Source organism: Beta vulgaris, chromosome 6 (assembly GCF_026745355.1).
Source record: "Beta vulgaris subsp. vulgaris cultivar EL10 chromosome 6, EL10.2, whole genome shotgun sequence".
Taxonomy (NCBI): Eukaryota; Viridiplantae; Streptophyta; class Magnoliopsida; order Caryophyllales; family Amaranthaceae; genus Beta; species Beta vulgaris.
The window spans coordinates 43130203-43202291 of NC_079207.1; the positions used below are offsets into that span (position 1 = coordinate 43130203).

Here is a 72089-nt window from a genome sequence, read left to right on the forward strand (position 1 = left end):
GTTAATCAGTTTCCTCATATATATAGGTTGGCTTAGGATTATTATTAATTATTGTTGGTGTTATTGTTGTTGAGGTGAATTGTTGCGGAGTTTAAGATTGAATTAGTGATCAAATATCAGGATCTTGGAGGTTTATTAATAGAGGAATTGATTTGCGATTGAGGTAACCTTTATGTTCAGCAAAATTCATTTAAATGCCCGTGCGTGTTTGTTGTATATTAATATCATCAATTATAGTCATGGCCATGGTTATAGATGCATATTTATAAGTTAATTGTGAATTGATATTTGATGGTTATGAAAGAATAATACTTTTGTTATGTTATTGGAATTGTTCGGAAACTATAAAGTATTCTTGAAATGTTATTTGAGTATGAAAATGGGGAAACGTTTTCGAAATGGTTTAGCTGGCTTAGTTTATGAACTGAGATGAAGAGTGGGCAAGGTACAGGTGAAGTAAATTGATTCGTATATGAGTTAAGACCATATAAGGTCGAATATTATGTTAAGTTATGTTATAAGCCTGTACTTGCCAGCGATTTATGTAATGTGATTAAGCTATGCCAGCGATATATTTAAAAGATGAACCATTTCCGAACAATTACTAAGTTGTTTCTAATATGAAAAATGTTTACGAACCAAAACCGTTTTGACGGGCTGAAGTAAAGTTACTGAGTTTTTCGCTCATTTTAGTTTTGTTTTGTTTTGTATTTTTGTCTGTAATTTGTAGGTGTATGTTTGGATTTCTGGAAGAATCAAGAGAAAGAGTTTTAGTTAAGAGATGGAAATTAAATTAGAGATTCGAAGTTAGATATAGAATATAAGTTATTAAATATTAAGTGCTCATTTGGTATTTAAGTATTGTATTGTTTTGGGATTCGAGTAAAGTATTATAAAATCAGATATGTATCTTATGGATGATGTGTTGTGGGCCCTGACCCACAGGTCCAGGATCGTGTAAAAAGGGTTTGTTTCCGCTGCGAGTAAATAGTTAATTCGAGGTTATGAAGCGTTAACTGAGTTTAATGAATGGTAAGTATGATTAGCTAACAGCTCGGAAGTGCGGGCTGTTACACACCCACCAGACCACCAAAGAAAATTATAGATTCCAAAAGACCGATTTATTGTTATAAATGTGGACGAGTAGGTCATAAGGCAAACGAATGTGACTTAAAACAAAAGATTAATGAATTTTGTGGTCATGATCCAGACCTTCAACAAATTTAGCCTTATATTTAATAGAAACTTCCTCAGAACATAATCTTACTGACCATAGTGAAGATAATCTACTGCAAATAAAATCAGATAATGAGTCAATCTCTTATTGTTCAAAAGAGTCAGCCCCGTTTTGTCAAAAAGGATGTTGTAATAATATTTGTTGAATTTCAAAAAATTTATTCTCAAAAAAATTATTTTTCATTAATCAAAATTAATTTTTATTCATATTTACTCATTTAATTATTTCAGATGCAGAAAACTCAACCATCTTCCAGTTCCAAAACCAAAAACCTATACCTCACCCAAAAAAGAAAAATTCATACCCAATGTATTCAAGATTTACTCAAAAAACTTTCCCCCACCACAAAAGACTTATCAAATAACATCACTCAAATAGCCAAAACCCATGCTTTACCTACAATACATAAAACAATTTCCAAACTTTTCATATATGAACTAATCATCCAAATATATCAGCTTCCAACCGATATGCAGGAAATCATCATCAACAAAGTAAAGCAAGAAAACTTCAACACCTGGTATATCAATTTCCTAACATCCGAAAAAATATCCCCCTATAGCATTTGGTGAACATGGGGACGATCTATATTAATATTTTCATATTACCAAACTGGAGGGCTCTATATATCCATAAGATACATTCAAAAAACTGATCCATATTTTCAATTATGGAAATATGGCTTGGTAAGGAAATTTTACGAAGTACCAGAACCAGATACAGAATTTTTCCAAGAGTTCACAAAATTCCAGCAATATATATTTTCAACAGTATGTTCTCTTCAAAGGAAAGAATGGATTTATGAAGAAGTCATTTGCGCCAACATAGTAATGGTGGACGGCAAAATCAAACCAGCCCACTACTTCATACTCATTAATATAATAAAGTGTGATCTTAATTACAAAGATCCCGCCGTCTTACATCCAACTCAAGCAAGAGCATATGGGTTTTTCTACATCATCCGCAAAATTGAAGAATTAATCCCAAAAAAAATGACAAAGACCCCGTTACTTTTATCCATTGCGGAAATACAACAGTTGTTTTTCCTACATGGCTACAAGAGTATTTCATTACTAGTGTTAACCACTCTGAACCATTAACTCCATACTTATCTCAACTCAGAGTTGGCAAATTTCTCTCTCAAGAAGGCAAAATACTCTTATTCAAATTATTAGAAAAATATCTGCAGGATCTTCCTGGCAAAAGTTAGGACATTAAAAAATAAAAAGATCGCGCTAAAGGAATATCACTTAAGCAAAAATAAGGGACATATTTTACTAACATTTTCAATGCGGGTACTCCTATGACGACTAATCAAATATCCGGTATGCTACCTAACTATCTGATGAATTGTACATTCATCACTCAAAGGCACAAAAGGACAATATCGCAAGAAGACAAATGGATTATTCTCCAAGGTATACAAAAGAAGCCACGAGCTTACTAAACAAATCATTCCACATGAGGTCATATGAATCCAAGGAAGCAAAGTTCCAAACTCAAAGTTATCAGCAAACCATAGTATCAATACATCATTCCACGTGAAGTCATATGAATCCAAGGAAGCAAAATTCCAAACTCAAAGTTATCAGCAAAGGATAGCATCAAGATATAAGCGATCAGAACAAAGCAAAAGCTGCTTCTGTTCAGCGGCAAAACTTATCAAATGCATTTCACAAACAACAAAAATTATGTACTATAAATAGACTACTTGTATCGTCTTAAAGGTTAAGTATGTTTTTCTTCAGTACAAAATATAGAGCAAATATTAGGAATCAGTTACAAAAGCCTCTCGCTCAAAATTAGTTGTTACTCAATCCTTGTGTAAGTTCATTCAAAGTTCAATCAAAGTAAGTTATTATTCATATCTGCGTCTCTTTTAATTGCTTTCAACATCTGTTCAAATTATTCAAAACATCTGTTCAAATTTTCAAAATTGATTTCATTCAGTTATTAATTCAATAATAAACTATCTTTCTAAAAACCAAAAATAAATTTCAAAACTTTTATTTTCAAATTTTCTATTAATCATTTGACAAGATTAATTACCTACCAAACAGTTCCCCTTTCGCTATATAATTAATCTGAACTACATCCGAGACGGTCCATAACCCGTCCAGTCCTGGGATCAATCTTGGTATCCAAGCCAAAAAATCGCCGGGGGGTAGGATCTGCCGATATTAAGCCTAAAACAGTCTAATTACTCATACTAGTACTATTAATAGTGTTAAAATTAGGATGGGTTGCTATTTCGTCCTTTTGTGGTTTTGTTTCTTAGTAACTATTATGTACACCTTCACTTCATACGTGAACTTGCACTTCACTACAATTGCTTGATAACTTCTACTTTATTTTATTAGAATAGTTATGTTTTGTTTATTTAAAAAAAAATCTATTATCTTTATATGTACTAAGTTTAGTTTAACTATCTAGTGTTAGTACTTTTCACTAAAAGCTACCTACATCATATAATACATGATTTTGTGGGTTTAATAGTTAAGAACATGCTCTAAGTGTTGGTCAGACGTTGGTCAGCCCTTGTTAAATCCGTTGGTCAGCCGTTAAGAGGAGAAAAGGTGGTCCCGGTAAGGGTGGTCCCGTTGGTCCCATTTATATGTATTTACTTATCTGCTACATGCATTAAATTTTATTATTATATGATCATGGCTACTTTTGTTAGAAAATCATTTTCACATGATAGTGATAACTCAAACGTAGTACAAATTAAGGAAATATCTTTTTCCGGTTAATTTTCAAAACTGGACTGTACCTAAAAAATATGTAGACATTATCCTCACTCCTTCTATTAATGTTATTACAAAAGATAATAATGAAAAAGAATTTTTATTTGAACTTATAGACAAAATTAACGACACAGATATAAAAAGAGAATACCTTTTAAAGTTAAAAGATATTGTTTGTAAAGAAGAAAATCCGACTAGAACTGAACCAGTTACTTTATCATAAATATTTGATCGCTATCCAACTCCTAATATTTTTAAACAAATTACAACTAAAGATTTACAAACTGAAATTAGCACTCTTAAAACTCAAATAAAAAAGATTAAAGAACAATTGTTAGAATTCAAGACTAAAGACTTAGGATTTCAAAGTAGAATAGCTTTATTAGAATCAAATAATAGTCTTAAGGATCAACCTTCTACCTCTAACTCACCTCCTATTCAAATTTCATCTCAAGATCTACAAAAGATCAAATAAATATTATAGATAAAATAAATTTTCAAAAATGGTATATTTTCATTTCACTTAAAATAGGTAATGACTTTCACTTAAATACTATAACATTATTAGATAGTGGAGCTGATCAAAATTGTATAAGGGAAGGACTAATTCCTAGTATCTTCTATGAAAAAACAACGGAAAAGTTACATAGTGCTAGTGGTGAACCTTTAGAAATAAAATATAAGCTCCCTAATGCATATATTTGCAATCAAGGTTATTGCTTCAAAAATACATTCATTTTGGTAAAAGATATAAACAATGAAATAATACCTGGTACTCCTTTTATTACTCAAATTTATCCTTTTTCAGTCGATCGTATGGGTGTTCATACTAATATTATGGGGAAGAAAATATCTTTTCAATTTCTTGCACCAGTTTACCAAAAAGATTTAGCTATATTACAATCTACATCCATATTTCGACAAGTAAATACAATAACTAATAAAGAGTCTCAAATTTCTCTTTTTTGCAACAAGAAATATCATACTTAAAAATAGAAGAAAGATTAAAAAAACCCTTATATTCAAAAGAAAATATATGATTTAGAACAAAGATTTAAAGAAGAAGTTTGTGCAGATATTCCTAATGCTTTTTGGGAAAGGAAAAAACATATGATTTCACTCCCGGCCCCTATGAAAAAGAATTTTCGAAAAAAGCAATTCCTACTAAAGCAAGACCTATTCAAATGAATCAAGAAATGTTAGAATTTTGTAAAATAGAAATTCAAACCTTATTCGATAAAAAATTAATTAGACCATCTAAATCTCCTTGGAGTTGTGCTGCCTTTTATGTTATGAATCAAGCAGAAAAAGAAAGAGGGGTTCCTAGATTAGTAATTAATTATAAACCTCTTAATAAAGTCTTACAATGGATTAGGTACCCAATCCCTAATAAAAAAGATTTATTGAGTCATCTTTTCAATGCAAAAATCTTTTCAAAATTTGATATGAAAAGTGGATTTTGGCAAATTCAAATAGAGGAAAAAACTAGATACAAAACCGCCTTCAATGTTCCTTTTGGACATTATGAATGAAATGTAATGCCTTTTGGATTAAAAAATGCTCCATCCGAGTTTCAAAACATTATGAACGATATTTTTAATCCTTATACTCAAAATATCATAGTCTATATTGATGATGTTCTAATATTTTCGGATTCCTTAGATCAACATTTCAAACACCTTAATACTTTCTTACATGTTATTAAAAAGAATGGTTTAGTCATCTCTTTTCCGAAAATGAAAATATTTCAAACTAAAATACGTTTTTTAGGACATGATATTTTTCAAGGTACTATAAAACCAATTAATAGAGCTATAGAATTTGCTGATAAATTTCCAGATGAAATTAATGACAAAAATCAATTACAAAGATTTCTAGGATGTCTTAATTATATATTTCAGACTTTTTTCCTAATTTAAAACAATATTGTTCATGTATTTACCAAAGATTACGAAAAAATCCTCCAGCTTGGTCACCTAAACATACACATATAATACAAACATTAAAAGAAAAGGTTAAATCCCTTCCATGTTTAGGTCTACCAAATCACAATGCATTCATGATAGTAGAAACAGATGCATCCGACATAGGTTATGGAGGCATTCTCAAACAAAAATTACCTGAAAATAAAAATGAACAAATAATTAGATTTCATTCCGGCCTATGGTTAGGTCCTCAAAAAAATTATCCAACCAATAAAAAGGAAATTTTATCTATTGTTCTTTGTATTTCAAAATTTCAAGATGATCTTTATAATAAATCCTTCTTATACGTATAGATTGTAAATCTGCCAAAGTGATCCATTGGAGGATGCTCAATTGTTAGCACTTGCTTTAAAGGTTCCTCAAATTGAATGGGGTAGTCTAGCGGGCTCGTACATAGGGTTTGCTAGTTCGAAGGTGGTGTTATGCATGGTTACATGCATGGAGAAGGTGGCGTGAGTGCATGGATTGTCATGCTAGTTGAGTTCAACTAGAACTCTTCATATCTTATCTTTAATGTACTTAGTGTTTTATTTTGGTAGGAATCATGGTTTTGCCTACGTTCTTAAAACGATGGATTTTACATGATTCAAAAGTAGGGTTAACATAGTATAAATACATTACTTGTATTTCGAAGCTAAGTAGACATTGAATAAAAGAATTGTTATTTTCGAATACTTTGTGTGTTCATCTCTGAAAGTTGGTGACTAAATTCTTTATGCTTTCAAACCCTTAGTTTAATTCCTTGGTGATTAAATTCTTTATAGGAACAAACTAAGTCTATCAATCCATCATCCATCTTCCTATCGGATCGTGCCATCTTCCATAGTTCGAATTATAGTTCGATTCTTTAACATTGCTTGTGGCTAAAACAACACGAATTCTGCACAAGTATTTGATTCCCTAGATCAAATACATCATCTTGGTATCAGAGCTTGCGTACACATCCAGCCACAAGTCATCAAACCATTACACAAATCCACACAGCCATCGCCATCCATCGAGACAGCAGGTTGGTTCGACGGGAGAAAAACATTCAAGAAACGTCCAAGAACGAGTCTTTCTTGCAAGATTCTTGAATGGGGGACGAGGAGTCGATCCATGAGGAGGAAAGGGCGAGGGTACCTAGGGGACTCACCCTACAACAAGCCAACGACCTAAGAAGGGATAGGGAGATCGAGGCCCTACGCCTAAGGATGGATCGAGTAGTTCAACTACTCGAGGGTCGAGAGAGGACTCTTAACCCTACTAGGAGTCGTAGGAGTAGCCTGAGTGACGAAGAGGAGGAAGAAGAGAGAGCTCCAAGGCCACGTGATCAAGGAGGCAGGTGTGACCAAGGGAGTAGGGATGATGATAGGGGTTTGAGGTTAGATTTGCCGGAGTTTGATGGGGCAATGAAACCCGAGAAGTTTTTAGAGTGGATACAAAGGATGGAGAGGGTCTTCGACTACAAGGACTTTGATGATAGGAAAAGGTTTAAGGTGGCTGTCCTTAAACTCACCAACTACGCCAGTTTATGGTATGAGAACCTCAAGGGAAAGAGGCGGCGCGAAAGGAAACCCAAACTAGAGTCTTGGGAAGCACTAAAGAAACGCATGAAGAAGCGTTTCTTGCCAAGTGATTATGTCCAAGACATGTACTTGAAGTTGCAATCTTTCAAGCAAAACTCCTTATCTGTGGAAGAGTACGTCACGGAGTTTGAAAGACTCAACATCATGTGTGACTTGGAGGAACGAACCGAGCATAAAATAGCCAGATTCATCACTGGCCTCGAGAGACACATCGCCAAAAAGGTGGACATTCAACCCCACTGGACGTTTGAGGAGGTGTGCAACATGGCTTTGAAGGTGGAGAAATATGCTAAGGGCAAGAAGGTAGCAGCCACTAAGTCCTATACTAAGCCCTCTTCCAAGGGTGGTGATGATGGAGGGAGTAACTCTACCACTAAATTCACCCCAAGGTTCGACAAATTCAAGAGGGATGACAAACAACCTAGTGGTCCTCTTACGGGGGAAGATAAACGAATTTATTTTAAGTGTAAGGGCTATGGACCTGTGATCAAGGATTGCCCAAGTAATAAGGTGATGACCTTAAGGGATGTCCAAGAGATTGAAGAGGCTTATGTCAAAGCCATGGAGGAGGAAGATGTAGATGAGGAGGGCGCTTTCGATAGTAATGACTACGAGGCAGATTCGGAAGAGGAGCCCATGATGGTGGGCAAGCAACTCATTCTTAGGAGAGCCTTGCACACAAAACCAGTGCCCCTGGACACACAAAGGGAGAGAATTTTCTTAACAAGGTGCTTAGTGCAAGATCGACTTTGTGACCTTATCATCGACACTGGGAGTTGCGCCAATGTGGTGTCCACCACATTAATTGACAAGATGAAGTGGCCAACTACACCCCACCCCAACCCTTATAAATTGCATTGGTTAAGTGATGGCAGTGATATCAAGGTTACGAAGCAAGCTCTCATCTCGTTCTCTATTGGGAAGTTTCAGGACGAAGTTCTATGTGATGTGTGTAGTATGGATGCTTGTCATATATTACTAGGAAGACCTTGGCAATTTGATAGGTACGTGAAGTTTGATGGAAGGGCTAACGTATACATTGCCATGATTGGAAAGAAGAAAACTGCCCTAAAACCTCTCACCAACGTCCCCAAAGCCAATCAAAGTTTGTTCCTAGATGAAAGGCAGTTTGTAGAGGAGTTTAATAAGGAGGGGAGAGCCTTCCTACTACTCTCCAAGGAGTCCAAGGAGGAAGCCGAGGTCTCACAGGTGCCTAAGGAGTTAGAAGAGGCATTGGAAGAGTTTAGTGATGTTTTCCCGGAGGACCTACCACCTGGCTTGCCACCTATTAGGGGGATAGAGCATCAAATTGACCTTGTTCCAGGGGCTACACTACCCAACAAGGCTGCCTATAGATGTAATCCGCAAGAGACCAAAGAGATGCAATGCCAAATTGAAGAGCTAATGGCACGAGGCTATGTGAGGGAGAGTATGAGCCCTTGGTGCCTAAGAAGGATGGGACATGGCGTATGTGTATTGATTCAAGGGCGGTCAACAATATTACCATCAAATACAGGTTTCCAATTCCAAGGTTGGATGATATGCTTGATGAACTACATGGCTCAGTGGTGTTTTCCAAGGTTGATCTTCGTAGTGGTTACCATCAAATTAGAATGAGGGAGCGAGACGAGTGGAAGGCTGCCTTTAAGACCAAACTTGGGTTGTATGAGTGGCTTGTGATGCCATTTGGTTTGACGAATGCCCCAAGTACTTTTATGAGGTTAATGAATGAGATGTTGAAAGCATTCATTGGTAAATTTGTGGTGGTATATCTGGATGATATTTTGGTGTATAGTAGGAGTGTGGAGGAGCATTTACACCACTTGAGGGTTGTGTTTGGCGTCTTGAGAGAGAAGCAACTCTATGGCAAGTTGGAGAAGTGTTCCTTTTTGGTGCCTAGTGTTACGTTCCTTGGTTACATTGTATCGAAGGAAGGAGTGTCCGTGGACCCTTCAAAGGTGGAAGCTATCAAGACTTGGCCAATCCCCACTACTGTGACGGAGGTAAGAGCTTTCCATGGTCTAGCCTCATTTTATAGGAGGTTTGTGAAGCATTTTAGTAGTGTTGTGGTACCTATGACCGAGTGTATTAAGAAAGGAAAGTTCGAGTGGAATGGAGCTGCACAAGAAGCTTTTGAGAAGGTGAAGGAATTGTTGAGTGCCACACCCATATTAGCCCTACCAGACTTTTCCCAACCCTTTGAGGTCGAGTGTGACGCAAGTGGCGTGGGAATAGGGGCTGTATTGGTGCAAGGGAGACGCCCAATTGCATACTTTAGCGAGAAGCTTGGGGGAGCTAGGTTGAACTATTCTACATATGATAAGGAATTCTATGCAATTGTGCGCGCGTTGGATCATTGGAGTTACTATCTGAGGCCTAACCATTTTATCCTTCATTCGGATCACGAAGCATTGAAGCATTTTAATGGGCAGCAAAAGTTGAATCCACGCCATGCTAAGTGGGTAGAGTTTCTACAATCTTTTCAATTTTCTTCCAGGTACAAGGAGGGCAAAACAAACATTGTGGCCGATGCTTTGTCACGGAGGTATACTTTGCTTGGGGTCTTGAATTCAAGGTTGCTTGGGTTTGATCTCATTAAAGAATACTACAAAGAAGATGTCGACTTCCAGCCAATTATAGAAGAGTGCTTGAAGGGTGCTATGGGGTCTTATGTATTACAAGATGGATTTCTATTCAAAGGGAACCGCCTATGTATTCCTAATTGTTCTGTTAGGGAGTTACTTGTGAGAGAAGCTCATGGAGGGGGGATTGCTGGACACTTTGGTGTGACTAAGACACTAGCTATTCTACAAGAGCATTTCCATTGGCCGAAAATGCAAGGGGATGTTCAAGGGGTGTTAGCTAGGTGTGCTAGTTGTCAAAAGGCTAAGAGCACTTTCCATCAAGGTTTATATACACCCTAACCAGTGCCAGAGTTTCCATGGGAAGATGTATCTATGGATTTCATAGTGGGGCTCCCTAGGACACAAAGAGGGAAGGATTCCATCATGGTGGTAGTGGATAGGTTTTCCAAGATGTCACATTTCCTACCATGTCACAAAACTGATGATGCCTCTAAGGTTGCTGCTTTGTATTTTCAAGAGATTGTGAGGCTTCATGGTGTTCCCAAGACTATTGTGAGTGATAGGGATACCAAGTTTATGAGCTACTTTTGGAAAACATTGTGGAAGTTGCTTGGAACAAAGTTGTGTTTTAGTACTTCTCACCACCCCCATACAGATGGACAAACGGAGGTGACTAATCGTACTCTTGGTGCCTTGCTAGAGGGTTGGTTAGTAAGAGTACTAAAGATTGGGATATTAAGTTGGTTCATGCTGAATTTGCCTACAATCGTTCCCCTACTTATGCCACTAAGCATTCTTCATTCGAAGTAGTGTATGGTGTGAATCCAAGGCTACCTTTGGATTTGATTCCTATTCCAAAAGGGGAGTATGTTCATGTGGATGCTAAGGCCAAGGTCGACGCAATGTTGAAGCTGCATGCTCAAGTGCGTGCTCGAATTGAGAAAGTGAACGAAAGGTATAAGGTGTTAGCTAATAAAAATCGCAAGCAACATGTGTATAAGGTGGGTGATTTGGTATGGCTACACTTGAGGAAAGAGCGATTTCCTAACATGCGCAAGAACAAACTCATGCCACGCTCGGAAGGTCCTTTCAAAGTGGTGGAAAAGATTAATGATAATGCATATCAATTAGAGCTGCCAGGCGAATATGGTGTAAGTGCTACATTCAATGTAGGAGATTTGGCGCCTTATTTACATGATGATGAGGATGCTCAATTGAGGACAATTGTTTCTGAAGAAGGGGAGGATGATCCATTGGAGGATGCTCAATTGTTAGCACTTGCTTTAAAGGTTCCTCAAATTGAATGGGGTAGTCTAGCGGGCTCGTACATAGGGTTTGCTAGTTCGAAGGTGGTGTTATGCATGGTTACATGCATGGAGAAGGTGGCGTGAGTGCATGGATTGTCATGCTAGTTGAGTTCAACTAGAACTCTTCATATCTTATCTTTAATGTACTTAGTGTTTTATTTTGGTAGGAATCATGGTTTTGCCTACGTTCTTAAAACGATGGATTTTACATGATTCAAAAGTAGGGTTAACATAGTATAAATACATTACTTGTATTTCGAAGCTAAGTAGACATTGAATAAAAGAATTGTAATTTTCGAATACTTTGTGTGTTCATCTCTGAAAGTTGGTGATTAAATTCTTTATGCTTTCAAACCCTTAGTTTAATTCCTTGGTGATTAAATTCTTTATAGGAACAAACTAAGTCTATTAATCCATCATCCATCTTCCTATTGAATCGTGCCATCTTCCATAGTTCGAATTATAGTTCGATTCTTTAACATTGCTTGTGGCTAAAACAACACGAATTCCGCACAAGTATTTGATTCCCTAGATCAAATACATCACAAAGAAATACTACAAAAAGATGTTCAAAATATTGTTTCAAAATAAATTTTTGCCAGGTGGCAAGCTATATTATCAGTTTTTGATTTTCAAATAGAATTCATAAAAGGAGAAAATAATTCTCTTCCAGATTTTTTAACTAGAGAATTTTTACAAGGAAAAGACAATAGTAGTAATAATTAAAGTTCGATTATTACAGGAGGCAAAATGAATCAAGACTCTAATAAAGGCAAAGGTATTCAAAAACCAGAAGATTATGTGATGATATTTCACAAGCTCCGGCCATCAAGTGAAAAAGCATCTTCATCAGATAAGCTCGACGCATTTTCCGATTTTCCACCTTTATCGTATTCCCAAGCAGTCAAGTATCATACTCAAACTTCAAACTCAAAACCAACTACTCAAAAATCCCAATCTACAAATTTCGAAACCCACAAATACATCACCAAACCACATAAAGAACACCTACTCCTTACACGTTTCAAAGAAACTCCTCAAATTCCCGAACTTATCAAATTTACTAGTTCTCTTTTCCCAATGTACTGTCAATACCGACGAAACATCTTATAAAGCACAAAGGTTTTATGAATTCATACTTGTTGATACCAAATCCGTTGAAATTGAGCATAGTGAAAAAGGAAATTACATAGCTTATTCAAAATGCAAAATCAAGAAGATTATTCCACAGACTGAATGGATATCTGCTTATGTTCCGAAAGAATTCTCGGTCCCTTTCCAGCCACAAGAATATAATTACATCGATTATCAGATGGCGTGGTTTCGAGCATTTTTACTCAGAGCATTTAATCATTCATGGTTCTTCACTATTTGTCCTCAATGTCCTAATAATTTCCCCATATGGTTTTACGAATGGTGGCTCCACTTTGGAAGTTCTCAACAAATATGGCCGATAGAGGTACAAAAATCTTATGATTTCTTCTCCACTCATGTACAAACCAACACTCCATATTCCACAGAGCTTTTATTTCATCGAGAATTTAATGTTCCATGGATAATGTGCTGGTCTTATAACATTATTCAATGATATCCAGCCCCACTTCCCATGTCTTTAGTACGAGAATTCAAAATCAAATGGTGGGAAAAATTTGCCATTGACAAATTTTGCTCATTAAAGACTGTCCAAGATCAAATGGTTGCAGATAATCAACTTATCAAAGCAATCAAAGAAATTCCTAATCCTCCTACTCCACAAAAAGAGAAAGAAACAAGGAAGCCAGAAATTCAAGAATCTGAAATTGAAAAACTCAAAAAAGAAATCAAGCTCCTTAAAAAACAAACTCAACTCTTAATCCGAAATTCAGACGATTAATCCGGATCATTTGTCCATTCCTCACTTGATGACCCATTCAAAGGACCTTGTGCTCAAAATCCTTATTTACAATAAAGGAAAAGTTTTCTTTTCAAAAAATAAAATTGTCCGCAGGATCTTCCTGGCAAAAGTTAGGACATTAAAAAATAAAAAGATCCCGCTAAGTGAATATCACTTAAGCAAAAATAAGGGACATATTTTACTAACATTTTCAATGCAGGTACTCCTATGACGACTAATCAAATATCCGGTATGCTACCTGACTATCTGATGAATTGTACATTCATCACCCAAAGGCACAAAAGGACAATATCGCAAGAAGACAAATGGATTATTCTCCAAGGTATACAAAAGAAGCCACGAGCTTACTAAACAATCATTCCACATGAGGTCATATGAATCCAAGGAAGCAAAGTTCCAAACTCAAAGTTATCAGCAAACCATAGAATCTCATTTCACAACAATACAAAATCAACAACGTAAACTAAATTTGCAAAAAGTAAGATAACCAACAAACCTTCAAAGCTAGTTATATTATAGGGTTTTTTGTCCCAAACTACCTTTAACTTTTATGTTTTTGCGAGAAACTACCTTATAAAAAAATTGTTGTCCCAAACTACCTTACTTTTACCATTTTGTTGTTGACAACTACCTTAGGCCGATTTCCGACGTTGACTTTTATTTTTTCCGCTTTGTTATTGTCACATTATATCACTTGACCTCTTCAAACCCTTTTTTTAATTTTCCCCACCCTAATTTCCTCATTTTCCGGTGTGCGCGCGCTCTCTCCCTCATATCTATGTGACACTTTGTACCACCAATCCACCATTAAATTCCTCTTCTACTTAAACTAAAATTGAAACAATCACCCTCCTCAATTTCCACAAGGGTAATTTTGTTTTTCCCACAATTTTGAACTGAAAAAACAAAAGTCAATGTCGGAAACCGGCATAAGGTAGCTGTCAACAACAAAATTGTAAAGTAAGGTAGTTTAGGACAACAATTTTTTTATAAGGTAGTTTCTCGCAAAAACTTGAAAGTTAAAGGTAGTTTGGGACAAAAAATCCTATATTATAATCAAGTTTTTAATCCAATAGAATGAATTGAGGATTGAATTGTAAATTCCCCAAAATCACTTACGAATAATGTCGCGCACATCGTGGGTAAAAAATACCAGTTGCAACACAACTCGAACACTTCTTATGAAATAGAGTAGTTGGCCCGCACAAACAAAGCATAGCGACATAAGTACAACAAAAAGAAAAATAAAAGCAAATCCCCTTCGGAAAAGCATAGTCGAATTTCCGGAATTATTATAGCTTGAAGATCAAATATAAAAATTTCAAACTTGTTTATTTTCCCGGCATCAAAACAACAAGCAAAAGCTAGCAATATCGGCAATTTTAGGGTTTTGGATTTCTTGTTCAATTTTATTCAATCAATTCAAACTTTTCTTTTTGATTTTATATTGATTATTCAGTTTGGAGTGATAATCAAGAAAAATGAAGCGAAAGCGTGGGCATAAGAAGGGGAAAAGTAAGAAAAAACCATTGAAATCTCCTGCATCTGCAACAATTGCTGAAGGAACTTTCGATAACGATGTTGAAAGTGGAAAGACTGAGGGAAATTCTGGGTCTGAGGAGGAGGAGAATGATAAGGTGGAAGAAGAAGAGTCGAAACCGAAACCGATTCCGGTAATGGAGGTGGAGAAGCCTTTAGAGAGGAGAGAGACTGTGGTGAATGTAAGGGGTGATGGGGTTTTTCAAAGGCCTCCTCCAACTGCTGTTTATGGGCGTGTAAAGGTGAAGCTGAAAACAGCGCCTAAACCATGTTTGGAGTCTCAGGTTGCTACTTGTTCCGAGGTTCGAGTCGCGAGTGGTGCTGGGAAAAGCATTGAGGTAGGTAGTGTGGTGGACAAGAAAGAAGATGGGGAAGTTGTTGTTGGTGAGAAGGTGGAGGATAGTAGTAAGAAATCTGGGAGTATTAAGATTGTGTCATTGAAGAATTCGAGTCCTCCAGGTAGTAAAGAGAGTGGTGTTGGTGGGGGTATTAAGATTCTGTCGTCGAAAAACGCTAATCCTCCGGGTGGTATAGAGAGTGTTGGTGGTGGTATTAAGACTGTGTCATCAAAAAATTCGAGTCCTCTGGGTGGTATAGAGAGTTGTGGTGTTGGTGGGGGTATTAAGATTGTGTCGTTGAAGAATTCGAGTCCTGCTGGTGGCATAGAGAGTGGTGTTGGTGGGGGTATCAAGATTGTGTCATTGAAAAATTCGAGTCCTCAGGGTGGTATAGAGAGTGGTACTGTTGGCGGGGGTATTAAGATTCTGTCGAAGAATTCTAGTCCTCCGGGTGGTATAGAAAGTGGTGTTGGTGGGATTAAGATTGTGTCATTAAAAAATTATAGTCCTCCAGGTGGTTTAGAGAGTGGTTTTGGTGGGGGTAATAATATTGGTTTGTTGAAAAATGCGAGTCCTGGTTGTACAGAGAGTGATGTGGGTATTAAGATTGTGTCGTCAAAATGTTCAAGTTCTCCAGGTGCTAAAGAGAGTGGTGTTGCTGGGTTATCTCCAGAGGAGAAGAAGACATGGGAACAAGAAGTGGTATTGCCTCAGAGAGAAGTCAAGTATAACAAGCAAGAGTTGGAGGCTTCTTTAGAGGTATGTAATGGATGGTTACCTTTTTGCTTTGCTGTGTAATGATTTTGTGTTTTGAGATGTAGAATAAGGATTTTTTTTTTGGGGCTTTACTTGTGTGATTTGATCTGTTTGTTGGTTTCATTAGGTGGTCAAGAAGATTATGAAAATGGATGCTGCTGAACCCTTTAATGTGCCAGTTGATCCTATCAAGCTAGGAATACCAGTAAGTTTGATGTGCTATGATATATTTTGTGCTTCAGTTTTTACTGGTTTTATAAACTAAAAAATATGTACGATAATGCTTAAATTTTTATGTTAATGGTTGGCCTACTATTAAATATGATGAGATGGGTTATTAGACGAGTTTGTTGTAGGTGCACTAGCTCGTGGGATTCAGATGAAGTAGGAATTAGATGCCTTTTAATTTCGAAGAGATAATCATGTCTTTAGTTGATTTGGATAAGAGCATTATAACTTTTATAAGGTATTTCATCCTGTAGCATAACTTGCTGATTTGGTGGTGGACTGGTTGCTATAATGTTAATGTTGGGTTACTAGAATCATTGAATTTATACAGTGTTTGTATATACGTGTACGTCTACTTACTTTTTTGTGTGAGACGGACAATGTCTTTAGGTGCTTGATCAAAATTACTTCTTGCTCTCGTGTCCAATAAGACTATAAGTATTTTCTAGGTCACTATCATGTTTTGTTTTTAAAGTAATGGGAGTGGTTGTAGGTGCGCCAAATGTTGACAAGTCAACCTCTTTGGAGGTAGATAAGAGCGGGGAAAAAGCATTTTGCAAATAAAGTACTTTTGAAACTTTAGTCATTTGATGTGTTTGTTCATTGAGATTGGTTATCTTATATCGTTCTTTTGTTACTTTAATTAATTAGGATTACTTTGACGTCATTGATACGCCAATGGACTTTGGCACGGTCCGCAACAATCTTGAGAGTGGAACCAAGTACTTGGATTCTGAGGATGTGTATAAGGATGTACAATACATATGGGAAAATTGCTACAAGTATAACAATAAAGGTGACTACATTGTTGACCTTATGAAGCGAGTCAAAAAGAACTTTATGAAGTATTGGATGGCAGCTGGACTGTACACTCAGCAAACTAAGAAGATAATAGGTGAGTATCTATGATGTTTTTCTCCTCTTTAATCCTCTATGTGTGGGTCTAGGCATGAGGGGGTAATGTATAATAGGAGCAATTAGTATATGTTCTCTCTCCTCCTCTTGTACTTTTTGCTTTATTTTCATGTTGTGGTACCGCTTTTCTTTAGGAACTCAAATGTAATACTTTTTAGGAAAAAATGATATAATGAGTCCCAACTATGAGCGCCCTGCCCCCCTAACAAAAACATTCCTAACTATGATTTTTTATTGCTGAGTCCTAACTTTAGAGGGTATTTTCAAACCTGCTGTAGTACGTAAACTTTGCCAAAAAAGTGTTCTTTTTTTTTTTTTTATATCTTCTTCCTCCTCTTTCTTCCGTGGCTCCCTCCTTCCTTCACTGCTCCCTTTTCCTCCTCTCCCCTAGCCAGTCCCAACCCAACCAGTACGTCACTATTCAAAAAAAATGTTTTGTTTTCTTCTTTTCCTCTCACCCAACTAACTTAAAGTATCTAACCACCTCTAATAATTAAGATCCGTACTTCCATGGCAGATTAAGCGAAACCTTTAACAACAACACGAGAAAAAAATATCTAGAGAATTATTCTTAAGTTAAGAGAGAGAAAATGTGGAGGTCTTATTTTCTGAGAAGTTTAACAATGGCGGCTACTCAAAGAAGTCATCAGAGTCTCTCTCCTCCGACTTATTCAACGATTTTTTCTTTGTTCACGACGTCGTTTGGAGACGATAACATCAATGAGAAGAGGTTAATGGCGACCTAGGTGTAGGAGACAAAAAGAATCGACGATTTCGTTGGGAGAAGTGAAGAAACCAATGGAATTGATGAATGTTGAGTCGTTGAAGAAGAAGCTTACCCGTGTGGGGGGATGCGGGGTGATCGGAGGTCGGAGATGTTCGTCGGCAAGAGGGGGATTCGACGGCTGCGGGGTGGAAGGCGGGGGCGGGGTGGGGGCGGGGTGGGGGCGGTGGGGGGCGGGGCTGGGGATAGGGGGTTGTGGATGGGCTGGGAGGGTGGGGTAGGCTTGGGGTGGACTCACTGTGGGTGCTGCGGATGGTGGTGTGGTGTGGAGGAAGAAGTAGAGGAGGGAGAAAGAGGAGGGGTGGCGGGGAAGGGGGGGGGGGAGGAGGGAGGAAAAAGAAAGATTGAAAAAGGAGGTAGAAGGAGGTGAAAAAAAGTAAAAAGGGAGAATAAGGGTTAATTCGTTTTTTTAGCGGTTTGGCAAGTAACCAAAAGGGAGGGGGGGTTTAAAATTGGGACTAAATAATAAAAAACCATAGTTGGGACTGGTTAAATCAAATTTTCTTACTTTTTATTAGTGAATAATTGAAAGTACATGCCGTGTTCTTTGAATATTATTCTTTCTTCTGCAATTCGACTAGATTATTTATACCTGTTTAAAAATGGAACACATGGCTATTAGGCACATATAATTGTTAGACAAAGAACTATAGCTATTAATATCCAATTTATGTATGACGTTACATTTAGTTGCTAGTTGAACAATGATCTTTATCTATATAATCAACGAGCTATTTGCAATTTACCTTAGATCACTAGGTGTGGTCTTAGTGCTCGATTGGGATAGTAAAATGTCATATTCTACATATTCAAGGGAGCTGAAGTCTTAGACGAGACCGTCTCTAGATGACTGAGTGGCGAGCTATCTTCGGCGACTCTTACCCTGTCCGCCAGCTCCACTTCTCTTTCGGCTAAATCTGGTGACCGATAAGCCCTCAATATCTCTCTGATAACTCTGACTCCAGCCCTTTTTTGATCGATTTCTGCTTGCCAAGTGATAAAAAATATAACAACACCTCTTATTTCATAGAATATGTTATATTTCATATCCATTCTTGGTTGATAAAAAGAAAAATTAACAAAACCTAGATGGTAGCAACTCGAATAATCAAATCCCAATTCCAAACAAGGAGGCTCCATAGTGAATACAAGGGTACAAAATGATTTATCTTAAAAGGATGACAACAATGGAGCTTTGGTATGAAGGAAAAGGGGGTCTGCATGAAGAAGAAGTGGTCAGAAGAGTTGGAGAGGAGAGACAGGGGAAGATAAGGTAAAAAAGTTGTCATAGCTCATACAATAATGAAATTTGGCGCGTAGATGGAAGGAAAGAGAAGAAGGGGTAGAGAAAGAGAGACCAAACTAAATATGCTTGGAGGCTTATGAGAGTTCCAGAGTCTTTGTTTAGGGAGAGTTTTAAAAGCTAAATACTACCCCACTTCATCTTTTTTAAAATCCTCTCTTTGGTCCTGTGAGTAGCTATTCATGGCGGACTATTTGGGGATCCAAGTCATTGAAAGAGGGTTTGTTATGGAGTGTTGGCAATGGTGAGAGTATTAAGGCGTAGGATGATCCTTGGGTATGCAAAGAGGGCCGAAGTTTTTTGGATGGTGATTCTATCTAAGGGTATTGAAAGAGTATGCGAGTTGATTGATGTGCCCAATTGTGGCGCACTGAGACCATTTTCGGGTTGTTTGTAGAGGATGGTGCTCACGTAATCCTAGTAATCCCTATTAGTGATCGGATGTCGGAGGATGCTATGGGCTTTCTTTAAAAACGGTAAATATTCATTTAAAACAACTTATATGGTGGGGGAATCGTGCAATTCTGATAGCTTTCACAAGACTTAGGTTCAATTATAGAATTTGAATGTCTCTCCTAAAGTTAGGCATTTTTTGTGAAAAATCTGCTCGGGAACTTTGCTCGTGCGTTCCTTGTTGTGATACCACCATTTGCTTGGCCATGATAAGTGCGCTGTGTGCAAAAACCGAGGCACCTAGGGGTGATAATGAGTTTGACAAGCTCGCGAGCAGCTCGGGCACGGCTCGGTCAAAGCTCGGCACATTGAAGCTCGACTCGAGACTTAAACGAGCCGAGCTAGGCAAAGCTCGGCCCGTAAAGCTCGTGAACAACTTGATTATTATTTTATACTAAAAAAAGTATTTTATATTTCGGCTCGTAAACTCGTGAACAACTCGATTATTTATTTTATACTAAAAAAAGTATTTTATATTAAAAAATATTTTATATTAAAAAAATATTTTATATTAAAAAATTGTTTATATGTTAAAAAATTATTTATATATATTAAAAATTATATTAAGTATTTCTTTTAAGATATTATCTAAGGTACTCCCTCCGTTTCCTAAAGATCTTCCCACTTACTGTTCCTATAGATACCAAGGAAAATCAAGTTGTGTGGGGCATGGTGTGACTAAAGTAGGAGAGAGAAACGGGTTAAGATAAATAAACAAATAAAAAAGGGTTAAAGTAGGAGAGAGAAAGGGAGTAAAATTGAATTAATAATGTAATGGTGGACCATATGATAGTGACATGAGAGGGTAAATAGGGAAATTTGTTTTGCCAAATAAGGAATAAAGCAAAAGAGGGAAGATCTTTTGGAAACACCCTTAAACGGAAAGAGGGAAGATCTTTAGGAAACGAAGGGAGTATATAATAGAAGAAAGATAAAAAGAAAAGGTAAAAACAATTAAAAAGAAAAAGAAAACAAAAAAGATAGAGAAGAGTAACCTAATGGAGCTCACGAGCCGAGCCTAAGCAAGCTCACGAGCCGAGCTCGAGCCGCAAATTCTAATTACAAGCTCGAGCCGAGCTCGGCTCCCCAAGTTCGGTCACGAGCCGAGCTCATGAAAAGTTAAACGAGCTCGAGGCGAGCCCAATGCTAGTTGGGCTCCGCTTGCTCGATAAGCACCCCTTGTTTAGCCTATTGTTCGAGTGCTTTGGAGATGGGGGGTTTTGTGGACATGAGGCTTGGAGATGGTGTGACCTCGCTGCTGGAGCTTTTTGAGGTGTGGGAGGACATCGGGGTGGAGAGAATTGCTGGTTGGGCTTACCTTGCATGGTCTACATGGTATAGGCGTAACCAACTAGTCTATGAGGGTCTGGTGAATGCCAACGGTGAGTTGGTGGTGCGCGCGGGGAAGATGAAGGCTAGGCTGACTATGTTAGTTACGCATCTTGCATCCACGGGATTTTTAGAGGAGGTAGGTTGAGTCCGAATCAGTGGGTGGTTCCTATGGAAGAGTTCATAAAGGTTAAAGCCAATGCGACGATTGGAGCTTAAAATTTTTCGTAAACTGATATTAATGTGCATAAACTGATAAACAAGATGCATAAACTGATACAAATCTTTTTTAATAAGCTGGTATATAAAGCGCATAAACTGATAAACAAGACCCAGAAACTGATACAAAAATGTATAAGCTGATATAAGAAAACATAAACGGTTGAAAAATATGCATAAACCGATAAGAAATATATGCCATAAACTGATACGTATAAATATGTCACAAACTGAAATTTGTGTAAATGACTGACGCGTCTCAACCAAGACTTTTTCTTTGAGAAAATATGGTAGTTATTATCCAATGTGTTAAGAAGTCTCATAGCTGGAGTTAAAGAACAGGAAGTTCATTATTTAGGCAAATATGCACTGAGATCATTTGGATTTTACATACAATCTGGAATTTTCTGAATATATAATGGATCCTATAAAGATCTTGCTAAACATAGCTCCTATCATGGAGTGCTAGGATCTTAAGATTCAGGTCCTTTTTGTTGAATACTTCAACATTTGTAGGAGCTAGGAACCTCTTCTTTTGTAGGAATTCTACATCCTAAACGGCTAAACCTTCTGCTTGTCAGTTTTATTCCGATTGTATAGCCCTTGAGTACAATTTCTCCTATTTGTATTTTCAAAATCCTTACTTATGTTGCCAATTACTTGACACGTGTTGATATATTGCATATCCCTGAAATAATATTTAAATCTTTGTAGGGTACTATTGTAGCTTATCAATATAATTCATTAGTGGTGGGATTTTGACCATTAGGGATCTTCTCCATTAGGGATCTTCTCTGAATCACGAAATGAATACGTATGCTCAAAAATAGCTATATGGTAGGTAAATGTTACCCATGGACTTTCTAACACCTTTGTGTACCAAATTGATGGCTGAGTTTCTCCCCCTTTTTTATGCTTTGTGTGATAAAACATAGCAAAAAGGCCAATGCTGGAATTAAAAGTTCTGGGGAGAGTCTATGTGGTACCCGGGTGTTAAATCATAGTCACATCTCTGCATTGCGGTTGCACAGTCAGGGTTTCTGAACTTACTGCAACTGAAACCCGTATTACCGGTGATAATGGTGTCGTGATCTTTATTGCTAAAGTGATCACATTGGAGATTTAAAATTTAAACCACTACCTATGCGTCAACTAGGCTTGCAATCACCAACTTTTATTCGTAGATGTTATAGTCTGAGGCGAGCCAAATAAATTGCAGTGAATAATGAGTTTAAGTCCGAACTTTAGGATTCTTAGAGTGTGAAGAAAAAGTAGAGTTTGCACTATGATTGACAGCAAGGGTGAAATCTAATTTAGACATTAGTAGAATTCTGCTGTTAGCAATTGAAACGGTGTTTGATCAATTAGCCATTGGATCGAAGTTCAAAAGCATGTTTGATGCACATTATGAATCATGTATATGAGTTGAGGGTTGGTTCTTAGTTAGTATACTAACCACGGAACAGGTAACACTTAAAATGGCTTTGCTTTTAAAGGCTTTGCCACACCTTCAGGTATTCTTCTCACTTTTAACACTTAAATTACTTTTACTTCGTTTAGTTACATATTTAGTATTGCCTTTGGGCTTTGAGTGTTAGCAAATAGGAAGTTCACGGTAACAATCGTAAATAATCTGATCTTACTTTTAATCTTAGTTTTAAAAAGCGCGCCCAAGGCGTTGAGAAAAACTCATTCTACATCTCACGCGAGGCACAAAACGAGAGGGCTCGGAGGCGCACAAAAGTGCGCACCTTTGGAGGAAGCACGAGGCGCACACTTTCCGGCTTGAGGTGAGCGTGTGGGACACGTTTATATCCTGTTCCTCGACATTACCTTAGCTAAACCCTAGAACTCGAAACTTCTCCCTGCCTCTGGTTCGATGCTTGCCTTTTCTCCTCGTTGGTGGTTTGAACTTTGATGTTGTCGCTGGTGGTTCGCTGCCTTCACCGGTAGGTTTGTCTTCTCTGCTTCGTCTTCTGGGTTACTTTCTTCTTTGTATTTCTGTTTTTTTCTTCTTTTCTTCTTTCTTTTCTTCATCTCTTCTTTCTTCCTTATTTATTCTCCACGCATCTTTCTTCTTTTTTTTTTTTCTTGAGGCAGGGAGTTCATTTCTTATTTCTTTCCTTTATTTCTTCTTTCTTTCTTGTTTATTCACCACATCTTTTTTTTTTTTTTGAGGCAGTGAGTTCATTTTTTATTCTTAGGCAACGAGGCAGCGAGTTTTATATTTAAAAATCCGTTTACATGCTTCTCTATTGGATTAGTTTATAAATATATTTGATTTATGTTTGCTTTTCTTTCTACTTAGTACTTTGCCTTGTTGCGGTATTCTAGCGATGAATTATGCTATTTTATATCCTTTTATGGGTCTTTGATATAATAACTATGTTGTTTTAAGTATTATAATGCGCTTCTATATTTGATTTTTAAGTATTCTGGCACCAAAGGTGCGCCTCGCGTAAGGGATGCGTGCGCCTTCACCTTGCACCTTTGCGCCTTTTTAAAACTAAGCTTTCAATACTCAAACTGGGCTGTCATAGTATTATAGGAGCTTTACCAGATCCTCTACTCTTATTCTAAAGCTTCTTACCATTGTTCCTCTAGACTTTCTCGTTGCTGAATTTACTAAGTAGATGTTTTTGCACACACTTCTGTATACGTACTTCTGCTGCCAATCTGTTAATCTTTCACATGTTATATCTGATATTGTGATGTGTTCTAGAGCATTAGTTTTGATATGGTTGTGTTAGGTTCTTTCACCCTCTCTCTCTTCCTTGATTGTTTACTGTAGCAGCAGATAATGATATATGTCATGGTCTCCTCTTGTGTAGGTGGTGAAGACACTCCTCCGGATGAGCCAGCAACTCCAGGTCAAGGAAGGAAGTTTAAGAAAGGCAAGGGGTATGTTTCTAAGGTCTGAGATGGATATATACCGAAGTTGCTGCACTTATTAATACATATTATGCTTCCTAACTTTTTTAATTTCATCTTTGAAGTTAGTGACTTAACGATTCTTAGTACATTCTTTCCTTTTTTTTGATGAGACATTCTTGGTACATTCATTATTTCTTTAAATAACTCTCGAGCTATCTATACACACACACACACACACACACACACACACACACACGTTCTCCGTTCTTTTTTAATTGCAACATTTTGACTTTTTTACTATTCACAATTCACATTTTGACTGTGTATGATGGTCTATACACAAGGATTAACATAGTCATATGAGATCTTATTTGGCTCGTCTCAATGTGTAGTTTATTAATATCTCATTTGCATAATTTTTACAGATACATAACTAAAGTAATTCTATATAATATATAATATATATATATATATATATAATATTATATATATATATTCATCACTTGAGGCCTGTTTTAAATGCCAAGTGTCTCTATTTTTTACAGGAAGCTAAATACTCCTTTTGTATTTTTAGATGCAACGTTTAATTATTTTTATCCACTAACCAAAAAGTCAAATGTTATATCTAGAAAAATTAGAGGAAGTATAATATATTTGATAAAGATAAGAACCCTATATAATTTTTTCATAATTTTATATGTAATCGTAGTTTATAGGAACCTTCGCGTAATAAGGAAAGTCTAATTGATTTTACTAATCATATAGGAATATAGTCTTTTCATATTTTACAGTTTCGATCAGTTGTTCAATTATTTATTTATAGCGTACTATTATTTTATATTAAAGATTAATTAAATTATTTATTTCAACAAAAAAGTATATTTTTATATAACATACTTTAGTGCAAAACTAGTGGCAATTAAATTAATTCCAAAATTGCAAGACTATGAGATAATTGACCAAAGTACTCCTAGTGCATATTTTTATCTCTCACTTGGAATCTTGACACTATATACAGTTAGGGAGAGAATCTTCTAAATTCTTCTTTATATATAAGAAAAAATTACTGCCATGTGTGGTCTTGATTTATTTGTCTCAGTGAGTACTTTATTAATATCTAATTATTATAATTTAATTTGATATGTAATGAAAGATCTTTAAGGTCAAATAAGTACATTGGCGAACGTGTACAATGTAAGTAGGAAAGATAAAATAGTACAGGGAGTGTTATGTATGCGACATGTTTATATAGCGATATTATCTTTTGAATTAGCCATTACAACATTCTAAGGGTCCTTAGGACATATTATTTGGTTTCCTTTTGTTCTACTTTTACTTCGTAAATTATGTGTTTGGAACCATAAAATAATTCTTATTTCTAAGCCTCCATGATAACCAGAGTCAAGCGTCACAAAGATGACTGTTTGTGTGCTATATGCATTATGAAGCGCCGGAGACAGGAGCGCGAGGCACGTGAGGCACAAGTGGCACTTGAAGTTGGAGGTCAATCTGCCTCACCTCAAGTGAAACTGTCTAAAACTGGGATGTCCGAAGAATACAAGCAAGAGGTTGGTAACATATTCATGATTATGCGTGTATATGTGAAGATTAAGATTATGTCTTTTCACCTTAAAAATACTTTCGTAGTTTCTAATTAGTTGCAACACTTTGACTTTTGCAATTTTCATATATTAAATTTTATTCGATTTTGAGTAATATATTAAAAAAAATGTTAGTATTTAGGACGTTTATGGATTCACCTTATTGTATATTTCAAAATATCAAACTATTAGATATTTTTTCTACTAAACAATTATAGATCTTAATAGTCAAACTTGTGCTTTAGCAAGCTTTTAATTCAGTTGTTGCAACTAATAAAAAACTGAAGAACTAATTTATTGAGCTTAGATAAGGTTAGTAAGTTTAATTTAGAATGAAAATGTAGTTTGAATAGTGCCAATTGGTTTACATAAGCTAATATAGATCAAATTCAATGTAAAGAACATTGTTTAAGTTGATGGTGACCTGTAGCTGAGCAAAAGATGCTGCTTTAGATTTTTTGACCCGTAGGTCACTGGAAATTTTTCATTTTCGACATACGAAATATTTGTTGGTTGAAAGTCACATCTACAACAGATTTCTAAAACAATCTATTACTTATTGTAACATAATAGAAAAAAAGCTCATTTGCAAAAAAAAAGTTCTTAGAAGCTTTTTAGTCTTTTTTACCCATGTTTCTTCAGACAATGCTGTCAAGGAAGACAAAACAAATGAATTCAGTCTTGGTGAAGTACTCTTATCATATCAATAGGAGAATATTATTGGCATAGAAATTATAAGGAAATTGTTAACAATAATTGAATAACTATGAAACTTAGGCTTGATTATTGCCAAAAGGCGGATGATAGCCCCTACAATTGACAACAGTGGAAGCTAGGTTTATAGACTTGTAGGGTGAAGGGGAGAGAGAGGGGGGGGGGTTTGAAGTTGAACTACGTAATCTGTATCATCCACATGATCACATGATTCCTATTTGTTGATGTACATTAGGATATCTATATTGGTAGGAGGTGTCTAAATACTCTAACCACTTATGTGAAATATTTATAGCCGTAATGATGAGGATAGACAAAAGGTATCTCTTAGGGGGGCAAACGGAAGTAGGGTATCCTATTAAGGTTTTATTTTTTGAACATCGAGTCAATGATTCTTTTTAAAATTACCTTAGGAAAGCCTACCTCACCCATTTGGTGTAGGAGAAGAATGTAGAGATGAGGATAATATGTGCTTCTAAGACCGGTCGGGGAACTGAAGCTTGGAATTGGACCTAATCTTAGGAACAAGCTCTATTTCTGAGCTGTCGTATGCCTATATAGGATGGCACTTGCAGAAATACAAAATATGAGGGTCACTGGATTTCGATTGGAGGTGTTGTAGTGGGACTCATCTAAGGCTCAAGAAGCGACGTAGTAATCGTGATCACAAAGTATATTCAACAACTGAAAATTTCACTATTAAAGTTGGAAAAAGAAATTATAAGATTATGTTGTACATACTATGAGCTTGTTGATAATCAGTTGTGGGTTAAATGCCAAAACAATATGAAGTGTGACTCAAAAAAAATCTGAAAGTCTTACATTGTATTCCTTCTTTGGCAGCTCATAATTTTATTTTAGGGCTCGCATGGATTGAGTGTAATGCATTAAGGGGGTAACAAAAAGTCTGTTTAGGAAAATAAGTTGGTTAAAAGTCATTATGAAGGGGAAGAAGTGGTGATAAATGGGATAAACTAGAACCCCCCCCCCCCCCCCCCCCAAAAGTAATTGTTGCCCTCATTGAAAGGGTAATAACTACTTCTTCCCTTCTCATCACAACAAAATCACATTATCCCCTCGCAACCATCTCAATTCACCTTCATGTTTCCTTTATCAAGGTGGTTTGACTTTTATTATCCCCTTAATTCATTAACCCAAATCCAAGCATGCCCTTAAAGGAAAATTTACCCACCCAACCTTTGTGATATAAACCTCTATACTGTTACTAATTATCTCTTTCTCGCTCTTTTTCATATCTCGCCTTGTTTTCCCCCTATATTCATTGACCTCTCGCACTTCTCACAATCAATTATTTTGTTCATACTTCTACAATATCTACCAAAGAGTCCACGTTCCCTCTAATGTGTGGGCCTAAGTGTAAGTTTATTTGGAATGGATACATCAGCCTTAACATAATTGTTGTGTCCATAATTTCTAGTCACAAATTATGCATATTCTCTTCGTTGTAGAAATTTGCTTAGGCCTATTGTAGACTTCTTGATTATCTACACTTATAATAGGAAGAGGAGGAAAGGTTCAGCACATGATAAGTGATTTGAGCTATCAACACAAGAATTTCACCATTAATAGGGAATCTTATGGCAGGTGTTTGTTATTAGTTTGTCATGCGACTAGGCCCACTCAGTTATAAATAAATGTAATCTTAGTTTTAAAAGGCGTTATGCGCACCGAGTCACAAGACGTAAAGTGCACTGAGGCGTAAGGCGAAGATGCACACATCTCATAGGCAATGTGTACTTTTAATTTTTATTATTATTTTGCTTTTGTGGTTTTAATTTGTTTTTATTTTTATCTATTTTATTTTTCTTTGAAAGAAACTAAAACCGGGTTGGAGTAAAAAAAAAGTTAATTTAGTACAATAAGTGTTGCGTGCAACACTGCAGCCTTCCAAAAAGAAAAGGAGAAAGAGAAGAATTTGAAAGGCAAAGAACATTCTTCTAAAAGAATATTAAAAAAAGAGGGAAGTATTCAAGAGAAAGAAGAAAGTTCAAGAGAGAAAAAAAGATTAAAGAAGAGAGAGAGACACAAGATCGAATAGAGAGAAAGAAAGAAGAGAAGATCAAAGAAGAGAGAGAGAGAGAGAAAGAAGACTTACCTGAAGCTTGCTCGCCGACGACAACCACCGAAGATGGGTTGGAATTGGTGGTGGGTGGCTTACGGTAAAATCTGTAATCTCCAACGAGTTGGCGGCCATTGATTTTCACCAAATAAAGAATTAGGGTTGTCTCTAAAATTAGGGTTCAATTTGATGAAATGAACAAAGCGCATTTGCTAGAAATTGCTTAATTAAGCAAGATAATCTTAAATTCGAATTTTTTTTGGTTGTTTTTGTAACTTTCAAACTTAGATCTAACTCTCTCTTTCCTCATGCGTTGTCTATTGAAAGCGGCAACGTGGTGCGCCTTGCTACCAAATGCAGGAAAAAAACCCACGCCTCCATTCGCCAAGAGCCTAGGGGCGCATGGGGCGCGCTTTTGAAAACTGAATATGTAATAAATAGCTAGTAGGCCATAAGAGAAATTGATCTAGAAATTAAGTGAGGTTGTTGTTGAGTGGGATAGTTCTTTACCTCTTGAAAGTAAGGGAGTTGTAATTGTTGGTTACACTTATCAATGAATACAACTAATAATGTGGTGAATGAGTAATTTTCTTGGTATTGCTTATTGTTATTGGTATTCTGTTAATTTGGGTTGAGTGTTAGTATTTGGTATTAGAGTAAGTTGCGTATGTGATTTAGATCTTGGATGAAATGGTGGCCACTGGAAATAATACTTACATAAAATTGATCAATTGGAGCAAGGTTGGGTGATCTTCAAGCTTCCATACCACACGAGGTGAAATTAGTGATGGGAAGAGCTATGTTGCACTTTTAAGAGGCCTTCACTGCCTAGATCGCTGAACAAGGTGGTGGAGAACTTAGGAGAGAGAATTTACTTCTTGCTCCGAACGCCTCTAAGGACGATTACACAGCTAGGGCCAACCGTGAATCGATGATCGTAGATGGTCGGCAACGATTAGAGAAGTTTAAGGAAGGGATGCGGATCACTCTTGCCACTCAAAGGCGTGGGGAAGAGGTGTCAGAATCTCGCGTTGGTGAAGGGAAGGTCACATTTGGTTAGGAAGAGGGACTTAGAAGAAGTATCAATCAAGTGACAGTGGAAGAATGAATAAATTGGAGGGTAGTTTTGAGAAAGGAGCGCGGTATGGCTGTGGATATCGCTGTGGTGGTGGATGGAGAGCCAAGAAGCTTAACCTACCCGTTTTCAACGCATCTAATCATGACGGGTGGATCATTATGGCTGAAAGGTTTTTTCGTTTCTATCTACTGTGGTTTCGCTTGATGGAGATGCTTTCCTTTGGTATCAATGGGAGCAAGGTCACCAACGACTCCACTATTGATGGGAGATGAAGGGGTTGTTGCTGAGGGAGTGTCGTCCAACCACCACGATTTCATTGCATGAGCAGTAATTAGATCTGTGTCAACTAGAAGTGTGAAGGATTACCAAATGAAGTTTATAGAACTTATCTCCCCACTTGATGGTGTAACGGATGAGGTGGCACTGGGGAAGTTCATTAGTGGGCCATATATGTAAGTAGATTATCCCTCAATAGCAAAAAGAGCTTTGTGTGCTCCTCACTAGTGAAGAGGAAGATGATGATACTTATATTTATGTTGAAGATGCTATTATTGGCTATACCTTTAACCTAGATTCCCCTATAACACCAACCATGGACACCTTCGTCATCACCCCAACCCATAAATATCCCTCAATTAAGTAATGGGAAAATCTGAGTCCCAAAACCTTAAAGTTGGAGGATATCATTCAAGAATAGTCATGATTGACCCAGGTGCTACTCACAATATATATCCTTGGAAACCATACGGAGGCTAGGGATCCCAATTTTTCCTTCTAGAACTTTTGGTGTCTCGTTGGGAACTGGTGAAGGAGAATATAAGCACGTGGCAATAGCAATGCAAGGAGTTCAAGTGGTGGAAGATCTTTTTCCTTACCCTTGGGTAATTCTGTTCTCATTTTAGGTATTGAATGGTTGGAGAAGTTAGGCACCATGACTACTGATTCGGAGACTCAAATGATCACCTTCAAGCAAGGAGCAAATACCCTCACTTTGAGGGGTAATCGAGCCTTTAGCAGAGCTTGTATTTGCCCTTAAGGCTATACTGCAATTAGGAAAGAGAAAAAGGGGTTTACGGTAGGATTGAATCAAATGGAGGAGGAGGTTAGTGAGTACACAAATGAGGAAGTAAGCTAAGGGACTTTCTGTTAGTTCATTCTTGATAGATTGAAACATGGCATGGACCCCATAAGTGTTAGGCCTTATAAATATTCACTTGTGCAAAAAGAAAGGTTCTCTCACCACTGCTCTCATCTTGGCCATGCCAACTCGAAGCTTTCTTTTGTGATAGAAACTGATGCTTGTAGTTCTGAGTTGGGTGCTGTTTTACTTGAGGAGGGTCACATTGCATACTTCAAAAAAACATTAGGACTAAAGAGCCTAAGGCAGGTCCATATTTGAGAAAAAGCTCATGGTTGTGGTCCTACCTCTGGTCCTTGAACACAGGGAAATTGGCCCACAGTAGGTTTGATAAATTGTCGGGGTTTGACTTTGAATTTAAGTATAAACCAGGCTCAAGCAACAAAGTAGCTCCTTGATTTCTTCTCATGGTACTCAATGGGCTGCTGTTGACAGCCAGATTCACCATGACACATTGATACAGCAAGTAACTGCCGGTTCACTTTGGAACACAGCATGCTGAAATACAAGGGCAGGTTAGTCTTGCCAAAAGGGCTCCTTATTATTTCCCCTTTTTTACAAGAATACCATAGCTCAATTGTCATAGAACACACCAAAGGTTAGCTGCAGATTGGTTTTGGAGGAGAATGAAGAAAGATGCGCAGTCTTGTCCCACCTGTCAACAACAAAAATCATCTACTCATAGCCCGCATGGTTATTGCAATCCATTTCCATCCCCAACTAGATCTGGGAAGATGTGTCTATGGACTTTGTCGCTATGTTGCTGGGACTCGCGTACCCATGTCCGACACGGGTAGGTGTTCAAGTGTCGGGCTTGGCATTTTTTTAACTTTTTCGACTTTTTGGCCGAAAATGAAGTGTCCAAGTGTCTCACCCATGTTCAAGTGTTGAAGACCCGACACGGGTACGTAAGATAAAATGAAGAGTCCGAGTAAATAGTTTTGTTGAGGGTTTACCTAAGTCCCTAGGCATGGACTCTAAGATTTTAGTAGTGGTGGTCTATGGATAAATTATCCAAGTATGGTCACTTTGGGGCCTTGGCATCCTTTTACTGCTGACACTATGGCTAAGACTTTCATTAAAGAAGTGGTCTTGGAAAGAACTCTCAGGTTGAAAAGGCACACAGTTGCAAAAAGCTCTTCAGGTGGTTTAATAAGTGTGTGGAAGCTTATCTTGGGTGTTTCATACAAGGAAGCCAAGATCACGGGTTCAAGGCAGTCTGGTAAAGAGCCACACATGGAATTAAAACTCTCCCATTCTGTAACGGATTTTGGATTTGCCGTTCCGCGAAATCCCGTTACGGAACGCCATAATAAAAATAACATACTTCTCGCTGCGTTGTCCGTTCCGTAACACGAACTCGCCACGTTAGAACGTTTTTATCCCCGTTACATCCTTTCTTTTCAAACATTGGTCAAAAATATTTTACGATCTAATTAGATAGATGATGACACATGATATTATGATAGATTTGATTATATGATGTTGTAATAATGCTTCATAAACTAAAACAATGTAAATAAGGTGAGAACATATTAGTGTGATTTTTTTTTTTTAAAAATTACACCGTGTCGGCCGCGAAACGTTCTAACTCTGCTTTACAAGCCGTTCCCGCGACAACGCGACCGTTCCCGCGGCTGCGTTTTTTTCCCTGGAGCCACCCCCTTTATACAGGTTTGAGAAGGGCAGTACTGCACAGCAGGATCAGTTACAAGATAGAGACTCTATATTGGATGAGTTGAAGTTTCAATTGTTGCAAGCATAACACAGCATGGAGGTTCAGGAAGATCAGAAGAGGAGACATGTTCTGTTTGTTCCAGGGGATATGGTTTATTTTAAGCTACAACCTTATAGGTAGCAATCTTTAGCTAAAAGACCCTATGAAAAACTTGCTCCCAGGTTTTATGGCCCTTACAAGATCTTGGCAAAATTGGTGCTGTGGCTTACAAACTACAGCTGCCTTCACATGCCAAAATCCACCCAGTCTTCCATGTCTCACGACTAAAACAAGCTATTGGAGACCATCCTAATTTACCCACCGTTCCTCCATAACTCTCAGTTGATCTAGTCATGGAAGCTTATCCACAAGCTGTATTAGGGGTCAGAATTGCTGCACACAATCCTGCTCTTGCCTCTAAGGTATTAATTCAGTGGACTGACTTGCCTCTATTTGATGCCACTTAAAAAGATGCTCAGGCTCCCCACCTTCAATTTCGAGAGTTCCACCTTGAGAACAAGGTGGCATTTTGGCTGGGGGTAATACTATGCCCATTCTTGTTCTCTACACTTATAATGAAAGAGGAAGAAAGGTCTAGTAGGTGATAAGTGATTTGAGCTATCAACTGCAGTTATCACCAGGGGGGAAGAATGTCACCAGTAATATGGAATCTTGTGGCAGGATGACTTTGTTATCAGTTTCTTATGGCCACTGCGCCTACTCAGTTGTAAATAATAGACAGATAGTGGGCACTGAGCAGGAGGGGAATCCTATCCAGAAATTGAGCGAGGTTATTGTTGAGTGGGAGAGTCCATTACCTCTCCAAAGTAAGGGAGATGTAATTGTTGGTTACACTGATCAATCAATAGAACTAAGATCTGGTGACTCAGTAATTTCCTTGTTATTGATTATTCTTACTGTATTTCTGTTAATTTGGGGTGAGTCTTAGCAAAATCCCAGAGCATTTTGGTGTTGTTCGGTAACGATGCCCAAATTCATTGGATTTAATAAGTAAACATTGGTATTATCTTTGCTATAATTGGATCTATAGTTTTTTTAGGTTTAAACATATGAAGTTTGTAGTTTATTATATATAAATAATAGTGTGAATTATCTACTGAAAAGCAAGGACAACTTGATGACAACATCCAGAATTTTAGATGCCATCTAGTAATTTGCATTATATCTAAAATATCCTAATTCCTAGGAGTGTCTTCGGAGAGCTGCAAACTGGCAAGTATTATGTGACTTTTCAAGGCCTTTAAAACTTTAAAAGCTATGAGATAAAGAAGCATTGAACTTTCGACAAAACTTGGGATTGTCTCATCTACTTGGTGATATTAACCTGCATCCAGTGCGAAATAGCTCCTGTTTCATTTTTTTGGGCCGCGAAGAGGGTTTATATATTCAATTACACTTGTACTTGTATCAAATGCATTCATAGAAAGATGTGCATAATCATTCCTTCACTCATACTTGTAAGGGTTTAAAGCTGGAAGGACAACCTGATCTTGTTTTAGTTATGATTTTAACCCGCCTCTCTTGCCTGGAATAAGGCCTTGAGGAAAATCCAACTAGAGACTTGTCTTTTGATAATAGTTTTTGTTTTTTTTGGGGGCGTGGCCATGTGGGGGTGGGGTGGGGGGAGGAGAAGGCTCAATTCTGTTGGAAGTGATATGAGATACTTTCTCCGTTTCAAATACTTGACACGGTTTGACTTTTCCACTATTCACAATCTCCTTTGACTGAATAGAGTCATGTGGGTTCTTGTTTGACTAGTCTCGACATATACTTTCATAATAACAACTTTTTATAATATTTACTTATAAGAAATTAGAGTTATTAATGGTTAAAAATATGCATTGGCAAGGGTCTCGAGAGAAGTGTGTCGGGTATTTTGGAACAGAGAAAGTAGGTACCTCGAGTATTATTTGCACCGTCCTTCCAAAAACACTCTGTTGTTGGTATGTAGGATTGATTTTGATTTTCACGCACCCATGGACAAGGATAACTATATATGAGATAAAATCTGTTTAGTTGGAATCTTGACCAGAAAGAACTGCTGCATTTATTCTAGGTATGAGATGCTTGAATAGATGCAACTTAAAGTAATGCTTGCCAAGAATCAGAATTTGTTGAATTATACTTCCTCCGTTCTGAGTAAATGAAACGCTTCTCCGAAAAAACTCTTACATAAAAGAGAGAAGCGTTAAGAACATAGGAAGTGTAAAATATGTAAGTTTCTGTGTTCTCATTTTTGTTCCTTCAAAGGAATCATTTACTGTGAAAGACTAAGCGGCCTAAGGGGGTGTTTGGTAATTGGCTTTTGGCTTTTGGCTTTTTTGTGCGGTTAAAGAGCCAAAATAAGTTCTTAGTAAATGAATTTTTTGTGAGCTTAAAAGCCTGGTTTTCAACCGAAAGTAACAAAAAAAAGCTAATACAAACAATTTGACTTTTGTCAAACCATCCAAGTGACTGAATGAAATTCTCAAGAGTTCCTGTTCCTAAAAGTGACATTTGTCATATTTATTTTTTTTGACATAATTTCTGTAGGCATATGTTTTAGTTGCATGTGGAGCTATTTATGTAATACGAAGTATGGTGTTAGGGGAACTAGGAAGATTCCAAAATGAATGTGCCCGCTAGATCAGCATCTAATATAATATGAATGATCAGCATAAGATCATGGGAATTGGTTGTACTAGGAATGTTTGTATAAGCATTATTTGGCATATTATATGCTATAAGCTTCGATACTGCTGTATGTCTTATCTCTTTGTTGTTTTCCCTTTTTTCTTAATGCCTTGTGCTGTGTCTGCTTTAGGACAATTTACACGCTGAAAGTCCTGTGGAGGATACCTCATCTTATATGGAGACTTCTCCTGATGGAGATGCAGATGCCGAAATGGAAGATGGAGGGATGAGACCTGATTCATTTGCATCTCAGTATGAACAGGGGTCCGATATTCATAGAGCTGAGTTTCGTGATAAATCTGATAGATATGGAGATATTTCAGAAAAGTCAGTACACAGTGATAAAGGGGATACTGAGCTTTATACTCATTCTGAAGCAAACTTCCAGGATGAATCAGGGAGTAGAATCAAGATTGATGCTCAGAATCAATCGTCGGTTCAGCCAGAAGCACAAGCTACAGAATATATGCAACAGCGACATGAGGTATTGTGCTGTCTGTATCTGACTCCTGCATGCCTTATCAGCTGCTTGTTTGTGTGCATTTGCTTGTTTGTGTGCATTTGCTTGTGTATGTAGTACATAGTTTAAATTAGTCTGGATGCTAGAAATTGTTCAATACAGTGACAGAGAATAGCGTATTAACTATTAACTCGGCATCTCGTACAATCGTCTCCACATTGCTCAAGATAAATAGGTTCTGATCTGGTCTGTATTTTGGATTTCCTCTAGTGTTCCGACTGCTCTACTTTAGACATGATAATTTAAGATCTTATCGACTCTAATGGCACCCTTTTGAGCTGTAGGCGAAGCATGTAAATTTTTCTGATGGCATTTAGACATTTGTGTATAAAGCTCTCCTTCAGTACCACAAAACAGTCGGAAGAACTTAACATTTGTTGAAGAGCTCAAAGACTAAAATAGTTGTCAAATGTAGAATAAAAATTTCTCAGTCGAGTGAGAAATAATAGACTAAGTGTTAGAAAAGAAGGAACAATCGATGATGTGAGGAAGGAGAAGGGGAAAGTAATATATATACTATTAACTTTTTCTTGAAAAGGAAATGTAAAGTTTATCGAGACATCCAAATGGGTAAGTGTGAAGTTACTATGGGTCAGGTACAAATAGATTAGATAGTCAAAATTAACACTAAAGGTATTGTTGCAGCTACTGGAGTTGGAGAAGAGACGGCAGAAGCAAAGATTATTAGAGACCTTCCGTGATCTTGAAAATCCTATGCTCTTAGGGTTATGTGGAACCCTTTTCCCAAACAATGTGCAAACTGTTTGGAATGGAGCTCACTCATTGGTCCGATGCCAGAGCTCATGTAACAGAAAAGAAATTTATGAAGCTGTGTCCTCATTCTTGAATCCTTGTAAATCTGCCGCCTCTTTGAAGTAAACTTTTTTCTTGCTTGTATATCGTATTAGCAAATATTCTGAGCTTGAAGAATTCATTCCAGCATTTTAGTGGTATGATTGCACAAAGCACCCAGTAATACAAGAACATATGAAGGCTGCCGAAACATAGAAGGAAGGTTGCGAGAAAGACATTCTTTGACATCAATTAGCAAGCGTCATGATTTGTAATGTTTGGTTCACGATCTAAACGAACTGACATTGATTGGTCTGGTATTGCATTCAGATCTTTTTGAAAAAAAAATGGTTATTAAGATTGAAAATGTATTGACATGTATGATTGTAACTTGTTAGTAGCAAAAATTTAAGCAACATATGGGCATGCTTACATTGTCTTAAACCTCTATCCTGAAGAAACTAAATAAAATGCAAGATAATATTCATAGTGCTTGGTTTTGAAGGCTTCTTTAGACAATAGCTAGGTTTACTTCCATTTAAAATTTGGAAAGCTTTTAATTGGTTTTGTGGGAGGAAGACCAGAAACCTTTTTAGGAGGTGTGAAAGTTCTCAAATGTATCACGTAGGAGAATACAAAAGTTGAGATAAAACAAGATAAGGAAGAACATAAGCTTGACCTAACTTGGGCGGTTTTTTTAACTTCAATGAGATGTAGAAACAACACTTAATGAACTTAGAATTTACTAATATCACAAATTAACTTGCCATGGTTAATTAAGCAAATGACGAATTTCTTATAAGTTTTAAATCCAAGAAACACCAAAGAAAAACAAAGGTTTAATACACATTTGTATTTATTGGTCATAAAACTTGATTGTCATTCTCATTTCACTCATTGGTATTTATACAAGTCTTAATGTCGAATAATCTGATTTGCTAAACAAAAGAAAATGCAAAAATAAAAGGTAAAAATAACATCCACTAAGTACATGATAGAATTTGTAGAGAACATGTCCAACAAAAAGCTAATTAGTCGTTGGTTTATGCTCCAATTTACTCCACTCCTAGTTGTACTTCTTCCATGAATATATGGATGTCTTAGGGTGGAGAATATGCTTCTCAACCTCTTGATGGTGTACATCCCAATTCAAACTCATGCTCCTTGAAAATAGGCACCAAGAACCACTCCTTACTTGCTGCACATGAGTTTAGTTAAGGCGCCACGAAGGTAGGAGTTAGCTCCTATTTTCATGGCACATCTCCTCTTTGCTTGATGCATACTTGGACATGAGTTCAACAACTACTTGGCTACACTTAATTGGTTCTTCATGGTTATTACATGACTCAATGACTTAAAAAACAAAACAACAACAACAACCGAAATAAATAACAAAGGAAAGAAGAACTCCTAAACACAATATGACTCTCACACCTTAACATTTTAATGAAAAAGAAACTAAGGAAATGAAACACAATAAGTAACAAAGCTTATATGGACTCGTTAACAATGAACATAAAAGGATTTAAAATATTTCAAACCTCACGCAAAGTCAAGGCCGCCATGGAAATTAGTTTCAGATCCTTGGTTGGAGATGGTCCTCCATCATCCTCCCCTTCTTTTGAAGAGTTTGCTCTCAAACACGGTAACACCTCTTCATCATCATGGAATACTCAAATCTGCAATATTGAAGGTGAGGTTGGCAAATAGAGAACACAACTTTTAGGTTAAAAACCTATTAGGACAGGACATACATATATCATGTTTTCAAAACTTCCAACTAGAAAATACATAATAGCCTCCATCAAGATCACACGAAATATAACAAAGATCAAACGAACTCTAAATAAGTGATATTGCATACCATCATTTATTCAAAACTAACTCACAACTAACAGCATAGTCATACACATACATCATACCTTAGCATCAACCACAAATTTTAGCATGTACTAGAGATAGTATTGTCATACATATACATAATACATATGCATCAACCACAACATAAACAATCACAACATAAAAAAATCACATGACAATATCAAATCTACCATGATAAAACACAACTACCAGAAATGTTACACTTTTTTCAATCAGATCTAAAGATTACATAAGATAACAACATTTGAAGCTAAACAAATAAAACTACAGAATCTTAGTTAAAACAAACTTTTAGCATTTTACATGACACTCACGGTCCGTTTGGTAGTTGGTCATAAATGGTAGTAATGGGAATGAATTCGTGTGTAAATTTGTGAAAAATATCATTGTCCATTCCCATGGTAATGCTAATTTATCCTAAAGTGTCCACTTTCCTTCTTGAATTTTCATTCCCATCCAATACCACCTTGTAGGGTGGTAATGAGTGGTAATGAAAATTGCTTCCCCTTGGGGACAAAAACACAAGTTTAGGGGTGAGATAGCTTGCTCATGGAGAAAAAATGTCTCTCCATGGAGATTTTAAGGGTGCTTCCCTAATAAAATTACACTTAAAATTCATTCCCATTACCGCAATTTATTAACAACTACCAAACGGGCCGTCATAGACATGTTAGTAGGCATACAAATATTTCAACTCGCCTCAATAATACAGGCATCAAACTCGCACATTAATCACAGTGAAAATCAAAATCGAAACAGTTACAATTTATGAAAATACAAGAATAATCGCATAACTATCAAAATCACATAACTATGAAAGCAAATCATAATGAAACAAAAGCAAACCTTGTTTGTCAATTGAATTTGAAGTAGATCTCACTTGCAGTTGATTTTGATTCCGACAATTCGAACGAAAAACTAGTAATTCATCTAAAAATAGATGAAAATCGAAAAATTAGGTCACAAAGTATTGATTAAAAAAAGACTATTACAATCTCAATTTCAACAATTTAAAGAAGTAATCGAAAATTCGTTGATTACAGAAGATAAAGAAAAAATTCGAGAACTGAAGAATAGGAGTTTTACGAAAAACCCACTAGATGTTCAAATTCTAGAGGACGCAACTTGAGGGGTTTCTTGGCGGTAGCTGGTGGTCGTCAAGGGAAGGTGGAACCCAGTGGCGGTGGATGGTGGTGAGCCCCTAATTCTATTCGTAGGGTTCAAGTTTTCGAACCAAATTAATCAAAAATCGAAAAAAACACATATTCGAGCTACTCACATGTTTTAGTTTCGAACGGGGCGAAATTCGGATGTAAGAAACACTTGAATCGAAGCTTTGGTAGCAGCAATTAGCGTTGGTGTGCACAAGAGAAGGGAAGATGGAGAAAGAGAAACCGTGTGAGAGAAACCCTAATTATTTTCATGGTGAGAGGGAGAAATGAAAATGATGAAGGAATATGAAGGATGTGAGGGAAACAACGACATAACAAGGGGGAGAGCTGGGCCTCGCGTGTTTTAATGTAATTGGGCTAGGCTGCGTGATTTAAACTGGATAGATGAGAGAACAAGGGGGAGAGCTGGGTCGCGTGATTAAAAAGCCTATTTTTTGATGCGGTCCCCAAAATCGCATCGAATTTCAAAATAACTGTACTGATTTTTTTAAAATCTGGTACAGTTCACAAGAGGACCGCATCAGATTTTACTCCCAGCTATCCCTCCATTTTCAAGGATGATTTCCGGATGCAGTTTTTGTAAAACCGCATCTGTTACTAAGTGACATATAAGCTTTTTTGCACTAGTGGAAAATGAAATCAAGGAAACTAATTAACATAACTTATCATTGGTTCTTCAATACTACACATAGAAGGACTTATAGAATTGAAGACCTCACGCAAAGTTAAAGCCACCATGGAAATTAGTTTCGGATCACTGATTGAAGATGGTGATGGGGTAGATGGTCCTCCATCATCCTCCCCTTCTTGGAAAGAGTTTTCTCTCAAACTTGGCAACACCTCTTCATCATAATAGAAATGTCTTAAATCAACAACATTGAAGGTGGCTGAAACTCCATAATCACCCGGAAGTTCCACCTTATAAGCATTGTCATTCACCTTTTCTAACACTTGGAATGGACTATCGGATCTTGGGCTTAGTTTAGACTTTCTATTGGAAGGGACACATTCCTTCCTAAGATGAATCCAAACCATGTCACCTGGTTGGAAATGCACTTCACGCCTCTTCTTAACAATCCTTTCTTTTACTTTTGCATTAGCCTTCTCAATCTTCTCAAGCACATGTTCATGGAGTTGTTTAATTTCAAGGGCTCTTGTGTTGGCTTCATGGCTGTATTTTTTTTTGGGGGAGGGAGGGGGGGAATAGGGGCTAGATCAAGAGGAGTACAAGGGTTCAAGCCACAGACAACATAGAAAGGACTAAAGCCCATAGGCTTGCAAATTCAGCATGAGGTAGTAACTCCTCCCATTGGCTAGGCTTTTTTTTGGCTAGGGCTCGAAGCAAAGTGCCAAGAGTCCTATTGGTTACTTCTGTTTGGCCGTCGGTTTGAGGATGGCTAGAATTACCAAAATTCAGTTTGGTACCCATCTTCTTCCCCAAGGTAAACCAAAAATGGCTAAGGAACTTCGAATATCTATCACTCACCATAGACTTAGGAATGCCATGGATTTGAACTATGTCCCTGAAATACAAGTTAGCCACATTCACAGCATCAATGGATGGGATAGCTGGTACGTAAAATTCGACTTAATTATTTTCCCATGCAGACTTGATATATCTGTAAAGCATGGAAAAATACTAATTTAGGCACAAGAATCAATTAGAATACTTTTCCGAGATAAAAATTATTGGCAAAATATTTTTCCCGTTCCTTGTAAGGAATTACTTGTACGAAAAATCCAACTTCATTGTTTCCACATTCCGACGTGACGGAGCTACGGAGCATAGAAAAAAGACCTAGTTAGGCATCAGAATCTTTTAGAAATCTTTTTCAGGCTCAGAGTTATGCCAAAAACACTTTTCAGCTTCTATGGAAGACACAACTAACACGAAAAACCCAACTTCACTGTTTTACTATTCGGACTTGAAAAATCTGTTAAGCATGAAAAAATGCTACATTAGGCGCAAGAATAATTTAGAATAGTATTCCGAGATAAAAGTTATTGGCAAAATACTTTTCTCGTTCAATGTAGGGCAATACTGGTACAAAAAATCCAACTTCATTTTTTCCACATTCTGACGTGACGGAGCTGTGGAGCATTGAAACAAAACCAATTGAGGCACAAGAATCATTTAGAAATGTTTTTGGGCACAAAGTTATGCCAAAAATACTTTTCAGCATCTTTAGAGGAAACAACTGGTACGAAAAATTCGAATTCATTGTTTTCCTATTCGGACTTGATGAATCTGTTAAGCATGAAAAAATGCTTCGTTAGGCGCAATAATCAATTAAAAATATTTGCCAAGATAAAATTTATAGGTAAAGTGATGGCGACAGAGCCCCATCATTGAACATCAATAGGGCTCATTCCTTTATTGCTATGGTAGGTGAAATTATGTTGGAGTTCAAGTCAATGTCCATAGTTAAGTCATGTGAGTTTGAGGCACTTGTTAGCCTAGTTCTTAACTGATTTGATTGGTTCTTCATCTCCCTTTGTTTTGTTATTGTTTCCCTTTCTTTGTTTGTGTGATAGTCGTTGTTTTGAGTTGTATTTTTGTGTGATAGTCGTTGTTTTGAGTTGTATTTCAATTCCCTAAACTTTTACTCCTAAGTGTCATTGAGTTGTAATGAGATTTAGCTAAGTACAAGAGTCTTAACATTCCTAGGAGTGTGCAAAGTGTTGCGGATGAAGAGTCCTAGTACTAGTAGGATTATTTGTTGGAGTACTAGTACTAGTAGGAGTTGTTTGATGTTACAACATGTGCGACTCATGCTGGAAATATGGCCGTTTGTTCCACAATTCAAGGGAAGCATGCTGATTATGCTCATTGCCTCAACGCTACTTCTTTGTCCTCACAACACTATTAAACCATGATTAGCCATGTTCGACATTATGGACTTACTGGATTTAGTTGCAAATTTTTAGTTCTTGTTTTTATTTTCTAAAAAAAATTATTAGAAAATAGGTCATAAACTCTTCTATAAATACTTGTGATCATCAATAAAAAAAGAGATTTAAGTTTAATTTATGCCTAAAAAACCAAGTTAATTCTCAAAACCTTTAAATTATTCTTGTTTCTTGGTTTTGAAAACTTAGAGTTATTTGCCTATGCTCAATTAGTTCTAGCTAGACTAATTTGTGATATTAAGAACTTTAATTAACTAAAGTGGCGTATCTGTATCCTTAGGAGATTAAAGCTAGCTATTTATCCCACAAATACTTAGTTGAAGTTCATTGCTCCCTCTTAGTGTTTCTATTGTTCAAACTTAGTCTTTGTAAGCTTTGAGTTGTATTCCAAGCCTACAACATCTTGGTATCAGAGCTGGAGGTTGAAGAAACTCTATTTAACTAACCTTAAACCATTTCTAAACATGCTTCAAACATAATCCCACCACTCCATCTTAAACCCAAACCAAAAACAGCCATAAACATGGAGTTATATTCGGAACCACCAAACAATTGGAAAGACACATTAAAATTCATGGAGGATGAAAGAAAGGAAAATGAGGCTATAATGAATCTCCTACAAGAACAAGTTAGGCAACTATCAATTCGGTTGCAAACACAAAGATAAGATAGAGAAGGAGATGAAAATTCTGAACGAGAGAGTGATAAGAATTTCTTAGCCTTCAGAAGATCTCCACAAAAACACCAACACCATAATAATGATATCAAAGTTGATATTCCTGATTATGATGGCAAGTTGGATGCTGATGAGTTCATAGAGTGGATGAGAGCGGTGGAAAGAGTATTTCACTATTAGCAAATACCGGAAGACAAACGAGTGAAATTGGTAGCTCTTAAGTTGAGGAAATATGCCTCTACTTGGTGGGCAAGTGTGTCTGCGAAAAGGGAGAGGGATGGAAAAGAGAAGGTGCATACTTGGGAAAAGATGAAGAAGCTCCTTAAGCAAAAGTTCTTGCCAACTTACTATGTGCAAGAGAACTTTGCTAACCTTCACAACATTCAACAAGGGTTGAGAAGTGTTGAAGAATATGCAAAAGAATTCGAATCTTTCTTAATGAATTGTGAATTACAAGAGGATGAACCTCAAACTCTTGTTAGATTCTTGGGAGGATTGGGCTCCAAGATTGCTAATGTGGTGGAACTCCATCATTACTCAACCCTCAAAGAACTTGTCATTTTGGCTCATAAGGTAGACAAGCAACAAAAGACCAAGGGCAAATGGGAATCCTTACGATCCTTTGCCAAAACCACACCTTACACTAAGCCAAACACATTCACCTCTAAGCCTACCACCCCTACTATTTCTAAACCACCTTTCAAGAAACCCAAAACAATCCCATCAAAAACGAGGCTTCTAGGAGATGTTTTAGGTGCAAGGATTAGGACACTTTGCATCTGAGCGCCCTAATACAAAAGTGGTGAGCTTGATGGAGTATGAAGCCTTAGAAGGAGAATTTGAGGAGGAGGAGTATGAAGAAGAAAGAGAGGAGGAGGAAAGAGTGCTCGGTCCTTATGGAGGAGAGAGCTTGGTTGTTCGAAGAGCCCTTAGTGGGATGATTGTCCAAGAGGGGCAACTTCAAAGGGAATCCATCTTTCATATTCAATGCACTATTGGAGGAAAGATATGTACTTTGATAGTTGATGGTGGGAGTTGTACGAATGTATCATCTCAAACCCTCATAACTAAGCTCAACCTAAAACATAAGCCCTCATCCTAACCCTTATGTCATCCAACGGTTGAATCAAGGCAAAGGAATACACACTAGTGGAAAAATAAGGAAGGGCTGCGGTCAAAACAGCCTTAAGGGCTGCGTTTTTGGATAACAACCCTTTCCATAGAAGACGTTTAATAGAAAAGAAGGGATGCAGTTCAGGCTAAAAACGCATCCCTTCTTAGCTCAAAGGGCTGCATTTTAGGCTTAAAGCCACAACCCTTTGTATTCCTTTTTTTTTTAAAAAAATAAATCTGCCAGCCCTGCACTCCCCCCACCCCAGCCAACAGCCCCCACACCCACTCCAGCCAGTAGTCCCCCCACATAGCCCCCAGCCCTGCCCACCCCAGCCAGCAGCCCCCCACTCCCTGCCAGCCCTGCCCACCCATGCACTGCCCCCTGCCAGCCCTGCTAGCCCCCTGCACTCCCCACCCCCAGCTCACCCCTGCCCTGCCCCCTGCACTCCCCCTGCCCTGACCCCTGCACTCCCCCCCCCAGCCCACCCCTGCACTCCCCCCACCCCCCCCCACCCCTTCACTCCCTTGCACCCCCACACCAGCCCACCCTATGCCATCCCCTCCACACACTAGTTATATTATATCTCATATCATCATATCAAAAAAGAAAATGGAGTTAAATGACTCGAGAAACAGGAATTGGACGCGAAAAAGGTAAAAATAGGCCTAAAATCACATTTATGTTCCCGATATACAACCAACAACAAATGTAAGCCTAAGAATCTACACAATAATTACATTATGCCTCATATTATCATGTTCAATATGAAATTGAGGTTAAATGACGCGATAAGTACGGATTGGACGCGAAAAGGCAAAAATAAGCCTAAAATGTCCTTTTCGTTCCCAAAATTCAACCTACGACAATTGCAAGCCTAAAAATCTACACAATAGTTACATTATGCCTCATATTATCATGTTTAAAATGAATTTGGGGTTAAATGACTCGATAAATACGATTTGGAAGCGTAAAAGGCAAAAATAGGCCTAAAGTAACATATACTAATAAGTTACATACCTTATGAAGATCATCGACGTTAGTGCAACGATTGACGATATCAAACATGTACCTCAGCACGTAATAGCCACATGCAAGTCATAATGTGTTTCTATATAAGGACACTAAATGTTCACCAAAGGATGCATCTAATGACATTCATGTTAGATGTGTAGTATGTGGCTAAAAGTGTTTCTATATAAGGACAAATAAATTAATCATGTTACCTCGACAGGTATCCAAAAAGGAGCTTTTGATGCTCGAAGTCCTGTGCCTTGAAACCTCTCCTTCCATAGGTGCAAACAAACCAAATCATCAAGCTTGAACACATGTTACACTTGATTCTTGTTAGCTAATTGTTAGTACTTGGTGTTCACATTCTCAGATTTGATCTTTAAGAGTTTCTTGAAGATCAAACTACTCCTCTTTAGAGGAAATTTTTTTTGAACAACAAAGAACCTTTATATGAATGCTCGAATGTTAAGTCCCTACCATGGGGATGATGATGAGCTTCCTAGCTTGACATCAAGCTCTTCCAAAGAAGGGGAGGATGATGGAGGACCATCTCCTTCTTCTCCGTCCTTAGTCAAGGATACCAAGCTCATCTACTTGGTGGCTGCTACCATTGATGAAGTTCATAGTTTCTTTCCTTTGATTAATGTCCATGGTGATCAAGTTTTTAACTTGGTTGCTTACTTCATTTATCCTACTATGTAATAACTTAGTTGCATTTTAATTCCTAGATTGAGTCGATACTTTGTTTTCATTTCCAGTTTAGTCGAGTTGTATTTTAATTCCCTAAAGCTAAGACTCATAGTGTAGTTATGATTCTAAGTGAAGAGTCCTAATGTGAGCATGTCTTTCATGCATGTGATTTAGTTGAGTTGTAAGAGTCCTAGTCCTAATAGGTCTTGTATGGAGTGAAGTTAGCTGGAAGATTCAAATGTATGTATAAAATCTCGTGGTGCAACAGCAAGCAAGCCTCAAAGCCACGTTCAAAGTGGTTGCCTACTTTTTTGGAGCAACTTCCTTGCTTTGTGCTTCCTTCGTGCGTGCAAGTTTAGCTGTTGAGAGGCTTGGATAGTAAGGAGTAATATTAACTGAGTAGTTCCATAATTTAAGGGAAGTTGGCTCATCACTTGGAGAAGTGTTCAAAGTCATATCAAAGCCTTCATCCCATGTTCCTTCATGTTGCAGTCGAAATGGATGAAGTGTTTCTCCCATGATCATCCATCACTCCATGATCTACTTAGTATTTTAATTTAACTAATTTATTTTAATTATTGTACTTAAGAAAATCAGGTTGCTACTTTGTGTATTTAAAGATGATTGTTATGAATGAAAGGGGCATTAAAGTTTAACCTACACATTGTGTGATTATAATTTAAGTTAACTTAATTCTTGGATTGTAATTGAGTGAACTTGTCCTATGCTTAATTTGTTTTGGCAAACTAATTTGTGATATTAGGAAGGTTTATACGTTAAGAGTGGGTTTTTTTTGTATCTCTAAGTGTTAGATTAATCGCCTAACTTGGTGTCTTCATCCACGCCTAGTTGATTGTTCTTATTGCATCATATGTGTTCCAACTTGATAGTTCGAACATATATCATCTTGGTATCAGAGCTGAGATTATATCCTACCCTTTCTACCCACTACTAATCCCTAAACACAACCTCAACACCATCCCTCACCACCCTCTTAATCCACCCCACATTCAAACACTCAAAACTACATACCTTTACTATAACCTAGCCATGGAAGATGGAGATCAACCCCCTATTGGTTGGCGTGAAACCATGAGGATCCTAGAGGAAGAGAGGCGTGAGAGCAACGCAAGAATGGCATTACTCCAAGACCAAGTGACGCAACTCTCACTCAGACTCACTAGGCAGAGAGGTGATGATGAATCGGATGGTCAAGCTAGTGATCGCACCATACAACCTAGGAGGAACAGTTTTTGTCCTTCTAATGATATTAAGGTCGACATTCCAGACTATGATGGGAGATTAGATGCTGATGAATTTATAGAATGGATGAGAATAGTTGAGAGAGTCTTTGATTACAAGCAAGTACCCGAAGAGAAGAGGGTAAAGCTTGTTGCTCTCAAGTTGAGAAAATATGCTTCAACTTGGTGGGCTACCATCTGTACAAAGAGGGAACGAGAAGGCAAGTAGAAAGTTAGAACTTGGCCTAAGATGAAGAAGAAGTTTCTTCCTACTTATTATGTGCAAGAAAACTTTGCCGATTTCATCACCTTCACCAAGGCAACAAATCTGTCGAAGAGTATGCTAGGGAGTTTGAAGCATACTTTATGAAGTGTGAAGTCCAGGAGGATGAACCTCAAACCTTAGTAAGGTTCCTTAGTGGTTTAGACCATAAGATAGCTAATGTAGTTGAGCTACATCATTACTCTACATTCGAGGAGCCTCATACTCCTTGCATAAAAGATAGACAAACAACAAAAATCTAAAGGAAAATCGGAGGCATCACGTCCCTTTTCCACATTCCCTACATATCAAAAACCAAGCCATACTGCACCTAAGCCTAATCAAACCACCCAACCTACCTCTCTCAAAATCAAAGCCTCAAACATCTCTAATACCTTGCCTAAAGTTGGAAGAAGATGTTTTAGATGTCAAGGGCTAGGCCATATAGCCTCGGATTGTCCAAACAATAAAGTCATAAGTCTCATTGAGTATGAAACTTATGAAGGAAATTGTGAAGAAGAATATGAGGATGAGATAGGAGGAGAAAAGGAAGAAGAAATGATCGGACCAGATGAAGGAGAATGCCTTGTAGTGAGATGAGCCTTGAGTGGAGTTCTGGACAATAATGGAAATGCAAGAGAATCCATTTTTCAAACTCGTTGCACTATTGGAGGGAAAATTTGTACCTTGATTATATATGGAGGAAGTTGTACGAATGTAGCTGCATAAACCATGGTAGCCAAGCTCAAACTAAACATAACGCCCCACCCTAAACCCTATGTCATTCAATGGTTAAACCAAGGGAAAGGAATCCAATTTACCATGCGTGTCTTGATCACCTTTAGTATTGGCAGTACGTATAAGGAGGAGCTTTGGTGTGATGTTATTCCCATGGATGCATGTCATGTGCTCCTAGGAAGACCTTAGTTGTATGATCGAAGAGTTATTCATGATGGCTACAAAAACACTTATTCTTTCAATCAAAATAACAAACGAATCACCCTCACCCCTTTACCTTCCCTTAAAGACACCAAGCCTCACTCCACAAAAGAAAAATACCACTCTCTCACCACCCTACTCCAAGCCTCTCATCATAAATATGAACCTATTCGAGAACTCTTGCTTAATGATGCATCTGAATCAAGCAAGGATAAGCCAAATCATGACCACCCTTTCTCAAAAACTACCAAGATTTTTTCCCTCTAACCATACCCTACAGTCTACCTCCCAAAAGAGAAATACAACACAAAATTGAGCTCATCCCTGGAGCTATGGTACCTAACAAGCCAGCATATAGAACCAACCCTAAAGAAACCGAGGAGATTAGGAGGCAAGTGGAAGAGCTTCTAGCCAAAGGAATGATAAGGGAATCCCTTAGCCCATGTGCTATACCCACCTTATTAGTTCCAAAGATGAATGGTGAATGGAGGATGTGTGTGGATAGTAGAGCCATTAACAAGATTACCATCAAATATCGTTTCTATATTCCTAGATTGAACGATTTGTTGGATGATCTAAATGGTTCTAAGGTCTTTTCCAAGATTGATTTGCGTAGTGGATATCATCAGATATGTATATGTGAAGGAGATGAATGGAAAACAACCTTCAATACTAAAGAGGGCTTGTATGAGTGGCTTGTAATGCCATTTGGATTATCAAATGCACCAAGTACCTTTATGCGTTTGATGAATCAAGCTTTGAAGCCATTTCTTTGCAAGTTCGTGGTAGTGTACTTTGATGATATTCTCATATACAGTATAGGTGAGAAGGATCATGTTGATCACTTGCATCAAGTCTTTGAAGTGCTAAGGAAGGAACGATTGTATGGCAACCTTGAGAAGTGCCAATTCTTCTCGACCCAAGCGATGTTTTTGGGAGTTATTGTCTCAAGTGAAGGCATCAAGGCTGATGATAAGAAAGTAGAAGCAATTAGAGAGTGGCCTACTCCTACTTCCATCCATGATGTTCGAAGCTTTCACGGTTTGGCCTCTTTCTATAGGCGATTTGTGCGTAATTTTAGTTCTGCTGTGACTCCCTTAACTGAGCAAACCAAGCTCAAGAGATTTGAATCGAATCAACAAGCTCAAGTTGCATTTGATGAGATCAAATGCCAACTCACTACTATTGCTATGTTGGCCCTTCCTAATTTCCAAGAGGTCTTTGAAGTGGAATGTGATGCCTCGGGTGTTGGCATTAGAGGAGTACTCTCTCAAAATGGAAGGCCTATAGCTTACTACAGTGAGAAACTCAATGAAGCTAAAAGGAAGTATTCAACCTATGACAAGAAATTCTATGCCTTGGTACATGCCTTAGATCATTGGAGACACTACTTGATTCCTAAAGAGATCATCCTTCACTCGGATCATGAAGCCTTCAAGTACATCCAAAGCCAACAAAAGTTGCAGCCTCGACATGCTAAGTGGGTAGAGTCTCTTTAAATTTTTCATTTTATAATCAAACATAAAGCTGGGAAGATGAATAAAGGTGCATATGCTCTTTCAAGGAGGTATCTACTTGTCTCTACTCTAAGTCCTAAATTGTTGGATTAGAGTTGCTTAAGGAACGTTACAAGGATGATCGAGAGTTTGGAGAACTATTCGAGAAGTGCCACAATCATGCTATCAAGTATTACTACTTATTAAAGGGGTTTCTTTTCAATGGTAATTGTTTGGGCCCAATATTGCCTGATGGGCCACTACATGCTCCAAGGCTCTAGGGCTTGCTGTCAGCGTGGAAGTCCCCAGTGGGACCCACCAGCCTTAAGTTCTGTGCCAGCATGGCAGAGACATTCTTCACACATTTCAACATCTATAAATACTGGGCAGATTCCCATTTATTGAGGTAAGAAACCCCAGACAATCCACTTCACAAATCCCAATTAATACACATCAACTGAGTTGATCGTCGGAGGGGCTATCCCGGATCCACCCCCGGGGTAGTCTAACTCTCGTCCTGTGCAGGTCTCCCAGTAGTCTTCGAGCATCCGACCCTCATTAATCTTAATCTCGATCCATCCCACCTAATACAAGTTTTTACTCGAAACAGGTTGGCGCCGTTTGTGGGAACATCGAACTAAAAGCTATGGCCATCACTGGGAGAAACCGGAGACGAAAAAGGACTCCCGTCCCCTCTCATCACTCAAGGGCACCGTCCCACGAGGTGGTCGACGAAACAGCGGAGAACCCCCGACAGGCTCCTATTCTCTCGGCCCGCAACCAGCACATCGTCGAGGAGATTAACCCTTGAGAGGCTGCAAGTGCAGTCAACCTTGGGGCGCCTCGAGTTAGGACAACTCCAACCCCAGCGCCCCCCCCGCGATTCGAGCAGACTAGTCCTAACCCGGTGACTCAGCAGGACCTTCAGCAACTAGCCGATCGCCTCAGCGACAACTTTGAGCGCGGCCTCCGAGCTCTGATACTGAACTTCCAAGTAGGGAGAGAAGGTGATAGCCCTCGATCCACCGAACTCACCGCGGGTGTCTCGACGGGCAACTCAGGCCGCCCCCAGCAAAGGGGACGCGCGAAAGGTGATCAACGAGCGTTACCTGAGGAACGGTAACCGTGACGCCCGAGAAGTCCTGAACGAAAAACGAGCGCAGTCCAGGGCAAGGAATAGTCCTCCCAGCCCTAACCGGGAACAGAGGGAACCTCGAGAGACGGAACCTCGGGAGAGGGATCCTCGAGAGAGGGAACCTCGGGAGAGGGAACCTCGAGAGAGGGAGCCTCGAGAGAGGGAGCCTCAGAAGAAGGAGCCCCAGGAGCAGAGAGAGCCTCGAAAAGAGAAAGAGCCTCGACATCGATGGGATCATACACAACGGGCGTCGAGCTCTGAGTCCAGCCATGAGTCGGAAGTTCAAATGTGTAACCTAGGGTTCTCCACACCCTTCGGCGAGAGCATCATGAGGGCTCTCACCCCTTAAAAGGTTAAAGTCCCCCCCATCGATCATTACGATGGGACAACGAACCCTATCGACCATCTGGCAGCTTTCAAAGCGCAAATGAGAGTTCAGACCAGCAGTGAGGCAGCATGGTGCAAGTTCTTCCTGACCACTTTAAAGGGTTTGGCCTTAACCTGGTCCACCGAGCTTCCCTCCGGGAGCATATCGAGCTTCACTGCCCTCGAGGCAGCTTTCAAGCAGAACTTCATCGCGGGTAGAAGACATCGGAAGACCAATATCCATCTCATGTCGATTAGACAACGGAGGGAAGAAGACCTAGCCGACTACATCAAGAGATTCAACGAAGAATCGCTAAAGGTTTCTGTTCTACAGGACAGCGTCACATTCACCACGCTCATGTCCGGATTATATCCATCGAGCTGATTCAAGCTGAAGCTCGCGGAAAGGGAGGCCTCGTTGTTCTAAGAAGCCATGAATCTAGCTCAAAAGTTCATTCAGGCCTCCGATATCTACAAAACGCATGAGGAGCCTAGCTTCGGAAAAAGAAAGTACGAATACACCCCTCGAGCAGACAACCCCAAGGATGTTCCTTGAAAAGAAAAAGACAAGATGCCTCGATTGGAAAACAACTAGAATGACCCCCGATATAATTTGAATCAAAGAGAGATCTATCTAGATATCAAAGGGAAGTATCCCCTGCCGAAGCCTAATCCCATCCAAACATCCGTCAACAAGCGAGATAAAAGACTCTGGTGTGAGTTCCATCACGACTGTGCTAACACCACACGTGACTGTCGAGAACTAAAGAGAGCGCTAGACAAGCTAGCCGACGAAGGGAAATTGAACCGATATCTGAAGGATCCAAAAGAAAAGAAAGTCGAACCCCGCCAAGAAAAGCAGACTCGAAGTGATGAGACTGCAGGGTACGTTAACGTCATTGCAGGAGGGTTCGCCTCGGGTGGCTTAACCAACTGCTCTCGCAAAAAAAACACTTCTACACCCTGAAACAAGGGAGTGATGCGACCTCGTCCATAATATGCCCGACTATGACCTTCAAAGACAGCCATCGACCCATACAAACCCCGCACGACGACCCTTTGGTTGTCGAAATGAAGATAGCCAATATGCGGGTAGGTCGAGTTCTGATTGGTAGCGGGAGCTATGCGGATATCATCACTATGGATTGCTTAAGAAAGCTGAAATACGAAAAAAAACACCTCGCCACCATCGACCAGCCGCTGGTGGGATTTGGGGGACAATCCGTTCATCCCCTCGGCTCAGTCAAATTACCCACGAGAATGGGGGAGAAGAGGGCAGGTCGGGATGCCATCATCGATTACTTAGTGGTCGACACCAACCTTCCTTATAATGTGATCATAGGGCGCCCCACACTCAACAAAGTAAAGGCCGCCATCTCGACGTATCAACTGCTCCTGCATTTCGAGGGGGATGACGGGAAGGTTGCTCGGTTGTTCGGCGACCAGAAGTCTACCCGAGAATGTTACGTCAATAGTTTAAAAAGCCAGAACGAGGAAGTCTCCCGTAAAAGAAAGTGCCCCGAGCCAGAGAGGACCCGTCCCTGTGATGGGGCTCTACATGGCCGATAACCCAAAGCGGTACGAGAGACCTCTCCCTGCGGATCAGGATGAAGAGGTGTGCATCGATAGCGAACGTAATCGCACGGTCCGAATAGGCAAGCAGGTCCCCGAAGGGATTAGGACTCAAATCCTTGAGGTCATCAAAGAATTCTAGGATGTCTTCGCTTATACTGTTGACGAGATGCCTGGAATTGACCCTGAAGTTATGGTCCATCGACTCAACATTCGAGAAGGATATAGGCCAATGAAACAAAAATTGAGGCACCAAGGGGCCAAAAGGAGTGCAACGGCCTCCGAGGAGGTGCAAAAGTTGTCGGCCTCCGGTTTCATTCGAGAATGCCAATATACCGAATGGTTAGCCAATGTGATCCTGGTCCGAAAGCAAACCGGAGCCTGGAGGATGTGCGTCGATTTCACAGACCTGAACAAGGCCTACCTAAAAGATGACTTCCCCCTACCTAAGATCGACAGGCTGGTTGACTCGACAGCCGGCCATGCACTATTCAGCTTCATGGATGCAAATGCGGGGTATCATCAGATCTTGATGGCCGCCGAAGACCAAGTCCATACCGCCTTCACCACAAGTTCAGGGGTATATTGCTACAAAGTAATGCCTTCAGGCCTCAAGAATGTCGGGGCCATCTACCAGCGTTTCGTAAACAAGATGTTCAAAAAGTAGATCGGATGGAATGTCGAGGTCTATATGGATGACATGATCGTCAAAAGCAAGAAAGAAGAAGATCACTTCTTTGACTTGGAGAAACACTTTCCACTCTACGCACCTACAACATGAAGCTGAATCCGAAGAAGTTTGTCTTAGGTGTAAGGGGAGGAAAGTGCCTAGGCTTCCTTGTCGCGAAAGAGGGATCGAGGCTAACCCCGACAAAATTCAGGCCATTATTGAGATGAAAAGTCCTCGAACTGTTAAAGAAGTCCAGCGCCTAACCGGCTGCATGGCGGCCTTAGGGCGTTTTCTCTCTCGATCAGCCCACAAGAGCCTCCATTTTTTTCGAGCTCTAAAGCAGTCAACATTCGAATGGGACGCTTCAGCGGAAGAAGCATTCCAGCAACTCAAAAACCATCTACCAGGAGAAACACTCTTCATGTACCTCGCGGTATCTGAGCACGCCATTAGTGCGGTCCTCGTAGCCGAAAGAGAGAAGAATCAGCATCCGGTATACTTCGTGAGTCACGCCTTCCGAGGCGTAGAGTCCAAGTATCCCCCAATCGAGAAAATGATTTTTGCCCTGGTTCTGGCAACTCGGAAGCTTAAGCCTTACTTCCAGGCTAGCTCTATTAAAGTTCTCACAAGGCAGCCTATACGAAAGGTGATCGAGGGGAAGAATCAGTCGAGCAGGGTTACGGTTTGGGCCAACCAAATATCGGACTTTGGCATAGAATTCAAACCCCGGGCGCACCATAAAAGCTCAAGCCCTCGCTGATTTCATAGCAGAGTGCACCTCCCGGCCTGAATCTATCGAATAGGGATCCTGGAACCTCTTCGTCGATGAATCGTCATCCAAAATAGGATGTGGCGCTGGGCTCCTGATCCTCGACCCGCAGGCCAACATAACTGAGTATGCGGTCAAGTTCGACTTTGCCGCCTCAAACAACGAGGCCAAATACGAGGCGCTGCTCTTAGGCATCCAGCTTTGCAAAGCGGCCGGGGCTCGAGAACTCAAGGCCCACTCTGACTCCCAATTAATCGTTGGACATGTAACAGGGGAGTTCGAGGCAAAGGAGGACAATATGAGGATGTATCTAAAGAAGGTGAAAGAAGAAATTTCCAGCTTATCCCTCTTTTCTATAACTCACATCCCTCGATCAGAGAATCAATAAGCAAACGCTCTTGTCAAGATTGGCGAGTTCGGCAGAAGATCTCTCGCCTCGACCCATAATGTGGGATGTCCTGAAGGCGCCCAACATTAATAGGGGAGTAACCACTCTCGACAGAAGTCCTACTTGGATGGAAAAAATCATATCATTCATTCGAGATGGTGTTCTCCCTGAAGATGAGCTCGAGGCAGAGCGATCTCGAAGGCCAGCACGTTGGTTCGCCTATCATGAAGGGTAGTTATATAAAAAATCATTCACTTACCCCCTCCTCCGTTGTCTCACCCCCAGGAGGGGGACTACGTTCTTCGAGAGACTCACCGAGGGTCATGTGGAAGCCACCAAGGGGCACGAACTATTGCCGCCAAGGCACTTCGAGCAGGGTATTACTGGCCCACCATGAGGGAGGATGCCTCGGCTATAGTTCGGAAATGCAAAGAATGCTAAATGCATGCCAACTTACCCCATCAAGCTGCAAGCACCTTGACCACTATCCAAGCCCCCTTACCCTTCGACATGTGGGGGTATGGACCTCCTAGGACCATTCCCTCCAGCATCAGGGCAGCGTAGATTCTTACTGGTCGGTGTCGATTACTTCACCAAGTGGGTCGAGGCGGCACCTCTTGCTTCCATCACTGACAAGCAAGTTCAACAATTCATCTGGCATCACTTGATCACCTGGTTTGGGGTCCCTCAAATACTTATATCTGACAACGGCCGACAGTTCAACAGCGGCCCTACTCGCGACTACTGTTCGAGGTTTAGGATTGAAACCAGGTTTTCTGCCGTTATTCGACCTCAGACCAACGGGCAGGCTGAAGCAGCCAACAAAGTGGTCTTGAAAGGGCTCAAAACGATGTTCGAAGGAGCAAAAGGCTCATAGATCGATAACCTGCCTGGAATTCTTTGGTCCACCAGGACAACTGTTCGGGAAGCAACATGTCATTCGCCTTTCAACTTGGTATATGGGAGCGAGGCTGTCTTACCGGTCGAGTTGGGCATTCCATCGACCCGGATCACGTTTTATGATCAAGACATCAACGACGAAGAAAAGAGGAATGGCCTCCATCTCCTTCCTGAGACTCGAGGAACAACCCTCCTTAAGGCCATCTCCTATAAGGTCAAGCTCACCCGGTTGTTCAACCGTCGAGTCAAGAAGCGACCTTTTCAGGTCAATGACTGGGTGCTCCAGACGTTCGAGTCCACGGGGCGACCACCTAGCTTGGGAAAACTGCATCCCAACTGGGAAGGGCCATATCGCGTGACCTCGATAGTCCGTCCCGGCACCTACCGCCTCGAAGACCAAGATGGGCGTCCCCTTCCTCGGCCATGGAACGCGGACAACCTTCGTAAATTTTATGTCTAAATGGTTTAACCCTCGAGCTTTGGGGCAAACCATGTAGACACTCCTGTAATCATTTTGTAAGGCACTGAAAAGAATGTCGATCATTGTAAACATCGCAAGTTACTTGCCTTTTGTCTTTTTGGACATTATTTATAACAGATTGCCTTTTGTGAAATACTTGTTATATAAAGTGCTTCGAGCTCACTTAGCTATTGTACAGTAAACTTATAAGGCCTCGAGATTACTCAGGCATAACGATAATTCCGAAGCAAAATGAAAGGCATAAAAGCTCGAAGGGACAAACAAATAAAATGAGTAACAAATAATCGGAAGTTTTATTCCATTAATCATAGTACAAGTTATCAAAGTCGCTACAATACAAGTTCAAGGAAAAGCTTAGATCAAACAAGAAAGCCTAAGGGTACAATGTTTACCCTAGTAGGAGACATAAGGAAAGCCTAAAAAGAAGAGCTGTTGAAGTAGTGAAGAAAAGGACAAGGGCCACGGTCCGCCCCTCGAGCTGTCGAAGCCGTGAAGAAGAGGAGAAGGGCCACGGTCCGCCTCTCGAGCTGCTGAAGCCGTGAAAAAGAGCCACGGTTCACCCCTCGAGATTAGCGGGGGGAGGAACTTGGTCCTCGGCCTGGCCTGCCCCAGCACACCCTTCATCCAGGGAAAGTGCCTTGACACCTTCCTCGACTTCGGTCCCGGACAGACCTGGGGGAAGCCTCTCGAGGACCACCCGCACCTTGCGGAGAGCCTCGGCCTAACCTATCTCAGAGGCTTGCAGAGAGGCGTCCTCGAGGAAGGCTTTCCCCTCGTCGGAGTCCTTCCAATCCTGGACCACAGCCTCCCGGCACTCCCGAGCCTTGGCAATGGCCTCCTCAGCATCCTTTCGAGCCTTCTCGACTCGCTGATCAGCCTTCTTGCAATCCTTGGCAGCCACCCTATGCCTCTACTTGCGGAGTCCCTCTACGCGATGGCATATGCGAGGGACTGCTCGAGCTCCCCTTTCTTCTCCTCGAAAGCCTTCAGGGAGCTAACCATCGAGTCCTAGGCTTTTGAGAGTCGCATCTTGGCCAGCCCGTAGTCGATTGACGAGAGTGTTTCTCTCGTCCCAAGATATCTCCCCCGAGAGGGTCCTGGCAGCTATCCTGGGAAGAGACCTTCGAGCCAAGGCCAGCACCCTGATCGACAGCTGATAAAAAGAAGACGTTAGCAAGCAGAATATCAAAAGCTAAAATATTCTTGATATGAACAGAGAAAGTCACCATACCTCGGTCATGGTCGCCTTAACAACCTCGACATCTTGGCCATCGCGAGTCAGGCACGCCATTTCGTCAAGCTCCGTCACCAGATGCTCTGAGGCTGTGTCGAACCTCGCAGCCAGTTCGGCCCTCGAGAGGGCAGAAAAGTGTAACCTCATAACCTCTTCAGGCCAAGGTTTCTTCTTCGAAGCCGTCGTGAATGCGACAGCACTCGAGGTAGCAGGTGATGAAGGGGTAGGAGGATCTTCGATTTTAACCGAAGCTGGGGCCTCGGCCTTAACCTCCTTTGGCTCAGGCTTAGGAGCCAAGAAAGAAGGAAGCTGCTTCCCCTCCCCGACGGGGGGATCAGCCTCGAGTTTCACTGAAGGGCCCCCGTGGACGCCCTCGAGGTCGAGGACGAGCTTAGGCCGGCCTTGGCCAGCATTCGACGTTTGGCCGCTCGAAGGGCCTCGGCAGTTATCAAAGGCTGAGACATCGTTGGTCGAAGTTAACAAAGAGATGGAGATCAAGTTTAGAGAGAGAAGAAAAGAAGGCAGAGTTGTGAAATCTACAGGGCTAATTGTCCGTACTTATAGGCAAAACTGATCACAATTTCCCAAAAAAGGCATTAATTGCTCACCCCTAATGGGCTCTCACGTGGCAAGCCCTAGAAGAAGGCCTCACGCGCCCCACGCACGCGCTGTTCGTTGGTCTCCTGATTCGACCATAATGGCTCTTAAGCCTGAGCCAAATGAGGTACAATATCGAATGGCATAAAAACGAGGCACAAGGAGATGAGCAAAAAATGAATCTTCATTTCCATTAAGAGAAAAGTACATCCTAAAAGCCACTCAGGACTCGGCTAAAAACGAATCTTCATTTCTACCAAAAAAAGCAGCAACCTAAATGCCTCGCGGGGCACGACTAAGTACAGATATAACGAAAAACAAAAGAGCTGCTAAATACAAGAGGCTAAGTAGAACTGCTCGAGGTGCCCCACTCGATCATTCGAGCTCTCCTCATGTGCTTCCTCTCCTTGAACTATGGGCGCCCCAGAGGCTAAGGGGTCTTTGACCTGTTGGGGTTCCTCCCCAAAATGTCGTCGATGTCGATAGCATCATCTACCTCGAGCGCGGGGTCAGAATCACCACCCTTGTGAAAGGTTGCGTCAATAGAGACATTGTATTTCGCCTCGACCGGAGACCAGACAACTTGGGGGTACACCCTCCTGAAGGCATCGTGGAGCCTCTCCATAACCTCTCGAGTAGCCACCTCGGATGCCTCCAGGCCCATGTCCGCTGCAAACTCCAGACCGGCCTTCGAGGTCTTCCACTCCTCGATGATCTCGTCTCGATTTCGCAGGACACTGCCCCGTTGGCTTGTTAGGTCTTAAATCCTCTGCTCAAATGCGGCCTTGTCCTGGGCCCAAAGCGCCCTCTCCTCCTCGAAGCCTTTGTTGGCCCCTCGATCACTTTGCCTCGTTCCTCGGCCAGCTCAGTTTGTTGCTTCAACCCCGCTCGAAGCTTGCGAAAGCCAGCAGTATGTCGATGGCTCATTACCGCCATACGAATCAAGTGCTGAAAGAAAAATAATGTTAGCAATATCATGGCATAACTAATTGCCCAAGAACAAGAAGCTAACTTACGTCGATCCAGGATGAGTGGAGGTGTTCGACTTCTTCCTCCTCGGTAAGACCCCGGATCACCTTCAGGTCCGGCTTCGAGATGAATCTCTTGACCACCGAGTCGAAAAGGTCGGCCTTCTCGAGAGTGGTCTTTTGGGTAAAGACCTGAGTGTCAGTCTCGGGCTCCGACGCCTTCCTCTTCTTCAAGATAAGGAACTCTTCCACTCGAGTTAAAGAGACGTCCTCTGCCTCCTTTACTTCGACCGACTTCCCCTTAGATTTCGGAGCATCCCTTGTCGGTCGAGGAGTGTCCTCCGCGCCCACATCTTTCCTATCGACCTCCCCCTGAGGGGTGACGATGGCAAACTTGGTGGGGGGCGGGGGGCGGACCTTTGGCCTCTTCGAAGGATCCTGAAAAAGATGAGGAGTCAGAAAGTAATAAGCATGCAAAACCCAACTACTCATAGGCGAAAGCTACCTTTGGGGCTCGAGGGACTTTGGTGTCACCCTTCGACAGCTTCATCTTGAGCTGCTCCTGGACCCTCTGGTTGGCGGTCAGTCGTTTTTGTATCTCCTCGTTTAGTTTTTGGCGAGCTATAACTGCAAAATAACACAAAACAGTTAGAACAACCTTAAAAGAGAGGATGGTGGTCGAGTGCCTTAAGCATACAAAAGTCCCTACCCTGGGGATAGGCTGGGCTCAACCCCATCGTCGACAGGAAATGTTCGTTGCTCAGATCGTCCGCGGTGGGATTCCAGAACTAAGGAACTTGCTTCTTGTCACCCCTCACGATGACGGTAACACATTAACAGTAAGTGGCTTCCCTGGCCTCGTCCTCTGTCATTCGAGGCACGGATCTGTTCAATCACAAATCGAGGGACCACAGGAAAGTCCCACGGCTCGGCTCGATACACATACATGAATTCAGTACGGAAGAATTGCTGTTCATGGGCATAGCAACAACGACCTTGTAGGGGTAGTGAACCTGAAAGCTCCACCAACCTTCTCCATTCGAGGTCGCGGACATGATGACAAGCTTCATCATGTTCCTCCAAAGAATTAAGGAAGGTCAGACATCCATCATCTTGCAGATAGCCAGAAACCCAACCATCGAGCCCACGTTGTTGGGCATAAGCTGACATAGGGCCATACTGTAAGAGGACATCACCTCAACTTTAAAAAGGTAGGGTCCAAGGGAAATCTTAGCCCTAGCTCGAGGTGCTCCTTATATAGCGCAATGCAACCCATCGACAGGGTGCAAACAGTCTCGGTAGGCTCCGGTATATAGAGAGCATAAGGGTGCTTGATGAAGTAAGAGCCCTCGAGGAACCGGAGATTTTCCGATATAAAGTCCATAAACGGCCCTCGTAGGTGGAAATGGGCTATCCCCCAAGGCAGATCTACTGCATCCTCACTTCTACCACTCATGCTCGCGGTGAGAGAGTTAGCCTCACTGCTCCCATCCATCACTCGAACAACCTGGTTATCAAGAAGATCATCTAAATAACTCCTAACAGCCCGGGGTCGAGCAATGGTAACAGGGGGGGGGGGGTTGTTTAACTCTCCCTCGCCATCAAAATAGGGTCCAGGCACTCGAAAGCTGCGGACAACACAACAACCCCTTCCAATTAGGATCCCGTCGAACAATGGTTCTAGCAAGGGAGGCGGGGTCCCCGAGCTAGAAGAGGTGCCCCCAGGTCCATAGATGGGGGGCTCCATCCAGAGCGGTCCATAAGGAAGGAAAAGAAAGAAATAAGGGAAGAGAGATCGTACCTTGTTTAGAAAAGGATTCTCGAGGTCCGTCCGCAACTTGAAGAGAAGCAATCGACCTTCAGGGCTCTCGAGATCGTACAGAAAGAAAGGCGGAATCTCAAAAGGATCAGAGCCCACAAATGAGACAAAATAAAGTACTTGCCCACGTTAATATAGATTGCCTAAAAAGGACGGTTGGGATCCCGACGGGCTCAGAGCCACCTCAGGACGCCACGTCATTGGGCCTATTAAAAAGCCCAATAACGCCAGCCTCTTGGTGCAGTCTCCCCTAGCTACCACAAGGATTGACTGGAACCTAGCTGAATCCAGTGTTGGAGTGTGGCTGCACCCTTATGAAAACCTCTCCTCACCGGAGTTCTAACTCCCTGGGCAATCCACGCCCAAATGGAGGCCGATGACCTACTTCTAGGCACCTCACCCAGATCGAGTGGGGAATATCTCGGCCATCACCGCCGCTGAGATTGACACCCGTCAAGCGCTACTGTGTCATACCCCTCGAGTGAACCAGGGGCCCCTGTGTAATCTCGAGCGAGGTCGCTTCCCCAAGTTGCCTGGGACTTATCGGCTCCCAAATAACCACGGGCGAGGTCTCAGAGCCTCCTCGAGTTATTCAAGGCTCATTAGCCCGTGGGTAAACTCGAGCGAGTCCTCTGAACTTCCTCGAGTTACCTGGGGCTCATTGGCCCCTGGGTAACCTCGAGCGAGGTCTCTTGACTCCCTCGAGTTACCTGGGGCTCAGTGGCCCTTGGTCAACCTCGAGCGAGGTCTCTTGACTCCCTCGAGTTACGTGGGGGCTCATTGGCCCCCGGGTACCCTCGAGCAAGGTCTCTTGACTCCCTCGATTTACTTGGGGCTCATTGGCCCCTGGGTAACCTCGAGCGAGGTTTCTTGACTCCCTCGAGTTACCCGGGGCTCAGTGGCCCCTAGGTAACCTTGAACGAGGTCTCTTAACCTCATCGAGTTACATGGGGCTCGTTGGCCTTGGGTGGCCTCGAGCCAGGACCTTTCCACCCCACAGAACACGCAACAACCTTACCCTCAAGGGTGGCCGGGTAATTTCCTTGAAACACGTGGCATCGACGGTGGTCCTTCCCACATATTTCGCGTGGGGCTAATGTTTAGGCCCAATATTGCCTGATGGACCACTAAATGCTTTAAGGCTCCAGGGCTTGCTGCCAGCGTGGAATTCCCCCAGTGGGACCCACCAACCTTAAATTATGTGCCATCATGGCAGAGACATTCTTCACACATGTCAACACCTATAAATACTCGGTAGATCCCCATTTATTGAGGTAAGAAACCCTATACAATCTACTTCACAAATCCCAATTAATACACATCAACTAACTTGATCGTCGGAGGGGCGATCCCGGATCCACCCCCGGGGTAGTGTAACTCTCGTCCTGTGCAGGTCTCCCAGCAGTCTCCGAGCATCCGGCCCTCATTAATCTTAATCTCGATCCATCCCACTGAATACAAGTTTTTACCCGAAACAGTAATCAAGTATGCATCCCTCGTTATAGTGTGAGAGAATGCCTCATTAAGGAGTTCCATGAAGGTGACTAGCCGGTCATTTTGGTATTGAGAAAACATTAGCTTTGATTGTTGAATATTTTTGTTGGCCACACATGGCAAGAGATGTGGAGTTCATTATCCAAAGGTGCATTGTGTGTCAAAAGGCTAAAGGTCACTTGCTAACCCAAGGCCTCTATCTTTGATTGCCGGTTCCTCAAGCTCCATAGGAGGATGTTAGCTTAGATTTCATCATTGGATTGCCTAGAACTCAATGTCAAGAGGATTCAATCATGGTGGTTGTTGATAGGTTTTCCAACATGCACACCTTATGGCATGCCATACAACTTATGATGCTGTGATCATTACTAATCTCTACTTCAAAGAGATTGTTCGACTACATGGGGTGCTTAAGTCTACGGTAAGTGATCAAGATTCAAAGTTTTTAAGTCATTTTTAGCTTACTTTATGGAAGAAGATGGGTAGTAAACTAAAATTTAGCACTTCAAGCCACCCACAAGCCGATGGCTAGACAGATGTCACCAACCGGACCCTGGGAACTCTTGTTCGAACCTTGGCTACTAAAAACCCTAAACAGTGGAAGCACATGCTTCCTCACGCAAAATTTGCATATAATAGGGTCCCTAGAAGGACTACAAGCCTAAGTCCATTCAACGTTGTCTATGGCCAAAATCTGAGCACTCCTATGGACCTAGGTCCATTTCCTATGCTACAAAAGTATAGCCATGAAGCTGATGTTCGAGTAAAGTATATCAAGCAACTCCATGAATATGTGTGTGACAAGATCATCAAGGCAAATGAGGAAGTTAAGGCACGAGTTGATAAGAAAAGAAGGGATGTTCAATTACACCAGGTGAGCTAGGTTGGATTCACCTTAGGAAGGAGCGTTTTCCTTCCAAGAGGGAGTCTAAGTTACACCCTCGAGCGAACGGACCATTCCCTATTGTTTCTAAGGTGAATGATAATGCAGATCAAGTAGAACTTCCGGGTGATTACAATGTCTTTAGCAATTTCAATGTGGCAGATTTACGTCCTTACCATGGGGATGATGAGGAGCTTCCTAGCTTGACATCAAGATCTTCGAAAGAAGGGGGAGGATGATGGAGGACCATCTCCATCTTTTTTGTCCTTAGTCAAGGATACCTATCTCATGCACTTGGTGGCTGCTACCATTGATGAAGTTTGTAGTTTCTTTGCTTTGATTAATGTCCATGATGATCAAGTTTTTAACTTGGTTGCTTAGTTCATTTATCCTCTTATGTAATAACTTAGTTGCATTTTTAATTCCTAGATTAAGTCGATACTTTGTTTTCATTTCCAGTTTAGTCGAGTTGTATTTTAATTCCCTAAAGCTAAGAGTCATAGTTTAGTTATGATTCTAAGTGAAGATTCTTAACGTGAGCATGCATGTCTTTCATGCATGTGATTTAGTTGAGTTGTAAGAGTCCTAGTCCTAATAGTAGAAAAAGGATGATTTACGTCCCCGGATTTGCGTCGCACAGACATGGAAGTGACGCAAATTACCTTTGTGCGTCGCATGACAAAGAGCACTCGACGCAAAACATCAGTATTCATATCAGCATACGAGCAATATGCGTCGCACCATATGTAAGTGCGACGCAAATTACATTTGTGCGTCGCACCCAGCTCCGCGTGCGACGCATACTGAGCTTCTCAGTTTGGGGGATTGAGCCTAATGTGCGTCGCACCGAGTCCACCATCCGACGCGCATTGGGCTCATAATCTCAAACCCTAAAAACGCGTCCCTCTCCCTCACTTAACCTAATTCCTCACTCATCTCCAGCCGTTTCAGCCGTTTCAGCCGTTTCATCTCTCTCTCTCCTTCTCTCTCTCTCCCCCTCTCTCTCACTCAACTGTAATTCTCCTCCGTCACACTCAAATCTTCTTCTTCTTGTCCCAGGTAATTTTTAGTTTCGATTTTCATTTTTTGCCCACTAAATTATTGTTATTTTCACTTTTGTTTATGTTTGAATAAGATCTTCATTGTTTGTGATAATTTCTCTCAAATCTCATCATCATCAACTCTCATCATTTCTCAGCATCGAAGACCCGACAAGCATCGAATCTTCAGCCGTTTAATTTCTCCCTCACTCAACTGTAATTCCGGCGAGTGAATCTTCAGCATCGAAGACCCGACAAGCATCGAATCTTCGACATCCTTTTTTCGCCGACGAGTCCGAATTTCTTGCTATTGTTTTCTCAAATTCAAGAACGAAAATTCAAGAAGAACGAGATTTGAAGAAAGAACGAAAATTCCTCGCTCTGATTTTGATGATTTAGTTTTTTTTTAAAATATATTTAGTGCAATCTAATTCTTGTATGTTAGATCTGATTTTGTTTTTTTAGGTTTATTTTTTTAATTTCGTTTTTTTGTATGTTAGATCTGAATATTTAAGTTTTTTATTTTGTTTTTCTTAAATATGACTTTTTTTGTTTTTTTTATGGTATTTATCCTAGTCTAGGGTTTATTTTTCAGATTTAGGATTTTCTTTTCAATTTTCTCTTCTGAAATTCCTTTTTTTCGTTTCAGATCTCGAAGCCTTGTTATCGAAGCCATGTTCTCGAAGCCTTCTTCATCTTCAAGATTATTTCTCATGATTCTAGATTCAGTTTTGGTTTTACATTTTTTTTACTGCAAAATGTAATTTATTTGTATTTATTCAACATATTTTTTTCTCTCATTCGATTAGTTTGTAATACATTTTTTGATAGTAACAGTAATAAATTATGTGCAGAATCAAAACAATATTGTTGTGGAGTTGTAATTTATCTCTTTTTCTTTATTTTCTGTAATTTATATTACAAATCTACGATTGCGTTTGTACAGAGCCTCATTCTGTTCATAAAATCAATTTTTTTCCCAAAAAAAAAAAAAAAAAAACATTTTTTTAAAAAAAATTGAAATTTGCGTCGCACGTAGCTCAAGGTGCGACGCAAATCACTTTTCTGCGTCGCCCCCTTGGTAATGTGCAACGCACATTACCGCTCTATGTTGGGCAAGGGAGAACCACTTGCGTCGTATCGTATAAAGGTGCGACGCAAATAGCTGAACCATCTGCGTCGTTTCCGCATACGACGCAGATCGTTTTTGAGTCATTTGCGTCGAGGGCTTTGGCGTCGCACCATAGTCCGACGCAAATAGACGCCTCACATCCGACGTAAATTGCCTTTTCTGTACTAGTGTGGGTCCAAGGGAAATCTTAGCCCTAGCTCGAGGTGCTCCTTATATAGCGCAATGCAACCCATCGACGGGGTGCAGACAGTCTCGGTAGGCTCCAGTATATAAAGAGCATAAGGGTGCTTGATGAAGTAAGAGGAACCGGAGATTTTCCGATATAAAGTCCATAAACGGCCCTCGTAGGTGGAAATGGGCTATCCCCCGAGGCAGATCTACTGCATCCTCACTTCTACCACTCGTGCTCGTTGTGAGAGAGTTAGCCTCACTGCTCCCCTCCATCACTCGAACAACCTGGTTATCAAGAAGATCATCTAAGTAACTCCTAACAGCCCGGGGTCGAGCAATGGTAACAGAGAAGGGGGGGGGGGGGTTATTTAACTCTCCCTCCCCATCAGAAAGCACGGATACACCATCGCTTGAGTATGGTAGGGCATCGAGGACCTGAGTAGGGTCCAGGCACTCGAAAGCTGCGGACAACACAGGAACCCCTTCCAATTAGGATCCCATCGAACAATGGTTCTAGCAAGGGAGGCGGGGTCCCCGAGCTAGAAGAGGTGCCCCCCAGGTCCATCGATGGGGGGCTCCATCCAGAGCGGTCCATATGGAAGGAAAAGAAAGAAATAAGGGAAGAGAGATCGTACCTTGTTTAGAAAAGGATTCTCGAGGTCCGTCCGCAACTTGAAGAGAAGCAATCGACCTTCAGGGCTCTCGAGATCGTACAGAAAGAAAGGCGGAATCTCAAAAGGATCAGAGCCCACAAATGAGACAAAATAAAGTACCACTAGTAGAATAATTGCTTATTGTTGCGCTGATATTGCTGCGGTTTTATCCATACGCAGCAATATATCACGTAAAAAAAAAAAAGAAAAAATATAAAATAACCATATTGCTCCGGTTTCGACCGAAAACCGCAGCAATATGTTTTCAGCGGAAATTTTTTGACTATTTGACCAAAAATATTGCTGTGGTTTATAGCAAAAACCGCAGCAATATATTAAAATAATATTAAAAATATTACTTGAACCTATTGTTGCGGTTTCTTAAAGAAAACCGCAACAATAGGCTTTTAAAATTAATAAAAAATTCATCTAGGGGTTTTCTTGTTAGGTTAGTGGGTGGGTGCGTCATTTATTCCTTTCACTCATTTCACGCCTCATCTTTTTAGTCTCCTCATCTCCACGTCTATCTCCTCTCTCTCTCTCCTCATTGCACGCCTTATCTCCTCCCTCTTCTCTCATCCTCACGCTTCATCTTCTCTCTCCTCCTCTCATCTTCACGCTTCATCTTCTCTCTCCACCTCTCATCTTCACCGGTCAACCAAAAACCAACGGCGTCGACCGTTCTTCAGTTCGCCAGAATCGACAAGAACGCCGGTCAACCAAAAACCAACGGCGTCGACCGTTTTCAGTTCGCCAGAATCGACAAGAAATCAACGATGCTAATCTGGGTTTGTTCGCGAATTTGTTCGACAAGAAATTCTCAATCAACGACGCGAATCGACAAGAAATTGCCAGATGCAAACATTGCTAACCTTGTTAGAAGAAATCACCAAGAAATCGCTAGTGGATTAGATCTGCCACTAAGCAGTTGTTTAGTGCATGAATTTTGTAGTGAGTGATTTTGATTTCGGATAAAATTGGTTTTATTTTACTGAACTCACTCAGATTATTTTGTTACTGTTTGAAACTTGATTACTTACATCAATTTTTGTTCTTTAGCAATGAGCTGGTTAATCTTCTAGTTGGATTGGTGATATCCATATGTATTGTTCCTACAGTTGTCTTTAGATGAATCTGGCGTAGACCAACATTGATCTACATACTTGTATATGTTTTTTTTTTTTTTGAGGGGAATACATACTTGTATATGTTCTAGAATGAAAAGCTTTATTTTTTTTACTAATTCCGGGAGAAATGGCATTCGTTGTTGAATAAATATTAAATTGTTGTTGTTGTTTACTAATTTTTTTTACAAGTTCAATTGTTGTGTAATATTAAATTGTTGTTGAATTAGCTGAATAACTATTTAATTTGGGGTTACAGTATGTTTAATATTACGTTGTGTTTTTTTTTTTTTTTTTTTTTTTTGCCTCTGTATCAATTTTTCCCTTCTTCTGTATTTGAAATTATTTTGGGAATATGTGTTTAGAATATGGGAATTAGTATTTAGGGATATTGTTTAGAATTACAGTATGTTTGAAGGTGATAGCGGGTTGATTTTGATGAATCTTTCAAATTTTATTGCAAAATGAAAAAAAAAAATTTTTTTTTTAGCTGTACTAGGACCTATTGCTGCGGTTTTGGTCAACAACCGCAACATGCCTATTTTTTTATTATTAACTACAGCAATATGCTGTGGTTTTTCCCAAAAACCGCAGCAATATGTTTTGTAAATCTGATATAAAATAAATATATTGCTGTGGTTTTACCCTAAAACCGCAGCAATATGTTCAAATATTGCTGCGGTTTTACAACCACAACAATATAATTAATACCTATTGCTGCCCCCTTAATTGTTGTGCGCCCAAAACCGCATCAATAGGGCACTTTTTAACCGCAGCAAATAACATTTATTCTACTAGTGTACTTACCCACGTTAATATAGATTGCCTGAAAAGGACGGTTGGGATCCCGACGGGCTCAGAGCCACCTCAGGACGCCACGTCATTGGACCTATTAAAAAGCCAATAAACGCCAGCTCTTGGTCCAGTCTCCCCTAGCTCCCACAAGGCTTGACTGGAACCTAGCTGAATCCAGTGTTGGAGTGTGGCTGCACCCTTATGAAAACTCTCCTCACCGAGTTCTAACTCCCTGGGCAATCCACGCCAATGGAGGCCGATGACCTACTTCTAGGCACTCACCCAGATCGAGTGGGGAATATCTCGGCCATCACGCGCTGAGATTAACCTCCGTCAAGCGCTACTGTGTCATACCCTCGAGTGAACAGGGCCCCTAGGTAATCTCGAGCGAGGTCGCTTCCCCAAGTTGCCTGGGACTTATCGGCTCCCCAAATAACCACGGACGAGGTCTCAGAGCCTCCTCGAGTTATCCAAGGCTCATCAGCCCCTGGGTAAACTCGAGCGAGTCCTCTGAACTTCCTTGAGTTACCTGGGGCTCATTGGCCCCTGGGTAACCTCGAGCGAGTCCTCTTGACTCCCTCGAGTTACCTGAGGCTTATTGGCCCCTAGGTAACCTCGAGCGAGGTCTCTTGACTCACTCTAGTTACCTGGGGCTCAGTGGCCCCTGGTCAACCTCGAGCGAGGTCTCTTGACTCCCTCGAGTTACGTAGGGGCTCATTGGCCCCTGGGTAACCTCGAGCAAGGTCTCCTGACTCCCTCCAGTTACTTGGGGCTCATTGGTCCCTGGATAACCTCGAGCGAGGTTTCTTGACTCCCTCGAGTTACTCGGGGTTCAGTGGCCCCTAGGTAACCTTGAACGAGGTCTCTTAACCTCATCGAGTTACACGGGGCTCGTTGGCCCCTGGGTGGCCTCGAGCCAGGACCTTTCCACCCCACGGAACACGCAGCAACCTGGCCCTGAAGGGCGGCCGGGTAATTTCCTTGAAACACGTGGCATCGACGGTGGTCCTTCCCACATATTACGCGTGGGGCTAATGTTTGGGCCCAATATTGCCTGATGGGCCACTACATGCTCTAAGGCTCCAAGGCTTGCTGCCAGCGTGGAAGTCCCCCACTAGGACCCACCAACCTTAAATTATGTGCCATCATGGCAGAGACATTCTTCACACATTTCAACACCTATAAATACTGAGTAGATCCCATTTATTGAGGTAAGAAACCTAGACAATCTATTCACAAATCCAATTAATACACATCAACTGACTTATCGTCGGAGGGGCGATCCGGATCCACCCCGGGGTATCTAACTCTCGTCCTGTGCAGGTCTCCAGTCTCCGAGCATCTGGCCATTACTTAATCTCGATCCATCCCACTTAATACAAGTTTTTCCCGAAACAGTAATCAAGTATGCATCCCTCGTTATAGTGTGAAAGAATCCCTCATTAAGGATTTCCATGAAGGTGACTAGCTGGTCATTTTGGTATTGAGAAAACATTAGCTTTGATTGCAGAGTATTTTTGTTGGCCACACATGGCTAGAGATGTGGAGTTCATTATCAAAAGGTGCATTGTGTGTCAAAAGGCTGAAGGTCACTTGCTACCCCAAGGCCTCTATCTTCCATTGCCGGTTCCTCAAGCTCCATAGGAGGATGTTAGCTTGGATTTCATCATTGGATTTCCTAGAACTCAATGTCAAAAGGATTCAATCATGGTGGTTGTTGATAGGTTTTCCAACATGGCACACCTTGTGGCATGCCATACAACTTATGATGTTGTGATAATTGCTAATCTCTACTTCAAAGAGATTGTTCGACTACATGGGGTGCCTAAGTCTACGGTAAGTGATCAAGATTCAAAGTTTTTAAGTCATTTTTAGCTTACTTTATGGAAGAAGATGGGCAGTAAACTAAAATTTAGCACTTTAAGCCACCCATAAACCGATGGCCAAACAGATGTCACCAACAGGACCCTGGGAACTCTTCTTCGAGCATTGGCTACTAAAACCCCTAAACAGTGGAAGCACATGCTTTCTCACACAAAATTTGCATATAATAGGGTCTCTATAAGGACTACAAGCCTAAGTCCATTGAACGTTGTCTATGGCAAAAATCCGAGCACTCCTATGGACCTAGCTCCATTTCCTACGCCACAAAAGTATAGCCATGAAGCTGATGTTCAAGTAAAGTATATCAAGCAACTCCATGAATATGTGTGTGACAAGATCATCAAGGCAAATGAGGAAGTTAAGGCATGAGTTGATAAGAAAAAAAGGGATGTTCAATTGCACCAGGTGAGCTAGGTTGGATTCACCTTAGGAAGGAGCGTTTTCCTTCCAAGAGGGAGTCTAAGTTACACCCTCGAGCTGACGGACCATTCCCTATTGTTTCTAAGGTGAATGATAATGCATATCAAGTAGAACTTCCGGGTGATTACAATGTCTTTAGCAATTTCAATGTGGCAGATTAAGTCCTTACCATGGGGATGATGAGGAGCTTCCTAGCTTGACATCAAGATCTTCCAAAGAAGGGGGAGGATGATGGAGGACCATCTCCATCTTTTCTGTCCTTAGTCAAGGATACCAATCTCATGCACTTGGTGGCTGCTACCATAGATGAAGTTTGTAGTTTCTTTGCTTTAATTAATGTCCATGATGATCAAGTTGTTAACTTGGTTGCTTAGTTCATTTATCCTCTTATGTAATAACTTAGTTGCATTTTAATTCCTAGATTGAGTCGATACTTTGTTTTCATTTCCAGTTTAGTCGAGTTGTATTTTAATTCCCTAAAGCTAAGAGTCATAGTGTTGTTATGATTCTAAGTGAAGAGTCCTAACGTGAGCATGTCTTTCATGCATGTGATTTAGTTGAGTTATAAGAGTCCTAGTCCTAATAGGTCTTGTATGGAGTGACGTTAGCTGGAAGATTCAAATGTACGTATAAAATCTCGTGGTGCAACAGCAAGCAAGCCTCAAGGCCACGTTCAAAGTGGTTGCCTACTTTTTAGGAACAACTTCCTTGCTTTGTGCTTCCTTTGTGCGTGCAAGTGTAGTTGTTGAGACGCGTGGATAGTAAGGAGTAATATTAACTGACATGTTCCACAATATAAGGGAAGTTGGCGCATCACTTGGAGAAGTGTTCGAAGTCATATCGAAGCCTTCATCCCCTATTCCTTCATATTGCAGTCGAAATGGATGAATTATTTCTCCTATGATCATCCATTACTCCATGATCTACTTATTGTTTTAATTCAACTAATTTATTATAACAATTATAATTAAGAAAATCAGGTTGCTACTTCGTGTATTTAAAGATGATTATTATGAATGAAAGGAGCATCGAAGTTTAACCTACACATTGTGTGATTATAATTTGAGTTAACTTTAATTCTTGGATTGGAATTGAGTCACTAGTGGAAAAATAAGGAAGGGCTGCGCTATAAAGGCCCTTAGGGCTGCGCTTTTTGACAGCAGCCCTTTCAATACCAGCCCTTCACTTTTTAAGTAGGGCTGCGCGTTTTAGGTAAAAGCGCAACCCTTCTAAGCTAGAAGGGCTGCGCTTTTACCTAAAAAGCGCAGCCCTTCCTACCAAAAAAGAAAAAAAAAATAAAAATTTTGACATTTTTTTTCTCATATATGAATCTCACATTTTCTGAATTTTAACATTTGCATTAAACTTTAAAGTAAGTAAACCATCCAAATCCAAAAGGGGAATAGGAAATATGGTCAGGAAAACTAAAACTAAAACAGGAAATAAAAAAATGTTATCACATCGAGAATTCTACAATGCAACTAAACCCAAAACAAAAAAAAGAACGAAACGAAAATGAAAAAAAAAGGAACAAAAACTAATATACAGAAGAGAAGAAATTATAGATCTGAAAATACAAGAACATTAATCAAAACAAAGATTAAGAAATTATAGATCTGAAAATACAAGAACATTAATAAAAAAAAAGATTAAGAAATTATAGATCTGACAAAGTCAAAAACTGCCTCCAAACATGGACCTAATAATGTTTAAGTACGTAAAATAAAACCCTAATAAATAATTAAGGAAATAATAAAATTCGGAAATACTTAAAATGCCTATTTCGAGCCTTAGACGAACTCGAATGACT

At 40.2% G+C, this 72089-nt stretch overlaps 1 protein-coding gene and 1 long non-coding RNA gene across 6 annotated transcripts; one reads left to right on the top strand and one right to left on the bottom strand.

Moving 5' to 3' along the window:
• Positions 1 to 14458: 14458 nt before the first annotated feature.
• On the top strand, positions 14459 to 36836 carry LOC104896894 (hypothetical protein). Of its 2 annotated transcripts, none has more exons than XM_048647425.2 (7): positions 14459 to 15956; positions 16081 to 16158; positions 16833 to 17076; positions 24016 to 24098; positions 25507 to 25626; positions 35211 to 35564; positions 36246 to 36836. In XM_048647425.2, the coding sequence occupies exons 1-7, from the start codon at positions 14802 to 14804 to the stop codon at positions 36477 to 36479; spliced, it is 2268 nt and encodes a 755-aa protein (XP_048503382.1). In that variant the 5' UTR covers positions 14459 to 14801; the 3' UTR covers positions 36480 to 36836. The 2 variants fall into 2 exon arrangements, with proteins under 2 accessions (XP_048503382.1, XP_019105877.1); XM_019250332.3 differs by having other exon boundaries at positions 14460 to 15956; positions 24016 to 24085; positions 25458 to 25626.
• A 384-nt stretch (positions 36837 to 37220) lies between these two features.
• Positions 37221 to 39809, bottom strand: LOC125499030 (uncharacterized). 4 transcript variants are annotated; one of them, XR_007275694.2, is made up of 4 exons: positions 39553 to 39809; positions 39371 to 39474; positions 39120 to 39203; positions 37221 to 38071 (listed from the first exon to the last, which is right to left on the bottom strand). It is a non-coding gene; the product is annotated as an uncharacterized LOC125499030 (long non-coding RNA). The 4 variants fall into 4 exon arrangements; XR_007275693.2 differs by having other exon boundaries at positions 39399 to 39799; XR_007275691.2 differs by having other exon boundaries at positions 39371 to 39799.
• Positions 39810 to 72089: the final 32280 nt, after the last annotated feature.

Coding starts and splice junctions, on each gene's coding strand:
- LOC104896894 (XM_019250332.3), top strand. CDS start 14,802: ATGAAGCGAAAGCGTGGGCATAAGAAGGGGAAAAGTAAGAAAAAACCA. Junction 16,159..16,832: donor CTATCAAGCTAGGAATACCA/GTAAGTTTGATG, acceptor TTAATTAATTAG/GATTACTTTGACGTCATTGA. Junction 25,627..35,210: donor CCGAAGAATACAAGCAAGAG/GTTGGTAACATA, acceptor TGTCTGCTTTAG/GACAATTTACACGCTGAAAG.